Below are 72,089 nucleotides of genomic sequence, written 5' to 3'. Positions count from 1 at the left end.
TATCAATAGTGGATGAAGGAATTAAACAAACACTTCTCAAAAGAGGAATTGCTAATGGCTAACAAATATATGAAAAAATACTCAGTATCTCTAGCAATTAGAGGAATACAAATTAAAAGTACACTGAGATTTCATCTCATTCCGGTCAGAATGGCAATCATCAAGAATACAAGTAGGCTGGGGTTGTGGCTCAAGTGGTAGAGTGCTTGCCTAGCACATGTGAGACACTGGGTTTGATCCTCAGGACCACATAAAAATAAAATAAAGATATTTTGTACACCTAAAACTAAAAAAATATTTAAAAAATGCAAGTAACAAAACATGGCTGGTGGAACTGTAAATTGGTGTAAGCACTCTGGACAGCAGTATGGAGATTTCTTTAAAAACTAGGAATGGATCTATGATTTTCCCCAGATATCCCACTCCTCTCTATATATGTATAAAGGATTTTTAAGCAGCATACTACTGCAACGCAGCCAAATCAATGTTCGTAACAGTACTATTCACAATAGCTAAACTATGGAGCCAAACTATGGAGCCAAACTTGGTACGAATCAACAGATGAATGGATAAAGAAAATGTGGCAAAGGTACACAATGGATTATTAATCATTCATAAAGAATGAATTTATGGAATTTGCTAATGAATGGATGAAACTGGAGATAATCAAGCTAAGCAAAATAAACCAATCCCCCCTAAAAAAAAAAAAAAAAAAAAAAAAGTTTGAATATTTTCTCTGATATGTGGAAGCTAAACCTGAAACCCAAGTGGACAAAGGGGAATAAAAGGAAGAGAGGGGTGATGGGAAGAGAAAAGACAGAAAGACAGTGGATTTAATCAGACACAACTTTCATTGTATATATATGAATATACCATGGTGAATCTCACCATTGTGTACATGCACAAGAAGTTAATTTTAAAATATAACTAAGGGTAAATGGCAGAAAGATAAATATAGGAAAAGGATCAGGGTGTGGCAGAAGGAAAGTGGAAAGAAAGGTATTGGGGACTGAATTAGAACAAGATATATTCCATGCTTTTATAATAATGTCAAATTGGATTCCACTTTCATGTATAACAAAGGAAAGAGAGGGATCACACATAAAAGAAACAATATTACCTAGCAAACTTGTGCAGGCATTCTCCACTGAAAAAATATGAATATCGGTACATGAGCCACTTATTACAATCATATACTTTCAGCAAAGTAGAGACTAAGTCCCCATAAAAAAGTCTGTTTTAACACTAAGGAACGTATACTATGAGTATTCTTCAAGAAATCCCTCAAAGAACTTTCAGCAACTTGTTCAGGTAGTTGTAGAGTGAGGTGCGACATCTACCCAGACATTTTAAGACACTTAGATATTAGACTTGAGCCCTCAGTGGTGTCTGTAAACTTGAATGATTTTAGTTGTTCATTATATCTTATCAACATATCCTATATGCCCAATTTTTATTTTTCATACTTTTCATTGTCCAGTAAATTGCTACAACTATATCTACTTCACTTTTGTTCCCCACCTCCATGGTGAATTTTCCAATCCATCTCTTTTATTTATTTATTTTTCGAATTCATCTATCATGCTGTTTTTACTCGAAAAATTACCTGTTTAATTAATTGATCAATATTTATTTTCTAATTAGTTTTATCTTTTAAAAATATCAAATTTTTACCCAATTTTAAGTTATCTTTAATTTATATGTGTGTATATGATAAATTATATCCTATATCTGATAATTTAAATAAATGAACTAAGTGGGAAATGCATATAGTTATTATTACTAGTATTGCCTCAAAGATAGAATGACAGTTTATTTTCTGGTGTGTTGGAAATTTTTGTTTGCTGTCTCATATTTTCTTTACCATAGTTGTAGAAGTCCTAAAAGACTTGACGGGAAATGTTTTCCTCCAGAAAGAAATTTTTATTTTCCTGTGTGGGAATCATGAATAGCATCAATTTTGGATCAGGTTAGCCTTCATTGAAAATCATGGACATTAATTTGTTCACTTGGTATATGGGCCTAAGGTAGTGCTAATGTCTCCATTTTCCTTCAAGGAACCAGCCATGTATTTAGTAGTTCTACATATACCTAAATGCATATATAAAGGAGCAATTCTTATAATAGATTTCCCTTACTTCTTGGAATCCACAAATACACGGAGAGGAAAGGTTTATTGAGGGTTTAGTCTGTTTTATAGTGGGAAAGCAGTTCATAGGATTTCATAGTACATGATCCACTAATTGCTGGAAATAAACATTTTCTAAGACTTTATTTTTCCAAAGCAATTTTAGGTTCATAGCAAAATTGGAAGGAAAGTACAGAAATTTCCCAAGTACCACATTTCCCACACATGCATTATCTCTTTCATTATCAACATCTACCATTTGCAATAACTAATGAACCCATGTTGACACATTATAATCATCCAATGTCCATAGATTACTTTAGGGTTCTCTCTTGGCATTTTACATTCTATGAGTTTGGACAAATATATTATGAGATGAGTCTGCCACTGTATTGCCCTAAAAATAATCTATTTTCTCCCAATTCATCCCTCTCTATCTTCTAACTCCTGGAAACCAGTGATCTTTTTCTTTTTAATGCTAAATAATACCCCATGATCTGATGAAAACAACATATTTATCCATTCATGAACTGAAGCCCATCTTTACTATTTCCCAGTTTGGGCAATTATGAGTAAAGTTACTGTAAATATCCATGCACAGGTTTTTGTGTGGATATGTTTTCAACTTCCTTTAGAAAATACCAAGAAGTTCAATTTCTGACTCATGAGATAAAAATATGTCTGATTTTGTAGTAAATTGTCAGTTTATCTTCCAAAGAAGTTCGACCATTTGCTTTTCACCAACAGTGAATGAGGTTTCCCATTAAAACACACTGTTGCAGACATTTGGTCATTAGTGTTCTGGATTTTGTCTATTCTAATAGGTATGGAAAGCAAACATCTTTTATGTTTCTAAAAGTTTCATATTATTCTGTCACATGATTCTGCATTAATTTGCATATAAAAAGTTTATAATATACACTCTAGTCATTTTGGGGGTTTTCACTTTTATGATAATACTGTGATTAAACATTTTTGTGTCCAACAAAATATATATGATTGATTATTTGCTTAGATTAAAATATTAAATTGATTTACTAGATTGAAAAACACACAGTATTACTTATTCATTCATTCATTTTGAGGTATTTAAGGTTAAACCTAGGACCTTGCACATGCAATGCAAGTGATTCTACCACTGACTTACCTCCTCAGTTCTATCATTTTTTTATTTTGAGAAAGGATCTCCCTAAGATTCCCAGGATGGCCTTAAACTTGGGATTCTTGTACCTTAGCCTCCCAAGGATCTATGATTAAGACAAGTGCCACTATACCCAGCTAATATACACAAGGACATGAAAATATGTTCCCAGATTTTATTCTAGAGCATATATGTTAATTTATCCTCACCAGTAGTATTTGATAATTGTTATATTTAATTTTAGTTGTATCAATTAATTCAAATTATAGTCCTCTGAAATGTGAATTATGGCACATAGAACAAATGAATTACATTGAAGAATGTGGGCTAGAGAAGTCAGAAGGTGTTTCAGTGCTATGTAAGTAAGATTCTGCAAAGATCCCTTTGCTTGACAAGATAGAGAGGTCATGGAGCACCTGATAGATGGTATGTAAAGAAATATGAGAAATTATATGATGACATTAACTCCTAAGACGAATTGTACCTATTTTGTAGATTACCTGTGAGCTGATCCAATTTATAGGATTGGAAATCTTAGTAAATTACACATCGTATAGCTAAAAAACACTTTCTAAAAAAGTAATTTTCCCAAGAAAAATAATTGTTACAGGAAGTTTATTAACTAAGGTAAAAAAGAGAAAAATGGTTTTATGAAGAAAGCCACATTTATTTGCACTTCTGCTGACAAGGCCAAAACCAGCAAACACATTTGCTAGGTCTCAGCAGGCTCAATGATTAACTTGGCAAGAGTAGAAGTTGCTGACACACTAATAAGAAAAGATTTATTTGCGAAAGATCTGTTGCTGCCTCTGCAGAAGATCATATAACTGTGTATTTATATATAACATATTTTTTTTCTAAAAAAGATCTCTTAACTCTCCAGATTACTAGAAGCTTCTAAGAGCACTGAGAGTTACATAAGGAAAATAATTAAGGCTATGTTTTTATCTGTTTCTCTGTAAGATATTCACTATCCTGAAATAGTGCTCACTTCAGAATTATTGTAAGTGTAAAATATGGTGTACTTGGCATTTCAAATTGGTTTTGATCCATGCTGATGTGTAAAATGTGGCCTAAACTATAACATTCTGTATGATATTTCTGATTATTCTATCTTATTCATGTATGGAGAGTCCTCTTTGATTTTCATGCCTTTATAATCTGATCTTCAAGGTACTATAATTTTATAAAACAAGTTGTAAAATATTGGTAACTAGCCTGGAATTCGCCCTCCTTGTGAGAGACCAACAACCTTGCCCTGGACTGAGTCACACTCCCCGGCTAGGTGCTAAGGCGTCAGGCAGCATTCTGCTAGACTTTCCCCACCCTTCTTGGGTTGAGGGACAGTGTCTCATGCATGCTCATACCTTGCTACAACTCCATGGGTGGAGCTATGTTCACCTGTTCCTTTGTAATATTACCCCTTTCTCTGTTTAGGATAGAATCTTCCATGGAAGTGCCTTGTGTGTGTCCCCTTCTCTTACTGTGCCCTTTGGTGTGGCCTACCCAGATGTCAGTCAACCTGCTGACAGTGGACATCATGAAGATAGACTCAGCCCCTCGAAACCTGACCCCTTGTCTCATTTGAATAGCTTCTCCTCAATAAAAGGGGTCAGTGAATGCTCTCTCTCTCTCTTCTTGCAGACCCTTAAGGTCAGAGGAGCCATCACAGTGACCCCAAAGAAAAAGGTATTTGTGTCTATTGTGTGGTTATTTTGCCCAGCCCAGTCAGCCCAGTTTACCTGAAGTGACCCCTCAGTGTTTTAGTCTCGAACAGAAACCCAACACCTCCTCTTTCATAATTTCGTACATATATGGATATACTACAGTGCATCTCACTGTTATGTATACCCACAAGACACTCATTTTACAAAGATATAAATAGATAAATAAATCAGAGGATTAGAGGGAAGGAAACAGGGGAATGGAGGATGGGAAGGGTGAGTACTGGGGACTTAATCAAAGCAAAGGATATTTCATGCACTTATAATTATGTCAAAATAAATCCTAATGTTATGTATAACTATTATGAACCAACAAATATTTTTTTAAAGAAAAAGTTCATTCTTCTTTAACTGCCCCTACAAGCAGAATTCAGTAAATGCTTCTGAAGACATCATGGATTCCTGCTTCAAGGGACAATGTCATGCCCTTAAGACTTCAATCAGCCTAACTGCTGTCTCTCAGTGAAATAGTTCTTACTCAGTTTTTGTCATAACTCAGAGTCAAGACTCATTTTAACTTTATTTCCTGTGTACGTTTTATATGACACTTTAAAAAATACTCATTATTTTAAAATAAAGAAAAAAATTAAAAAAATAAAAATTAGCCAAAGAAGTTCTAACACACCATGAATTGTGTAAACTATATTTCACATTCTCTTAAAATATAAATCTTCCTTAATTTGGGCTATTAAAGAAGACCAAAAGCATTCTACATTAGAAAGGAAGAAGAAAAATGGTAATATATAGCTATAAATATATTCCATTGACAAAATAAAGCTCTTGTTCACAATATTCCATTTATTTTAATATATATTAGACATTGATTTTCTATAAACTATATTCTTTGTGATTAACTGAAGTTTTAAACTAAATCAGAGTGTGTGAAATGAGTTCTAGAATGAAGGCTACAGAACAGTCTTAATGTCAAGATGCTGACATAAATTCAAATACATAATGACTTGGAAAACTTTTTAAGTACTCTTTGAAATATTTTCCCCTGGATAAAAGAAAGAATCTTCAAAGATAAAACAATTTGGATAGTTTCAATAGTTAATTTAGAATGATCTGACAGTTCTTTCAATCAGATTTTTGAACACACACACACACACACACACACACACACATTTATCTCACACACACACACACATTTATCATGTCTGTTTGCCATAGACAAAAGAAGCCACTGTGTCTAATAGACCACCCAGAAGTAGCAGTGTGTCTTCATCATGTTACTTGGGTATGGTCCCAGCATCTCTTCAAATAAGGTCCTTAGCACTTCAGGGTTGAATATGTTGCTGTGTCTCTATTATAGGTTTTAATTAGGATCTACCACATTTTTGTTATTAATGAAGAATCATAAAGAATAATCTTCCATGAGATTCCATAGTTGACATCATGACCTAATTTGTAGACATTTTTTATTTGGATCATATTGCCCACCAACATTAAAACAAATGTTCGGATCATTTATCATACATACTTTCATACAGTACTCAATTAAAATAATAATAATGATGAACTAACTCTAATAGTGTTAAATAAATACCTTCAGAGCAATTGCACAAATATAGAGCCTATCAGGGATACAGGTGTAACATATTGAATTATTAGGCTACAGGAAAGACAGGAAACAATTTGTTTTTTTTTCTTTTTCATAATTATTATATTTCTCCATTCAGATCTATGAATTATCAGGAAGTATTTAATAATAAGTATAGCTATTGATATAGTAATATTAAAATAGATGAAAATAGTCTAGTATGTTCAGTTACTCTAGTGAGGGGAAGTTCATATTTCTATATGAAAAAGAAATTTATCTTTAATATTCTTCAGTATAAGCAATGTTGTATTATTAAAATTGTTCAGACTATCAGAAACACCAACTCTATCTGTGGGATCTGATTTTCTGAGCAAGTTCACACTATGTCTTTTAACTTTATAGATTCTAATCATATTCTTTGTCTTTACATTAGAAGATTATAATAGGTGCTGATGTTTTGTGGTATCTTCATAAAGTCTCCTTCTTAATTTAAAATTACTTTATTTTAGTTACTCTAATCCACTATTTCTCAAATTTATTTTTTATTATCTTCACTGGTTTATTTATTTTTTTAATTTATTTATTTTGGTACCATGGATTGAGCCCAGGGATGCTTAACCACCAAGCCATATCCCCAACTCTTTTCATTTTGAGACTCTCTTGCTAAATTGCTTAGGGCCTCACTAAATCGCTGAGTCTGGCTTTGAAATCACCATTCTCCTGCCTCAGCCTCCTGAGCTGCTGGGATTACAGGGGTGTGCCAACCACACCTAACAATTTCTCAAATTTCTAAAATGATCTTTTAAGTTTCACTGAATAGTCCAGTTAGGAATCACAAGGATTTTGTGCAGCTCATATGATGCTCACTTTATTCCTGCCTCCCACAATGCACTTTTCTTCTGATGATCCAAAATGTTTTTGCTACACCAAGCACAAAGCATTAACAGCCCTTGGGAGTGATGTACATTGTTTTTTAATTGTATAAATTCTAGCATCCTCTAGACTTGTATTGGATTACTTTCTCCCAAATATTGATACTTGCTCAAATATATTAAAGTCCTCCTGCTTTCTCAACTATGAATAAGACAATTCATTGTTTGTCTTGATGGTGGGATGGCAACACAAATATCTCTCTCTCTCTCTCTCTCATTACAATGCACTTGTCTCTCGAGGAGATTACTGTATGTCTTAGTAAGCTTTTTTGCTGCTGGGATGAAAATACTTGACCAGAACAATTGTAGAGGAGGAAAAGTTTATTTTGGAGCTCACAGTTTCAGAGGTCTCAGTTCATAGATGGCGGGCTCCATTCTTGGGGACTTCAAGGTGAGGCAGAACAGCATGGCGGAAGAATGTGGTAGAGGGAAGCAGCTCATGTGATGATCAGCAAGCAGAGAGAGAGAGAGAGAAAGAGAGAGAGAGAGAAAAAGAGAGAGAGAGAGAGAAAGAGAGAGAGACTCCACTCACCAGATAGAAAATATACACCCCAAAGGCTGCCCCCAATGACCAACCTCATCCAGTCACATCCTACTGGCCTTTACTTACCACTCAGTTAATCCTATCTGGGGTTTAATTTGCTGATTGGGTTAAAGTTCTCATAATACAATCATTTCTGAAGACTGCAAAATAACATCCCCCAAGGAAATGGAAATGACAGCCCCCAGGGAGAAAAGGAGAACAGTGCGATCTGGGAGGGGAGGAGGGGAAGATAAATAGTGTTCCCTTGGTTCTGGTCTTTTCATCCTTTCCCAGGAACACTGAATCCTGAAGGAGAAGGCAAACAAATGGGCTCTGGGCTCTGGATTTTTATCCCAGTAACAATGAGTTTCAAGCTTTTACAACTGTCTACCAGAATTAGATTTTTAACCTGCACAACTAGTTTCCTGACTACCCAGCCAGCACATCTCAAGTCTCTAATGATTAAGTCACACTAAACATTCTGCTCTGATTACCTCTCATTAAGACCTATAAAAACAGATCTCTCTTGTAACCAGTCACTGTTTTCTCTCCTGAAAATGTGCCATGTGCCATTCCACCTCAGCCTGATAAAAACAGCTTGCTGTTCCCAGGTATGCTACCGATTTCAGTTATTTTTGCTTACAATTTCTCCTCTAAAGCTTTTTTGCATTGTCTCACACGTGAGCTTTTGGGGGACACTTCACATTGAAACCATAAAACTGTGTTATGTAAGGAAGAAACATAAAGATGATTAAGGAAGTTTTCATTGACGTTCCAGTGCTACTTTAAGAGCAGTCTGCATATCATTTTATACAGCTTCATGTGGATCATTGACTTCAAAAGATGCCATTCCCCCATCACCCAAAGTCTGACCAGCTATATTAATTTACTAGTACTGCCATAATAAACTAATACAAATCAGTCTGCTTAAAATAACCAGTTTGCTTTAATTAAAAAACCAGAAATTAGGTTTCCCACAGATCTGGAAGTTGGAAATCCTATATCAAGGGTTGGTTTCTCCTAAGACCTCTCTCTTTGGTTCAAGGATGGCAACCTTCTTGCTTCATCCTTAGCGTGACCTTTTCTCTTGGTAGTTCCCTAGGGATTCCCTCTCTTCTTATGAGGATATAGTCCTTATGTTAGGGACCTACTTCCATATGCTCACTTAGCTTACTTAACTCTTTAAAGGTCCTATCTCCAAACATAACTGCATAGAAATTCAACAATACAGTCAGTAACACTAAGCTTTGTCTTCCATTTGGAAAAAAGAAAGAAAAAGTAACTTAAAAGTGAACAAGCATGTAAAACGACTAGCAACATGTTGAGTGAGACTGCTTCGTGGGGGATACATGTTCCCAAAGTATATAACTGTGTATCCAAAAGACCCTTCAGAGGTCATCCCCTCATTTTCAACATATCAGAGCTTCAAGTAGAAAAAAAGGAAATACTTGCTGCTATTTTTCTCATGAGGAATATTTTTCTTTCCAATCGAATACTTTATCAGAGAAAAATAGCATTAGCCTGGGGCTGGGATTGTGGCTCAGCGGTAGAGCCCTCGCCTAGGACAAGCGGGCAGGACCCAGGTTCGATCCTCAGCACCACATAAAAATAAAGGCATTGTGTCCATCTACACCTAAATGTAAATAAATAAATATTTTTTAAAAAATAGCATTAGCCCAATGTTTTTGTTACTTAACTCAAATGTGTCTTTCTTGTAAGGACTTAAGAATTAATTCTTATATAAGGAAGAGGCAAATCTTAGTTTTTAATTCAATTGATACTGGCTTTTCTAGGGGGAAAAAACACAGAAACTCAATCTAAATTACAATTAAAACCAGGTGGCCCGTCTCTATAATACCAGTGACGAGGGAAGCTGAGACAAGAGGATTGAAAATTTGAGGCCAGCCTTTGCAACTTAGGGAGACCCTGACTCAAAAAATAAAACGTGGGGTATAGCTCAGTGGTGGACTGTCCCTGAGTTTAGTTCCCAGGAAGGGGAAAAATACATTTTTAAAATGTTTATGTATGGTTTTGCTATAGTAATTTTTCTATTTCTTAATTGGTATATCTCATTTACATAGAATAGTGGGTTTCATTGGGGCATGTTTGCACATACCTAAAAACACAATTTGATCCATTTCCCTCCCACATATCCGCCATCTTCCTTTGCTCTCTCCTCCTGATTTCCTCCCTCTACCCTAATGGTTACCCTTCAACTTTCAGAGAACTCTTTCCCCCCTCATTTTTCCCCTTCTAGCTTCCACATAGGAGGGAAACTATATATGATACTTTTCTGACTTATTTATCTGCAAATTATGTTCTCAAGTTCCATCCATTTCCTGTGACACAATCTCATTCTTCTTTATGGTTGAACATAGATAGATAGATAGATAGATAGATAGATAGATATAGATATAGATATCATATTTTCTTTATCCATTCATCTGTTGATACACCTGAGCCAATCCCTTAACTTGGCTATTATGAATTGTACTTCACTAAATACAGACATGCACATATCTCTAAGGGATGCTGACTTTCTAATTCTTTTGGATAAATATTAAGATATGGCATATTTGGATCATGTGTCAATTCTATCTTTAGCTTTTTGAGGAACCTCCATAGTGACTGTACTAATTGACATTCCTGCCAAACATGTATGAATTCCTTTTCCCCAGGATACTCATCAGCATTTATTTACCATTTGTACTCTTCATGATTACCATCTAACTGGAATGGGAAATAAAATTTCAATGTCCTTTTTATTTTTATTTCTCTGATGGCTAAAGATGCTGAACATTTTTTCATATGGTTCTTGGCCATTTGTACTTGAGATTTTATGTCTTCTGGGATAGGACAAAGAAGACGAATCACAAAACGTAAGGTTTATAGGGCTTTACACAGGATCCCCTGCCTCCTATGGCAGTTTAGATTCCATGTACAATGTAACTTGGTCACCAAATAGAAATATAATTATATGTAGAAGAATTCTGTTACCTCAGATTATAGGATGCATTATCAGGGATAGGAGCATAGCATAACTTTTCTTTAGTGGTTGTACTGAATGGTTTCAAGTTGTGTTAATGAATATGTTATCTGGGGGAAAATAAATGAGTCTCCTTCTTTTGTATAAATTAATTCTGCCAATCATTCATTGTTTCAGATCAGCCAAAGATCTCTTCCAGATGCTCAATTGTTACCCCCCTTCCTTTCCTTCTTTGCTCTCTTCAATGATCTTGTTTTTTTATTAATTTTTTTCTAACATATATATGTATAGTTATATGTATATGTGTATATCTATCTATCTATCTATCTATCTATATATATATATATATATATATATGTGCTCCTGAATTAGTTTCTCTTATGAAAATCAGCTAAAAGTCCACATTGCTCATTTTCTTTTTCATTTTTAAGACAGATTTTCACCTTTTTCTGATTCCTCACATATCTCAGGTACATCTTGAATATTTGCTGACCCAAGAAACTTTTTTTTCATGGAGAAAATTCATTCATTCAGTTTTAACTCCAACTTAACCTTTTTGTTATATTATTATAATTGTTTGAATCTAGTGTGTCTCACATATAAATATCTGATAATATTTGTGTTTGTCAGCTTTTCTTCTCTGTGACCAAAATATCCTCTGTCTCTAGTCTTGCTCTTCATGTATTTTCTCCTGAGATTCTATTTTCAGTCTCCAAGGGTGATGGGCTAAAGTGACCCCCACTGCTGGGAGCCATTAGCCAAGTAGGTATGACAATTTCCTTGCCAGCGTACCCCATGTTGCTTAGTGGAAGGACTCGTGGAAATAGGAATTTTGCAGTAACATTGCATGTAAGGTGACCTTGCTCAAGGACCAGGGCGGATCCGGGGTTAGGGTGGTTCCAGGTTTAAGATTATTCCTGCTGGGAATAGGGCGTATCCTGCTGCCTGAGTTCCCCTTGAGTTCTCCCGGGATTCAGAGAGTTTTTGGGAGGCAGAGGAGGTGGATTTGGGCAGAGAACGTGGATTTCCCCAGAACGTGATTGTAGAGTGTCGGTGTGACATTGGGAATAAAGAATTGCTGTTTGAATCTACAAGGCTGTAAGTGGCTTGTGATTTTGTGCCCAGCCAGACTGCGGCACCCCACCACCAAATTCATCTGTTGAAGCCCTAACCCCCAGTACCTCTTAATAAAAGAATATTTAAAGATAGGACTTTCAAAGAGGTAATGGAGTTAAAATGTGATCATTAGGGTAGTTCATAATTTGCTTTGACTGAAGTCTTTATAAGAGAAGGAGGTTGGGACACAGACAGCAATGTGGGAACACAGGAGGGCACAGTGAGAGGGGAGTGACCTGTGAGTGAAGGAGAGAAATTCCAGAAAAAAAGTCATCCAGAATTGATTAGCCTCCAGAATTGATTAAAAAAAAAAAAAAAAATCTGCTTCTTAAACCTCAGAGTCTCTATTTAGTTATGAGATCTCTATTATTCAGTTTTCCACCCCTGTAAATAAATACCTGAGTCAATTCACTTATAAAGAGGAAAAAAATTATTTTGGCTCACAGTTTTAGTAGTTTCAGTTCATGATTGAGTGGCTCCTGGCTTTGGGCTTCTGGTAAGGCAGCAGCACCACATGGCAGGAGCTTGTGGAGTACCAAACCATTCATTTCATTTGCAAATGAGTGAAGGAGAAAGGGAGCAAAGAGAGGGAGAGAGAGAGCAAAGGGAGAAAGAGAGCAAGGAAAGCATACCCTTCAGTGAGCTAAGGACTCACAGAACGCCCTGCCTTCTAAAAGTTTAGTCACCTCTCAATAGCACCATCCTGGGAGAAAAGGCATCAACACACACACCTTTAGAGAACATCCAACCTCCAAGCTACACCAGGATATCTAGAAAACGAACACAACCAGTTTTAGTAAAAGTTTATATTTTTTTCCAAAAGAAAAACTATCATTTGTTGAAAATTTATTAAAACATTAATGGATGCAAAATATATATGTATATGTGTGTGTGTGTGTGTGTGTGTATATATATATATATATATATATATATTCAAATATATGTAAAAAACTAAAAATGGATTAGCATTATCCTCATTTTATAGATATTAGTTAGCATGGTGCCCCATATATTATGGTTTGTTAACACCAATATGATTTGAATTTTCAGCATATATTATAATATTCCACCATCCCATTATAGAATGCTTACACTCCTACCAACTTCAGCTCCTACCGATTTGTATTTTCTGCAGCTCTGGTTTTTGGCTCATTTCGGGGGTCTTACTATACCAATTTTTCTTTATCTGACATCTTCAATGTCAACATTACTGTAAACTTAATAAGTTCAGTGCAATGGAATAAGAACATATTCGGATATGAATCTTGACTCCACCAATCCATGATTGTGTGACAAATCCACCCTCTAGGCCCTGTACCTTCATCTAAGGAGTGGAATTTTACCTAAACTGAAAGCTCTTATGGTTTTTGCTATAAAATCTGGGCACAGGTCTGATCTGTCACAGGCTCTTAGCATATCTGCCAAGTAATAAATAGCCTTTAACATAAAATCTGTGTCTTTATCACAAGACTTTCCATTTTTGTGTGCTCCCATGTAAATGGAATTTTAAGGTTGATTTTTTAAATGCAATAATGATAGGTCTTGATAATTAAAAATTTATTACTTACACAGAAATATCTACTACAGCAAAGCCAATAATTCTTTGGGTCAGTAATCTCAGCTAAGGATTGTTTTCCCATTAGATTGTTGCTAAGCAGATAATCAATTATGAAATTGTTGAGAGCAAGAGTTGTTGTTAACTCGAGTTGACAGGCAACACGAGCCAAAGTAAAAAATTATTAAGCAAAAAATTCGACCCTTCATTATTACTTCATTTGTTGACTCATTCACTCAATAAGAAGCTAATGGATGACAAATGTGTGTCCAACGCTGAGATGAAGCAGAAGTTATAGAGATAAATCAAAGTCAGAGCTAAAAAAATCAATAAGATTAATATAGGATAAAAAACAAAATTTTTCATAGTGTAATTATACAGAAAATCCCCAGAGAGTCTCAAGATAGGACAGATTATTTTTAGCTAACTTGATTATGGTAGACATCATAGAAAGTACATAATTTAAGAAAATTAGTATGGGAAAAAATAATGTATGTTTTTAGTAGAAGTGAGGGACTGGTCACATATCCAAGAACTTAGCAGTGATTTTTAGTAATAATGTAGCTTTACTGATGGAAAACATTTGAAAATAAACTTAAAAATCATGAACATCTTTAATGACAAATTAAGGGGTTTTGCTTTATGCAGATAAAATAGATGATAATTGTGGATTTTTGAGCAAGGGATACTACTCAGGCAAAACTTTGTGGCATTTTTTTTCTAATAACCTTCATTCTCCAGAGTACATTAGCAAGGGGCAAGACTAGTTTAACATTTGAGTTACAAATCAGTATTTCTCTGACTCTTTATTCAATTTTTGTAAATGCAGATCCTTTAGAATTCCTCTAGACCAAAAGCTTCAATTGTTTAACCCAAGGATAGTCTAGGAATTCCATAAACTAGACATAACCCAGGAAAACACACCAAAGGCACACACAGACTCACACATACTTCTCTGAATTCTTTTCTGTCATGTTGAATTTTTTCTGCTTCTCTATGGAGAAATTTACAATAATTGGTGGTAAATTATTTTAAAATGTACACAAAATACAAAATTGTTACACTGGTGTTATTATGCTACATGAATGTCTCCATTGTAAGAGGCACAGTTCACTACTGTGCACTCAGCAACAAGTTAGTGTAATCATTGATATAAATTACTAAACACCTTCTCCTTGTACCATCTTGTGAATTGTGTATCAAGCAAGTTAGAAAATAGAAAAAAAGGCAGAGTGAAATTAAATTTATTTTTTAAAATAAATCAATAAGATTAATATAGGATAAAAAAAAAACTAGATTTTACATAGTGTAATTATACAGAAAATCCCCAGAGAGTCTCAAGATAGGACAGATTATTTTTAACTAACTTGATTATGGTAGACATCATAAAAAGTATATGATTTAAGAAAATTAATATGGGAAAAAATAATGTATGTTTTTAGTAGAAGTGAGGGACTGGTCCCTCAAACAAAGGAGCTTAGTGGAGCATTTTCCTAGTAAAATAAATTATTTGGCTAAATAGAAATAAGTAATTTAAAGTTAAATTTAATTTATTTTTATTTAATTTCATTATAAACCATGATTGGCTATAAAACCACAGTATTTATAGTAAGACAAACTTCTTGTCCTTTCCCCTCAAATGGTATTCTAAAGCTTATGAGGCCTAAAATGATCTTCAAATATGTCCAAAATGAGGATGTCACACAGCATGGTATTTCTCATGAAATACAGCTTGATTTATAGACACCAAAAATTTAAATTACCCTGAATAAAATCCATCCCTTATAGCATACTAGAATAATTACGTATTGCTTTTCCAATTATGAAGCAAAGCTGCTAACAATTGATGAGAACTTGATACAACCAAGTGTGCCAGAGATGGATAAGCTAGTTTGTAGCTTATTACTCAGAAAGAAAAGAAAGAAAACGGTACCTGTGACAAGCTGTACCTGTGACAAGTGACACTACCCACTCTAGAAACAAATATTTGTTTACTAATATGTTACAGGAAGTCAATGAAGAATGACCCAAGAATCAGCATGAAGCAACATGAAACTGATATATCTTTGTGCAGCCAACACCTAGATTGCAGCTCTTAGATGCACTCAGACCACATCAAAAAGAATTTCAATGTGCAGAGCTTCTTTTTTAGAATTCTCAAAATCTCCTCTGCCACTGAAATTTTTAACTGATAAGAAATTCTTTATCCTCTGTTCAGAAATGTAGCATCTGCAATGCCTGGTAATGCTGTTTTAGCTGTTTGAGAAAAAAAAAAAAATGTAAATGAGCTGTGATTCATAGAACAGTGGTCAAGCCTCAGCAAACTTCCTGGAGGAAGGCTTGGAATTTTGTTCTGAGATCTTAACTTCAGTGATTCCCATTCTTTGGATGGGTTGGGCAAGAATTGAAAGCAGAAGATTCAGTTGCTTCCTTGTGGCAGAGAATTTTTTCACCTCTTAATAAATAATGCCTGAAGTGTTTGAGTGAACTTCAGGCAGATGTTTAACTAGTTTTCAAACAAACAGGAAAGTCTACATCAAAATAATTTGGCAGAAAGCAATTCATTCAAGACTTCCTCTATTAGCTGAAAATATTTGGGCATAAAATGAAGTTTATTTTTGTCTACTTATATTTTCTGCCTCTGAGAGAGTATATTAAAATTTCCTATATAATGTTTGCTTAATCCATTTGGTTTATGGTTCTATCATAAGTCACTTAATATAAGTAAGCCAATTTATACATTTTATGATACATATAATTTCCTATCTATTATTCTCTTTATAAGTCATCATTTCTTTTTTTTAATCCTATTTTCTCCCATATGCCTTAAATTTTATTGTGATAATGATTCAAATTGTTACTTCCATCTTTATGATGGGTCTTATTTGTCTGGTTTTCTTTTCAACTCTTATTTTTAATACTAATTTTTGTTAGAATCTTAAAAAATTATCTATTTTTAAATTCAAACTAGTGTCTAATTAATAAATGAAGCCAAAGAACACTCAAAATTACGGTTACAAATTTATGCATGTAATTTATTTCATTTTTACATTGATTATACATTCTATTTTTTTTAATCTATAAATGTCTTGGATGATTTGAGTTGTCTTCAAATTATTCAAAAGTTATACATGGGTGACACATTTTTCAGAAACTGAATTCATTGTTCATTTTCTTTTTCTTTCTGTCTTTCATATTTAATAATCTCTAGGGATGTCCTCAGCTTTGCTGATTCTTTCTTTTGATAGTGCTAAAATCTACTGTTGAGTTCTTACAGTGATTTTTTTTCTCAGTTATTGTTCTTTACAATTTCAGAACTTTTAGTTTTAAGAACTTCTCCATAGGATCTTTGTTATTTGATTTCACACGGTCTTCATATAGTCCTTTAGTACTTGAACATGGTTTCCCAGGCTTGACCTAGCATTTGGGAGAAAATGCAGCCAATACTCTTGCCTAGAGTAGAACATCTGATTGGAAATTTTGTAGCATTGAGCTGGAGGAGGAGGAATCAAGTATTGATTCACAACTCTACTGCCACACAGTCACTAGTCTTACCAATATTTAGTATATTTTCTTGAAATAATATTTCTCCATTTTTGTTTATCCTATATCCTTTATTTTCATTTCTTCATAGATTCCTGCCCTTAGGACAATTTGCAGAGACTTTAAATTATTTATTTTTATTTAGACAAATAATTTATTTTACTAGGAAAATGCTCTGCCAAGCTCCTTACAATGGCTGTTTTGAAGGCTTGTTGTAGCATCCGCCTTTAAAGCAATGTTTGAATTTGCAATGTGCGCTCACAAAATGACTATGCTAAGCATTTTGCTGTGGCTTGTATGTAGGAGACACTGAAGTAGGTACTAGGAGATCATACTGAAAGATACAGTTCTATTACATGGTAGAACACCTGAAAGAGTATTATGAACTTGGAGTTAATACCATGAATAAAAGAAACCATCCAAAAGTTTAAACAAATTAATGATTTAATCAGATATGTGTTATGTTGGGGAAAACAACTAAAAATAAAATCTCTTCCTAACATGGGAAACCTCTCCAAAAAAACTAGAATAGAAAGAAAACTCTTGTTATTGTATAAGTCTTAAAATGTTGTCCATCAAAATAACAATATCATTCTTCGCAGAGTTAGAAGAAAAAAATCTTGAAACTCATATGGAAATACAGAGAACCCCAAGTAGTCAAAGTAATGCTGAGCAAAAAGAACAAAGCTGAAGGCATCATGTGACCTGGCTTCAGAGGATGCTGAGAACTACAAAAATCAAAACAGCATGTTCAGGGCTGGGGCTGTGACTCAGTGGTAGAGCACTTGCCTAGCATGTGTGAGGTCCTGGGTTCAATTCTTCACATTGCATATAAATAAATAAAATAAAGGTCCATTGACAACTAAAAAAGTGTTCAAAAACAAAACAAAACAAAACTGCTTGTATAGGCATAAATACAAACACAGACCAACAGAGTCCAGAAAGAGCCCTGCACATTTAACAGCCAATTGATTTTTGACACATGCATCAAGAGTATCCACTGGAGAAAGGACAATGTTTTCAATAAACAGTAGTGAGAAAGCTGGATATCCAGGTAGAGAAGAAGGAAAATGAACCCCTATCGCTCACCAGTTACAACTTGTAGCTCAAAATGGAATAAGGGCTTAAATGTAAGATCAGAAGACATAAAAATAGTAGAAATTATAGGGGAATTCTTCAGGACATTGGTCTGAGCAAAGGCTTTCCATATGATCTTATGAGCAGTCAACAAAAATGAAAATTGAAAAATGAGACCTTAACAAGCTGAAACATTTCTGTACAGTGAGGAAACAACCAACAGAGTGAAGAGACAATATAGAGAGAGGGAGAAAAATTTGCAGACTACACATCTGATAAATGGCTAATATACAGAATATATTGTAAGTTCAGGCAACAGCAGAAACCAAAAGGAGGCAGATTTTAAAAGGCCTCTGAATGAGGCTTTATTGAGATTCCACTCCCAGGAGGAACTCTATCAGACCAACAGAGGGTCTGATAGAAAGAGGGTCTGAGGAGAAACCACAAGGGGGCTCCACTGGACTGGAATTGTATGGGCAGGAAGGCGGGCTTGAGATAGGAAAAGGGGTTTTTAGGGTCCCTTTTCCCACTGGAGTTGGTGGGGGAACTGGCTGAGATCCAGGATTGGCCAGGAGACCCCGATGATTGACGGGCGGTTCCCTGTTGGTGCCTGATTGATGTTTCTCTCCCCAACACGTGCTGCTTGGTGCTTTGTTCCTAAGTCCCCACCAACGACCTGACATATATAAAGAATGCAAAAAACTCAAAAGCAAAACTCAAATAACCCAATTAAAGATGGGATAAAATATGAATAGATGTTTATTAAAAGAAGACATAAAAATGGCCAGCAGATAAGTGAAAAAGAGCTCAATTTCAATAACTGCTAGGGAAATGCAAATCAAAACCACAATGTCAGGGAGGATGCTATTATCTAAAAGAAGAAGAAAAAAAAACTGATGAATAGGAGATTAAAAAGAATTATTGTACACTGTTATAGGTAATGTAAACTAGAACAATTATTATGAAGAAGAGTATGCAGATCGCTCAAAAAAAGAAGAAACTAAAAATAGAGCTATCCTACAATCTAGCAATTCCACTACTGGGTATATACCTGAATGATAAAATTTTGTGGAAAAGACATCTGAAGTCCACATTTATTAAAGCACTCTTCACAGTAGTCACAATATGGACCCCACCTAAATATCCATTAATGGATGAATGGATAAAGAAAATGTGGTACATACACACAGTGGAATACTATTTTCCCATAAAAAGCATACAGTCCTACCATTTGGGACAGCCATTGAAGAGAATGGAAGATATTATGTTAAGTGAAAAAAGTCAGGCACAGAAAGACAAATACCACATTATGCCACTCATAAGTGAAACCTATAACGTTGCTTTCACAGGTGTTAAGAGCTATCAGAGACTGAGAAGAATAAGGGGAAGAGAAAAGAGGGTAAGGTTGGTCAATGAGTATGATGTCATCAGTTGACAGGAATAAATTCTGGTCTTCTTGGCACAGCAGGGTGAATATAAGTGACAATGATGCATTATATAGGTCAAATATTTGGAAGAGAGGCACTTGAATGCATTCACCATAAAGAAAATGGTAGAAGTTTAGGGTGATGGACATGCTATTTACCCTGAGCTGATCACTGCTCAATGCGTATATGAATCAAAACATCACATCATACCTTGTAACAAGGTACAGTTAGGTGTTAGTCAAAAATCATTTTAAAATCAGAATAGGATGCATATCACAGACAATATCACAAAGAAATTATAAAGTCAGACATATCACCCCTTTTTATAGCAGAGCAGATACAACCTACTAAATACTTGTTCTCAAGATAAGCATAACTCATCATCATAAGAGGATCTGACAGTGATACCTTCAGTTATCAGTGACAAGTTCTGCTTCCTCACATGTTGAAGTTTGAACATTGGAGAAGCACACCGAGGCAAGCATACAAAGCAGGGTTTATTTTAAAAAGGGGTAACATAGACCTCTCCTGGGAGGGAGAAGGGGGCCATAGCTGGTATTCTGGTATCCCCAGAAGCGAGGTGTTCTGCCCTTTTTATATGTCTTAAGCTCCCTTTGTTCTCCTTCCCTCTTTCCCTTGTCTTTCAACTTTCTGCATATATGACTAGGCATTTGACTAGGCCTAGGAAATGCTTGATGGGATGGACAAAAGGTGGGAAACAGGTGGGCTAGAGGGGGAAGGGCAGGATGGAGCAGCCCAGGACACCTTAATTAACAACTTTATAGCTTCCTGTAGGAAGTGGCAATTCCTGGGACAGGTTACCTTAGCAACAGGTTGAAGCAGGGGCAGGTTCTCCATAAGGGTAAAAGAAGGGCTCTGAAGGAATTTACATTTCAATCCCTCAGGGGACAGTCTCCAACTTCCAGCTACTCACTCAAAATTGGCTTTCTTGATCCAACCTGACTGGATTTACCTATCTAAACTGACTGCCTGTCTAATTCTGGCTTCAATGACATCATTTGTCATATATAGTTCCTCTTAACTTACCTGGTAATTGAATTGACCATCTATGTTGGCCAATCAGATTTATAAAATATATATATATATATATATATATATATATATATATATATATATATATATGTGATAGGAAGTAAATTTGCAACTTTTAACCCGGCATTAACAGAAGTTAGATTCCTACCTTTTCATAGTAACTTGGAAATAGGAGCATTACCTTTTTTAATGATTGTATTTCAAAGAAATAGCTTTGGATCCTTGAGAAAGACATTTTTGGTTTGCAAATTCAGCAAAAAACAAAAAGGTACAATTAACTTTTCAAAAGATTTTCAACCATCTTACAGTGATAGAGAAAGAAAGAATCTATAATTTACGTTTCCTAAAAGAACTACTCTAAGAAAAGAGAGAGGGAAAAATCTTCTCTTTCCCTTTTTATACCAAGAAAAATTCATTTTCCCCTTTTCTTACATGAGTATTGATGCTAACATTGAAACATCATTTGGCCAAATGTGAGGGTACGTGACATTTGCTTATTATTCATTGATCAGGAAAAATGGTTACACAGGTCTTTCCTCACAAGGAGTAACTGAGACAAAATGATAATGTACTTGTGTAACAGCTTCTTTTATTTACCCTATTGCTGATTTACTCTTAACAAAGATCAGACACAGCATGCCAGGAGAATTGAAAATGAGAGGTAGATCCACTGTCTTCCACATTTCATAGAAGCAACAGTCACCACTTCCCATGAAACAATGCCATTTATTCATATTTTAACTAAAAATAAATACTTCTCATGGTAGGTTTTCTTTCATGAATTATGTTTAATATTCTATATTAAAATGGATTGTAATACTAGATCCTTATAAAAACCTGTAGCTATAAGCTTTACAACTTGTGAAATAATGCATTTCAAATGCATTCTCCTACATAGAATGTGAAGTATTAACTTGGTGGTGATACAATTATTACAGTTTATACAATGCTTACATAGACACCTCCTTTCAAAAACAATACTGTGAGCCAGTAGGATAGATAGAATTACAGGACTTCTGCAAATGAGGGATTTGCATCTCAAAAATATTGGGGAATTATCCAACCTGAAGGATCAGAGCTGAGATTCAGACCCAGCACTGGAAAACCAGCTCTTAGGATTTACCCCTATATCAGAGGAACAAGGCTCTTTAAAGTAAAATTCCAAAGTAGCTTAAAGTGTCTGATTATTAAATTCATACTAAAACATTCGTCTAGAAAAATTAATTGTCCAAACACACATCTTTTACAATCCAGTTATATATCTGCAAACGAGGACACAAAGATTCCCTATAAACTGACCAACTATCAGCTCATTGTCATATATTGGGTGCCTCAAATAAAATATCTAGATTCAGATTCAAGGAACATCAAAGTAAACAGAATGACTTAGGAACTGTCATTTCATTTTTTAATATGCTTTTGATTTCCTAAATTGATACATAGTTTTGCATATTTATGGGATAGAGTATGATGAACCAATGCATGTACACAATGTGTAATGATATCGAGGTAATTACTATTTCTGTCTTCTGAAACATTTCTTTCTTTCCGTCTTGAATCTTTGAATGCTTCATTTGTCTTTGTTTGGAAATATGTAATAAATTGTTATAATGTAATATAGTTGCCCTACAGTGCTGTAGAAGACTAGAACTTATTCCTCCCACCTAATTGTGTTTTGGTATATACTGTGAAATTTCTTTCATCCTCTCCCTTAACATCCCTGGTCTCTAGTGACCATTATTCTACACACTGCTTCTCTATGATCAGTTTTTACAAACTACAAATATATGCAAAACATGCAGTATGTGTCTTTCATTGCCTGACTTACTTAACATAATATCTTCCAGCTACATCCACGTTGCCATAAATAAGAGGACTTAATTCTTTTTAAGGGTTGAATAATATTCCATTTTGTATATTTTTTTAGCATGTGGGTTCTGTATGCATTTTAATTATACATGATAGTGAAATTCATTGCTACAAATTTGCATGTGTACAAAACATAACAGTATAATTTAGTCAGTTTTTCCCCATATTTTCTTTATTCATTTATCCATCAATAGACACTTCAGCTAATTCCATGTCTTGGCTATGTTAATAATGCTACAGTATACATATTGCAAATGTCTCTTCAATATACCAATATGCTTCCACATGTACCTTTAGATATGTGCCCAGTACTGGGAAACTGGATCCTGTGGTACTTCTCTTTTTAGTTTTTGAGGAACTTCCTTGTTGTTTCCATAATGGCTGTATTTACATACCCACTCACAGTACATAACAGTTCCCTTTCCCCACATCCTCCTCATCAGCTTTTGTCTATTTGATTATAGTTATTCTAAATGAAGGGAGAGGACGTCCCACTGTAGTTTAGATTTGCATTTACCTGGTGGTTCGTATACATTTTTCTTATTTTGTTGGCCATTTCTATATCATTTTTGGTAAACGTCTATGAAACCATTTGCCTTGTATTAAATCATATTATTTGTTTTATGTTGTTGACTTGTTTGCCTTTCTCATATATTCTGGGTATTAATACTTTGCCAGAAAAATAATTTGGAAATGTTTTCTCCCATTTTTTAGGCTGTCTCTTCACTCCATTGATGTTTTCATTGCTATGTAGAAGCTTCTTAGCCTGATATAATCCCCTCTGTCTATTTTATCATCTGTTATCTGTGCTTTTGAGTCTTACCTAAAAAAAAAAAAAAAAAATTGCCCCTAAGAATGTCTTGAAGGGCTTCCCCTATCTTTTCTTTTAGTATTTACACAGTTTTAGGCTTATGTTTTGGTCTTTAATCTATTTTGAGTCTATTTTTATAAAAGAGAGGAGCTTATTTTCATTTTTCTGCACCTGAATATCCATTTTCCCTGAACAATTGGGAAGACTGTCCTTTGTCCAATACGTGTTCTTGTCAAGTCAGTTGGATGTAATTATGTGTATTACTCTTGGGTGCTCTGTTATGTTCTGTTAGTCTGTGTGTCGGTTTTTGCTCCAATATCATGCTGCTTGGGTTATTATAGCTTTGTAGCATATTTTGATGTCACATATTGTGATGCCTCCAGCTTCATTCTTTTGGTTTATGATTGCTCTGGGTAGTCAAGGTATTTTATGAGACCATATGAATTTAAGGATTTTTTCCTATTTCTGTGAAGAATACCAATGTAATTTTAACAGAGATTATATTAAATCTATACATTCCAGGGCTGGGGTTGTGGCTCAGTGGCAGAGAGCTTGCCTAGCATGTATAAGGCACTGGGTTCAATCCTTAGCATCACATAAAAATAAATAAAATTAAGATACATGTCCATCTACTACTTAAAAAATATATTTTTAAAAAAATCTATACTTTCCTTTGGGTAGTATGGACATTTCAACATTAATTCTTCCAATCCACAAATAGGGAACATCTTTCTATTTTGTGTGTTCACTCTCTTTAATTTTATTCATCAGTGTTTTATAATCTTCATTGTAACGATATCCTTAACTTCCTTGGTTAAATTTTTTTTTTTTTTTAAAGAGAGAGTGAGAGAGAGGGAGAGAGAGAGAGAATTTTAAAAAAAAAATATTTATTTTTTAGTATTTGGCGGACACAACATCTTTGTTGGTATGTGGTGCTGAGGATTGAACCCAGGCCGCAGGCATGCCAGGCGAGCTCGCTACCGCTAGAGCCACATCCCCAGCCCAGTTAAATATTTTTTATAGTTTTTTTTTTTTTTTTGTAGCTAATGTGAATTGGATTTAATAGGTTAGATGTATTACTTTTTATTGTTGATTTTGTATATTGCAACATTACTGAATTTTTAAATAATTTCAAAGTTATTTTGGGGGGGGATTTTAGGTGTTTCTATATGTAAGATCACCTCATCTACAAACAGGGATAATTTGACTTCCTGTTTTCCGACTCAAATGTCTTTTATTTCTTATCTAATTTCTTTGGCTTGGACTTCCAGTATTATGAGAAATAAAAGGGGTGAAAGTGAAGATTCTTCTTACATTCCAGATCTTACAGGAAGAACTTTCATTCTGTTCCATTAGAAAATTAAAATGGAGAGGAAAATCTCACTATCAGAAAACTCATTTTAGTGAGCATGTATCCTTTTCCAAACAAGATGCTTCTGAAATTTAGGGAATCAAGAATTCTGATGAGTTGATGATAGAAAAATGATGTAGAATATCAACAAGATGATAATATGATAGAATCCTAATTGGCACACCCTGGTGAAAACAAAAATATGCTAATTAAACAAAAATTTCGATTAGCAAAGGCCCTTAGGAATACCTTGTACCACACAGCATGCACTTTTAATTAAAGTATTGTTTGCAAAAATAGCTAGAGATATGATAATTTTAAAATATGAAAAATCAGATTTTGCAAGCACAAAGGTATCTTATTAGATAGACTGTCCAATAAGAAATTGCCTAATAGCAACTAAGGTAGGTTATGTTTAAGAGTAGGCTTCAATAATTTTCCTGCAAAGAACATCTTTATAAAACAAAATCTGTGAGTACAAGCATGTACTGCAATTTAATGTTGATGGGTTTGTGGTGCTCATACAAGCAAAAGCACTGAAAAGCAAATTCATGGTGAGTTCACATCTAGATAACATATTAGACACAAGTGGGTCCTGATAACCTTAAGTTTGACCTGAGTCAGACACCAGATTGCCACCCTACTGTAACAGATTGATTGCCTGCGAACATGTGACCTTCTAATAGACTTTTACTCCTTCATGTGTCCTATTTCTGCTGCTGAGGCAACTGAATTTAGTGTCCAACTTCCTCCACCCTCTGGGTAATAAGGACCTCACAGATGCCGATTCATATGATTGAAGACAGCTCTAGTAGACCACTCTTGCAGCAGCTGATGATTTTTAAAATGTAATGTTCATTCTTCTGTATATATACTTTATAAGATTGCCTGAAATTTGGCAGATGGGTCTGGATGAAGAACAGATATGAACTTATTTCGTGGCTTAAATAATGACAGCTCAAGGGAGAAAAATGTGTAGTGAAAATAGTACAAAATTCTATGAATGACAATAATTGGGTTTAAAAGCCAATGAATGAGTACAAGAACAGATGAGGTATACCAGTAGACTGAGGAATCTAATGACATCCAGACGTGTGATCCTGTATAAGTTATTAGCCACTTTAAATTTTAATGTTCTTACCTCTAAAGTAAAAATAACAATATTACCAATCTCAGATTTACAATGAGATGATCTATGGAAGGTTCTTGTCAGTTGAAGTATTCAATACATAGTAGCCACTATTTGCTATTCATTTCAATGTAGTCTTTTAATAATGTGTAAAGTCAGTTACTGGGAGAAGTGTGAGGGAGCTATTTCCTCCTTCATCTCCTTTTAGGAATCAGGTTTGCTTTCCCTCTTGTTGCCTCATTTAGTAACTGGATCCGTAGTTTCTTTTACTCTGACAACTCAGTTAAGAATTAATGAATACTGGAACAGGGCAGTATCTTAATTGCTTAACCAAAAGTCTTGGCTTCGTTTTAATGTGTGCTCTACACTAAAAAAGAAATAGATAAAATGAAATAAAATATTCCTGATTTGTTGAGCAATTTCATTTTGTTTCTACCTAGGACACATAAAAATAATATGTGTAATGAACTAGTAAATGTCTTACTTCCTTTCACATTCTCACTGTTAAAATCCCCATATATTTTTAAAAGTCTTTTGAGAAAGAAAGGCAATGTAAATCACCATGTTTTAAAAGTTGATTTCTTAATTTGGATATGAAATTGAAATGGTGGAAATTATTATGTATTGCCACCTCAATGCCTAATCCCTTCATATGTGCTTTCTTTTTTTTCAACCCTGGGACTGTGCTTACCCAACCCTGAGATGACTGCCCTCCAGATAGGAGAGAGTTACTGTGCTGTTTATCTACTATTGTGTAGCTGAGCACCCATATTTGGCAATTTAAGACAACAAACATTTATTATTTCACAGAGTTGCTGAGAGTCAGGAATCTTACACTGGCTGAGACTTAGAATCTCTCCAGAGGTTGGCCAGGATGAATCCCTGTGTTGGTTTCACTAGGGATGGGAAACCTGCTTCCAAATTCACACATGTGGTAGCTGGTGTGCTTTGGTTTCTCTCTGGTTGCTAGCAGAAGACTTCTGTTCTTCACCATAGGATTTTTTCCATGGGGCTTCTGATAATGAGTATCTTCCTTCCTCTAAAGTGAGAGGTACCAAAGGAAGAGAGGGGTGGACACCTGAGGTCAGATAGAGGATTTTCAGGCTGATCAATGGGAGGGGGATACCAAGGGATTAAAACAAAACAATGACACTATTTCACAACAGGCATTATTGGGTGGCACTGAGACAGGGTTACATGAGAGGAAGTCCCTCAGAGCATCAACAGCCACATATGGCCACCACCGCAGAAGGGAAGAGAGCAGGGAGCTCCTGACAAATAGGGGGAATCACAGAGGAGGCTTAAGTCTCTAGGTGATGTCAGTCAGCAGCAGTGATCCATAGTGAGAGCCTCTGATCAGTGAACTCCCAGGGGCAGCTGAAGTTCGAGGTCTTTCACAGCTACAGGGTTTGTCTTATTTTTTGATGTTTTGCTCTCTAGTCTCTTACTTTAGATTTTAATTTTTGTATTAGCTGACTTGCTAGATTCAGTCCTTTGCTTCTTTAAACTAAATTACTTCCTGGCCCTTGGTTTTTTAAGTTGATCTTCTGGACTTCAACTGTACAGTCCTGATTTATTGCACCTACCCATCAATTTATTCTCCCAATTCGCACAGCGATCACAGATGGATCATCACAGAACGACAGTGTGCATCTCAAACTTTGAAGATAAGGCTACCATAAAAACCTCCTGCAATTCATATTGACAATTCATTAGCACTGTATACAATAAGAACCAAAGCAATAACATTTTCTCAGGGATCACTCTTCAGTGGCTTCTCCTTTACCCTCAAAAATTTCTGAGCAGATGTCCAATAAAACATCACTAATCCCTACTCTAAGGAAATCAGTCTTGATGGAAACAAGACATATCTGTTACTCCCTCACTCATGTGGATCTGCTGACCTTGACTTTATTCATAATAGAAACTGACATTCAAATGATTCTTTGGCAAGGAAGGGAAACAGTATGACATGAACTCTCAGTATCTAAATTGTTTTAGAAAAGTAGGATGTGGATGACCTTGAGCATTAGAAAATCTGAAATGACAATTCTACTGAAGACAAGTTTTAAAAATAAGTTTTGAAATTTCGGTTTCACCATTAAACAGGGATGAGAGGTGGGAGGGAAAGGGAGAGAGAAGGGAAATTGCATGAAAATGGAAGGAGACCCTCAGGGGTATACAAAATTACATACAAGAGGAAGTGAGGGGAAAGGGGGAAAATATAAGGGGGAGAAATGAATTACAGTAGAGGGGGTAGAGAGAGAAGAGGGGAGGGGAGGGGGGAGGGGAACAGTAGAGGATAGGAAAGGCAGCAGAATACAACAGACACTAGTATGGCAATATGTAAATCAATGGAAGTGTAACTGATGTGATTCTGCATTCTGTATACGGGGTAAAAATGGGAGTTCATATCCCACTTGAATCAAAGTGTGAAATATGATATATCAAGAACTATGTAATGTTTTGATCAACCAACAATAAAAATTAATTTAAAAAAAAAAAAAAATAAAGAATAAAAAGGAACTGGGGATGCGGAAAAAAAAGAAAAGAAATTTCGGTTTCACTCAGTTGTAAAGCATCTCTTCCACTTTCCTCTTCATTTTTGTGACCCCTCATTTTCTTTTCTTTTTTCTTTTTTTTTAATAATGATGAGGGCTGGGGATGTGGCTCAAGTGGTAGCGCGCTCGACTGGCATGCGAGTGGCCTGGGTTTGATCCTCAGCACCACATACAAACAAAGATGTGTGTCTGCCGAAAACTAAAAAATTAATATTAACAAATTCTCTCTCTCTCTCTCTCTCTCTCTCTCTCTCTCTCTCTCTCTCTCAAAAAAAAAAAAAAAAATGATGAAAATCAAACTCAGGGTCTTGTATAGGTGAGGCAAAAGCTCTACTACTGAGCCATATCCCCAGCCCTCTCTATTTTATTTTGAGACAGGATCTCCCTAAGTTACTAAGGCTATCCTCAAACTTGTAATCCTTCTGCCTCAGCCTCCCCAGTAGCCACTATGCCTCTCTGTCTCAATTTTTTTTTAAAAAAAGGTTCTTTGTTATGCCTAGCAAATGAATCCATTAGTTGTAAAGATAAATTTATTTGGGAATATATGTGTCACAGTACTAGATTTTATAAAAGAAATAAATTTGGAAATTAAGTATTAGTGTTTTGAATCAAATAAAAATACTGGAACCAAAATTTATGAAAAAAAATTGACTCCTTTTGTCTTTTTTCTGTATATGCTACACATATGCTGTATCTTCTTATCTGTATCTGACATAGGGAATTTGTTTTCTTTAGAACTTTCTTCACATTGAGGTATGTTAATTGTAAACAAACTAAAATGCATATAGTGAATAAGTTGTAAGAGTAAGTATGTCCATGAGAACATGTTCTTATCCCTGAGATAATTGAAGCAAATAAATACTTCCAGTGATGAAAGGTGTATGCATGTGTTTGTGTGTGTGTGTGTGTGTGTGTGTGTGTGTGTGTGAGACCGTGTCTGTCTTTCTGTGTCTGTGTGTGACTATGTCAAATAACTGAGGTAGTATTTCTATCAGTTGGCATGTTATCAATTTCCTTATTCAATGATATCACAACCTTAGCAAAAGCAAATGTCATGAGATAGCCCCGGGGACTATAATGTCAAGTGCTTTCACCCACATCACCTCTGCCAGTAGCTGCATCCCTCCTTAAGGAGATCACTGAGCCTGAGAACTGGGAAACGGTCCCTCCCTGGGACAACAGGAGAGTGATTTGATAAGTGGGTGATTTTCTCTTCTTTCTTCACAGCATATTTTAAACATAGGATATTTTTAAAATCTCCATTTTTGTCAGCCTACGTTGTTCAGTTAGGGAAGATTGAGTAACCCATTCTTACCTATCCTTGATCCTCTTATTCTGTGAGCAGACAAGCAGAACAATCCCTGTCTAGACAGAGCTGATGCCTTCTACTATCATTCAAGAGCAATCTTTGAGTAATAACTTCTAGAAGATGAAGGAGATAAACCAGTGCTTTCATCAAGATTAAAGATACCCCTTTATAGGCTACCTGAGTGTCACACTTAGTAGGGTTATTTATGATTTAAGTCTGTCTGTGTCTAGGAAATATATTTACAATTATGTACTGCTTATTTTTATGTATCAGACCCATAAAATAGATAATAAAAGAAAATATATATGGCCCATCTATGAGGTAGTTTAGAGTCCAGTTAAAGAAAAATCTTCAACCAAATAAATATATATTAGCACACCCGAAAACTGTGGTAAACCCAGAGGACTGTGTAAGCACATTGCAGATTCTGATCTCATCTGGAGGTCAGAGAGTTTTCCTTGGGAACCAAGTTTAGAGCTAATATTTAAAGGATGAAAAGGCTTAACTAAAAAGAGAGAGAAGGAATGCTGAGGAAGGACAGGAGAAAGAGGTCTAGAAATAGAGGGATCATGTCACAGCCAAGGACATGAAAGGAAAATAGAAGAAAGTAGGATAAGGCACCCAGAAAGGGAAAGAGGGTGCTAGAAGATGAGACTGGAGCTGTGGGTATGAACTAGGGAAAGAGGGTGCTAGAAGATGAGACTGGAGCTGTGGGTATGAACTAGAGAACATGGGTCAGGTGAATACTGTGACCATAGCTTATCATCCAAGCTATTATACTTCTGAGAGTGAAAGGTGAAGGCATTACTTTCTCTATGACACCAGGCATAAATCAAGACTTTCCAAGGCAAATCATAATTTTTGATATTTCTACATAGAGGCCATGTTAAGATTTTTGTTCTTCATTGTCAGAGCAATGGGAACTCATTGAAAAGCAATAACCCAAAGTGATACATGGTTATACTGGTTCTTTAAAAATTCTCTGATTCAAATTAAAAAGGAAGATGAGAAATTGATTGAATGCCTATAGAATTTGCCCAAGTATGCTATGATAAAAAAGTTGGTGAAGATTGCTAGAGTAGAAATGATATTCAGTCATCGATTAGATATGGGAAATAAAGCAATTAAAGGGATTAAAGATGACTCAGATTTTTAATCTTCTCAAACTACATAAGAAGAGATAAATCAGATGTGAAGTAGATGATTCTGAGGATGTGTTTAGAAATCATCAACTCCTTTAAACCTCACCTGTAGGTGAATAAATTTGGGTTTATTGACTCATTTCTGTGGGAAAGAACATACTTTTGAGAGCTGTGGACCATCTTAGTAAGAGCACAGGAGAAAGGATTTATAAGATTTTACTGGTGGTAGGTGATTTGAGGAAAGTGGAAAAAAAAAAGATTGGTTCTAACTTGGATGCTGTTTGTCAGAGGTGGTGATTCTAAGACTGGGTATCTTAATCATTCGTATTTAGAGGACAGGAAAAGTGGAGTAAGTTAAGTTGGCAAAGAAATAGCAATGATTCATATTGAAGAGGAAGTTTGGTCATTTTGTGATCTGTACAATTGTTTTGTTTGGGTCCCGATGTGATTACAAAATGGTCTTGCTTTGCATTGATCCATCAAAATCAGAGTGGCCTTATCTGATGTTGGTGCCCTTTGAAATTGCTTAGGTCTAACATGAGAAAGCCCAGAGTCCAGCTCTGAATGCTGGGCTAGCTGGCACTAGTACAAAGTCCCAGCAGATCATCATAGAAGTCAGCCCCTGCATGTTGGAAGTTTCTTTGGTCTTTGTCACACAGAGAGCAAGGGGTGCCTTTGAGACATCCAGGTGGAGATATTGAGGATCTATTTTAATATATAAATCTAGACCTTTATAAAGAGATTTTCATAGAGGAAAACAGTGAAGTCTATGTTTTAGCACTCAGTAGGTAGCTATAATGTGATAACAGTATGCCTTCAAAGTAATTTATGTGCATTAATTTATCCTCACAACAACTTTAAGAGATGGTGGTTATCCCAGTGTAAAAGATAAGAAAATAGAGACACAAAGTATCTAAGATATTTTCCCAAGATCACACAGCTGGTAACTGACAAAACTCAAGTTTTAACCAAAGCAGCCTGATTCCATAGTTTATGCTCTCAACCACGACTCAACAGTATGACATATGTATGGCATTAATTATAAAAAAGATTAATTAATTTTCAGACAAAAGATCTTTGAAGCTTGTCTTTTACACTTAGCAATTTCATAAACTGGAAGTAAAATCACTTAATCTCTGTGAATCTCACTCATCTTCTCAGTACTCTGCAGACACGTAACTTAAAAGACTTTAGATATTTAAATCCCAACTGCCAATGAAAGTACCTAGCATTGTGTCTAATACTTAACATGAACACCATAAGCAATAATTGCATTTAGGTAAAATGTGTGCAGCATAGTTTGGTACAGGATTTATCCTAAAGCTAAATTACAACAAATGAAACTGAAAGACCTACGTCTGAAGGGAAATATATATCTGGAAAGAGTTCCACATTCAATGCCTAGTAAAGCTGTTAGAGGTGAAAAGGTCAAGGGTCTGAGAACAATGAGGATAGAGAAATATTGGGCCATGGTTTAAAATTAATCATAGCTATGAAAAATAAGTGGAACCAAGGTTTCTTTTTTTTTTTTTTTTGAATTTTTTAACATTTATTTTTTTTTAGTTCTTGGCGGACACAACATCTTTGTTTGTATGTGGTGTTGAGGATCGAAGGTTTCATCCATCTCCTAAAATAGTCCTGAGAAAAGATAAATGGAATTCAAATATGACCTCACATTCTTCAATTCTACTGTTTGATAGATAAACTTATCTTTTCAAAATAATATCTGCCCAAACATAAAACTCACATGATTGTTGTCATGATATTCTTTCTTTTGCCTTTTATAGCATACACGCACTTTAAAAAATGATTATGTTCACACATTTCTGCAGAATTCATGGTAGTTTGTGGCTTGGCACTTTTGTAATAAATATCTCTTCAGGCACTTAATAAAATAACATGTTGGGGGAGAAATTTGTGGAAAGAATAAAATATTTTTAAGATATGATTTTCAACTTGAAGACTGCCACAGGTTATGGTAGTGGCCTTCAGTGATGTCCTCAGCTAGCTGACATGGAAATAGGCATCTTTCAAGAGCTGAGAAAAGTGTCTTTCACGAACTGTCATGTCTATTCACACCAGTGCCATCAGACAGAGTGCTGGAAAGGATAGTCCAGAACCTATCATGCTTATGTTGCATCAAAACCACTCAACATTCAGAAAATATTATACCTTGAAGCTACTAAAATATTTAAATCATTGAATTGTCAAGATATAATTGAAAAGGGTAAGGCTACTTTTGAAAGACTGCATCTTCAATTATTTAATCCAGGCCATTTTTTTTTTTTTATTTAAACCCCACTTGATCCATGATGAAGTGTGCATCAATTCTTTGAAAGCAAGTCATTTTTTATGTCACTTTTTCATTAACAAGGAGAAAGCCAAGCACATCTCCACTCATCACAAGTAACCATAATGTTGCCAGCCATTGTTCTGTCTTATGGGGAAAAAAAAAAGATATCTAGAAGTAATGTTGATAGTTATCAAGTTGACACAGTTGTTTATATACAAAACACTTATTTATTTTTAGCATTCTAGAAATTTAAATTGCATATAGAGATTATGGGAAATAGCTATTTAAGATTTCCTGTGGAGTTTGAAGTAAATAAGTTCAGACTGATATTTTAAATCCCATATGTATTTATTTTGCAGGTTTGCTTTAAATATCTACTAGAGGTGATCACAAAAGGATATCCACTTTTACAATTAGTTTCATAAATGTCAGTTATTTTTTACCGGATGCTGAGTTGGATATAATATCTTCCCCAAATTCCCAAATGATGGAAGAAGATTTCGCAGGCAGAAGCAAACTCCAGCTTCCCTTATTTCTAATGATTTCTTTGATCTCTTGTTTGAATTCCATAACTCAAAAGAATATCGTCCTCTTATAATTAAGCATTTTAAAGGGGCACTCATTTTTTCTTTCTTTTTTACATTTTGAAATAAACAAAAGATTTTTCTAATACCAAAGCACAGGGATTGAGTCCTCACTGCTGATAGTAGATGAAAATCATTCCCAAGCACAGTTAGGTCTCCTCACTCATCCCAAAGACCTGATGTGTTCATTATATTGTTTAAAAAAAAAGGGATGAGTCTAGTTATGTTTTATTATTAACTTGTGTTGATGAACCAAGTTCAAGGCATGCAGAGATGTTCCTGACGGCTGAGTAAATGAGGCATCAACTGCATGAAATACATAGTTGAAGAAAGTCTCACTGCTAGTGACTATTTCAGCTGCCAGGGCTGTATCTTTCCTGATGTAGTGAAACTTCAAAGATGAGCTGATTCACTCCTCACTGTCATACTAAGTGAAGAGAGCTCTTTTTTAAGCCAACAGAATGAATATATCATGAAATTATCAAAGCTAAAGACTTTAGTCCTTTATTTTGCATAAATCTGTACTAAGACCATGGGAGAGCTCCTAGACGTGGACTCACATGGGTTTGAACTTTACCAATATGAAGCACATTTTGTCAACAGAAGTTCAGGCAGCTATCCTTTTTTCCTCTGATGTCCCCTTGCCCTTATTCCCCCTCAGGCTAAGCAGTGTTGGAATGGAATCCAGTTAGGGATTCTGGTGTGGAGAAGTTGAATTGGAAATACCATTGTTTGGATCATGTGGGATTCAGTGACTGGTTTGGCATCAGTTTTTTGCGTAGTTAGTTTGGTGTTAGCCAATCCAAGGTAGGGGTGGCTTCCAGTGGTACTAGTCACATGGTAACTTGAAATGAAAGTGCAGGCCAAAGATCGTTCAAAATAAGAACATTTATTATAGTGTGGAGCATGGAAGGAGATGGAAAGAAAAAAAGAAACACATTCCAGACAGAGAAGCATGTTAAAATCAATTAGTTTTGACCTAAAATTATCTTCATATATATTTTAAGTTTGGCCCAAGGGTTTCACTGTATAGAGTGAACTGTAACCTAACTTGATATTTAAACAAGACTATTACCTACACTTGTAATAAAAAAATTGAAACTCAACCGGCCACAAGTGACCAATTCTTTCAGTCAGGTTCAAACAAATCAGACATGAGTGATAACCAATCAAGATCCTTTTTGTAATGTCTCTGCCTTTTCTCTGACTATAAATATAACCAGCACATATGATGGAGCAGTGTGTCTTTGAACCTTTTCTTGTTCTGAGAACTCCCCAATTCTTGAATTGTTCCTTACTGAATTAAACTCTGTTGGATTTCATGTCTAATATCGTTTAATAGGCTGATTTTCAGACAATCTGTTCAATCATCTTTTGTGTGAAATTTTAAGAAGATTTGGTTCTTATCTGTGCCTAGTCAAAATGGAAATTCTTTTCAATCAGGAATATGTTTGATAATGCAGCATATATAATTATAAATGTGCCATACCTCTTTTCCCTTTTTAGATAAGAATCATGCTGAATAGAATTTATAGGAGATGAATTTGGAGCAAGGCTACACATACTAATCATGACTATGTAAGTCACATGTTTTATTCATTCTGTCATATAGGGTCATACCTGGCACATCTAATGCATGATGTCCTGATGAAATGTGTTTAATAGAGATGGATCTGCTAACAGGTCATAAAATGCAGTGATTTATAAAGGGGAAGAGATGACTTCAGAGGAAGGTTCTGGTTTCAGGGGAAAAGAACTGAAGCCTTGCAGGTACACATTACATCTCAGAAACCTGGCCACTCCTGAGCCACCCTCATGCAAAGCTGAGCCTACAAGAAGTCAATTGCCTTTGGGGACCAGATGCTCACAAGGTGACATCATGGAGTCCAAGCTGCCTTTAAAGGCAAAGTTGCTGTCTGCACTTTCTCCAATGGCCACAACACCCTTCTTGTACTGCATTTATATAGAAGGAGCAATAATAGCCTGGGTTCTGTTCTGGAGAAAGTGTCCTTGCAAGCCAGAAACCCACCTTGACAACTCTTGGTTTTTAAACCAGCATTTTTCCGAGCTGGGCCCTTAGAGGAAAACTAGGTGTGAACCAGCAGTTTGTGGGCCCCACCCCCTCCCTACTTCCTCCTGCTTCTTAACATGGTGTCATATCTGTAATGACCTTATTTCCTTCTACACCAATGTGAAATCATTCAAGGATCCTCAAAGACCTCAGCCCTGCAGAGCGCTCTGCGGTCATGTCAACCTGCCGCACACATGCAGACTTCACTCTTGCTTTCTCTCTGCCTGAGATTCATTTCACCTAATCAAACGCTACCTTGTGTTGAAAAGAGCAACCTCTGTCACTATTTATGAATTTAATCTACCTCACTTTTCATGACATTCATATAACCTGATATTTTTTCACATACATAGATGATTTTCTTTTTTATTACTGGTATATTACATAAGATTGGAGACTTTGTTGCAATCCCTGATGTACTTCCAGTACTTAAAATAGTGTTTGGTACATGAAAGGGCTCCAAAATAATTTAGGAAATGAATGATTGAGTGATTTATACATTTTTCCTCTGGTCAGGGAGCTTGCTTCTAACACATTCTAATAATTTGAGATTCCCTCCCAGAAATTGCTCCAAGGTGATCTTGAGTCGTTTGAAAAGCATTTGACAGCTTCTTTCACTGGAGAAGATAGAAATAACAATTGACTTTGGCAGGCTACTCAACCAAATTTGATCTTGGATAGAGTCATTCTTTTTATGAAATTTCCTAAAGAAAACAGAATACTAAAAGATGCATATTTATATCTAGATCATCTTTCAGTAACATGGAAATAATGAACATAATATTTTCATGGCAACCTTAAGGTGCTTGTTAAAACAAAACCAGAAATTACCATCTCTTTTGCCTGAAGTTGGAATGATAATAACAAAGTAAGGAAAAAAATAAGGATTTTGTTTTGTTTGCTTGCTTGGTTGTTTTTGCTTTATTGTGTAGTCTCATGATTAAATTCCCAACCAATAATGTATTTATAGAAATAAACAAGAAAAGTACAAAGTTTTGATGGATATGGAAATTTTATGAATACTACAAAAGCAATGCAGCCCGTAATTTATTTCCCCGTGATTTATCAGGAGCCTCCAATCTTTTGGCAACTAAAATTGGATAGTGGAATAGAAGCGATCATGAGAGATGGAATTATTTGTCATTCTGGCTGTTTCTATGCAGGTACAAAAAGCTGTTATTTTTTAAAATTCAGCTGAACAACACCTTCTTTTAGCAGAGGTGAGATGGTCAATATAGTACCAGCTTTTCCTCATAAATTGTAGTAACACTTAACTAGCCCTCATCTAAAACGCTGTGTGACATCAGGAGACAACAAAGACATTCACATTCCAGGAAGACATAGTAGTTACCATTCAAATGAATGAGAAGCTCAACATACATTCTAAATTTGAAGATCAATAATCCAGACCTAAGAGATCTGGGCTGAAGCATACTATTTGCACTTTTAATAACCTCCCAGGTGATATTGATACACTCTCTTTTGAGAAGCACTCAGATGTACATTAACCACAAAACTAATCAATCAACAAGCACACTTAGGTACCTATTATATAAAAAATAGAGTGCTAGGCATAATGGAAGAAACAGAGAAGTCTGAGAATGAGTTTCTACATCTTAATCCACATGAATCTTGAGAACTGATTTGGAAGGTACAGAAAATAAATAGATAGATAGACAGACAGACACCATAGTTCGGAAGAGTAAAGATACCCATTCTAAAAAATGCCCTAGTTCACATTTATGTTAGTGGCAAATTGAAAGATTTATTGTATATCAAAGTATGTAAAATACTTTGTTTATAATGAAACATTGTTACTTAAAACAGTCTATTTTAAATAAAATTTTATCAAATAATGGAAATCATACAAGACACAAGGAAACCTTTGTTGTGTGAGGCTACCCCACACCTTAAAACCTTGCAAGCCTGGTTTCAGCACTCAAATGTTATGCTACTAATATTCCCTCAATTACTGTGAAAAACCAAAGTTGGCCCACAAAATTCCAAAACTCCCTTAGGATTATTACCCCACTGAGAAACACTGATATAGACAGTAAAAAAATGTATAAATGTTTAGAAAAGGAAAGAAGATACTATACCTAATGGCATCAAGTTAAGGATACATATGTCTGGTGGTTATAAAATTATTGAAGTAGTCCCATTCGAATGTAATATAGACATAAAGAGAAAAATGACAGAATATAAAAGTGCAAGAAAACATAAAGGAAGAATCAAGAGAATTTGGTGATTGGACGTAAGGAATTACAGAAGGAAAAACTAATATTTTAATTTTTGTGTTTTGTTTCCCTTTTCTTCATACCTATTTTTTGAAGTTATAAACAATTTCATAGTAACAACTACAATTTCAGACAATTATAAAATATTTCCTTAGATTTCTCACCTCCAACCATTATAAATTCTAATTAAAGTAATGGATTGAATATAGATGGAGTAGTAGATTAGGTAATGTTGTGTCCAATGAAATGTAATGAAAGTGAATGGATACTGACTCCCCACAATCTAACCACTCTTAATAGGGATGCCATCCTTTCTCAGTTGTGGACAGCCATTCCACACCATCTGCTACACAGAAGATACATCAGCATGGTGCAAACAGAAGATACATCAGCATGGCTTCCTCAAGGCAGCCCTGCAGACTAAAGTAATCTTCTATTTAAACATAACCATGATCAACTTCTTCTCCACATCAGACTTTGGGTTAATATTCAGTTTGCATTGGGGAATCGTACCAAAGAGAGAAAAGGCAATGGATACATAATCAGAGCATATGAAGAATGCCATGTAACTTTTGGAAAATAGTGTGATTATTGATTGAAACATAAAATATATAATAGTAGGTGACTGTTATTAGTAGTTTAAAGGCAAGTTTGGTCTAAACATTAATTGTAAGTTGATGAATTATTTTAAAATATATGATAGATAAACAAAATCTTTTGAAACTTGTGTCTCTGAGAACTGAGAAAAGTTTGTGTGCAAAGAAGAAATGTTTTTCTTATTCTTTCTTGTTTGGTTTTGTTTGCCATGTTTCATGGAAGTTTTTTGCTATATTTAGTAAATATATTAGTTCATAATGTTTATACAGAAATCTATGTTAAACTCTGTGGGAGAGTCACATATACATATAGTAAAATGCACAATACTTTTGCCTTTTACTATATGTATATGTTTCTTAATTGGGGTAGAAACTATAGGCATCATTTATTCTCTTTGCTTACATTTGGTTCTTGCCTATTCTGAACACATATTAGGACTAAAAACCACATCAGACTGGCTTTAGTGAATGACCTTCAAACAGCAGTTGCAGAGATCTTTTTTAGCCTTTATTTGGCAACCTAAAATATTCTAAAACTGGTATTTTCCTCATATTGCAATCCAGAAATGTTTGCAATGAAGTCTGCTTATTCAGCCCCAAATTTTCAACATCAATGACAAGAGGGACCCCTCACCAAGGTACTACAGGCAAATTGAGTGTGCAAAAATAAGGCTTTGTTGCTTTAGGTCAACAGGATTGGGGTTTGCTTATTACTGCAGTAAAATTGGCCCTATCTTGGCTCATACAGAGTCCATGATTGCACATTCAGTAATTTCTTGGAATTATATGTAAAAATTGTCCATGAAATTATATGTCCATCATTTTCAAAATCTTTGGACATAGACAATCTGTATCTTGATTCAAACCTTAAAGATGTATCCCCTCAGACAATGTATGTATGCTTGCTTTGCCTTCAGTTTTTTATCTGTGTAATATGACAAAACACAGAACCTCTATGTTGTGTCACTTAGGATATTCACAAATATTCCAACTCTTACTTTTTCATGGAATGCTGTAGAATCACACTTCACCTTTCACCCTAAATTAGGACAGTGTGTGTAAGGTGTTATGGCTGAAGAAATGTGAGCAGAATTAAAATATATCACTTTTAGGCAGAGGTTTTAGGGACCAGTACATTCTTCATCACTTTTTTCCTCTCTGCTCTTATGATGAGCAATTTGAAATAAATGAAAGCTCCTTTAGTCCAGAGCTTGAATTGAAAATGAAGCAGTAAGAAACCCCACTGTTAAAAGTAAAGTTAGCTTTTACATCAATGTGAACAAAATACCCTATCAAAACAACTTAAAATTAGAAATGTTTATTTGGGGCCCAGAGTTTCAGAAGTCTCAGTCCATACACGACTGATTTCATTGCCCTGAAGCAGAACACTGTTATGATTTAGATATGAGGTATCCCCCAAAAGCTCATGGGTGAGACAATGCAAGAATTTTCAAAGGTAAAATGATTAGGTTATGAAAGGTATGATCTAATTGGTAGATTGATCCATTGATCTGCACTAACTGGGTGGTAACTGTAGACATCTAGGATATGGCTAGAGGAGGTAGGTCACTGGAGGCATGCCTTTGGGGTTTATAACTTGTCCCTGGTGAGTGTATCTCTCTCTGCTTTCAGGTACTGAGCTGCTTTCCCCCACCATGCTCATTCACAATTAGGTTCTATCCCATCTTAAGCCCAGAGCCATGGAATTGGCCATTTACGGACTAAGACCTCTGAAACTGTAAGCCAAAAGAAACTTTTCCTCCTCTAATTATTCTTGTCAAGTCTTTTGGTTAGGGCAACAAAAACAACTGACTAAAATACACATCATGGGGGCAGAATGCTGCAGAGGGAAGCCACTCTTCTCATGGCAGCAAGAAACCAGAGAGAGAGAAAAAGACTCACGGGGAAGATGCAACCTGCCAAGGCACACCCCCAGTGACCCACCTCCTTCAACCATGCCCAATCTGCCTACAGTTATCATCCAATCTGTTCAAATTAAGATGGGCTGATTCGGTTATCCAATCACTTTACCTCTGAACATTCCAAAGGACCTTTGGGAGCACCACATATCCAAGCCATAACACCCATTTGAATTTCAATAGATAATGTAGCAAGATTCCATTCCTGGGATTGCTCATTGCTATGTCATAACCCAGGTATCAGGGTGGGTTTCTAGCAGGGTCTCTGAGGGCAAAGCTGTTCAGTGCCTCTCTCTGACCTCCTAGTGATTGCCGGGCAGTCCTCAGCATTCCTTGGTCTGTGGCTGCATCACTCCACTCTCTGTTTCCATCCTCAAAAATGCTTCTTCCCTGTGTGTGTTTCTCATATTTTCTTATAATAGCATGAATCAATGGTATTCCAATCTAACCTAATTCTTTCTCATCTCATTTTTATTGTATTACATCAGCAAAGATGTTATTTCCAAATAGGGTCACATTCACTGGCAGCAGGGGTTAGAACTTAAACATGTCTTTCTGGGAAACAATTCAATCCACTATACCTCTTACAATTCTAGTACTATGAACAGGACTCAAATGAAAGCAGAAAACAGTGAATGCCCCACATTCTCAATCACCTGACAAGATTTGGTAAATTTTTTTTTTCTACTTAAGGTTAAGAAAAAACAGGCTGCTGCATTTAGAGCGTAACTGACTATCAAAACAGCTAAGTTCTGTTCCACTGATTACTTATTATGTGAGTTTAAGCAAGAAACTAAGTTATCGTAGAAATAAAAAATATAAAGACTACATGCCTCAGATAATAGGCAATAAAGCAAGTAAAAAAAAAAAGTGAATTTTCAGTAGTCCTTAAATGCAAAGAAACATATTCTGGATTGTGAATGGAACAAAATTGAGCTTGACTATACAAATCCCAACATATCATCCATTAGCACCACATACATAAATTGTGAGAAATAGAATAAATAAAACAAACAGAAGCCAAAGTTATTTTTTAACCTCTGTTAACTTCAAAATTAGTTATTAATTTATCATGTTAAGCATCATTTCTGCCTTCAAAGTTAATATTTAAAATTATGTTGAAATAACCAACATTTTATAAGTGTTATTTAATTTTTCAGTGTAAATCAAATCACCTGATTTGCCATAAATCTACCTTGATCTCAATCCTTTTTTGTTTAACCAAACCATGGTATGTTACTATTTTCTTATAAAAATCTTCTCAGTTAATAGGTCCTGTATCTGCACACCTTCCACAGGAGAATCGGTTAGTTTGTAGTCTCCAGAGCTCTTTGCTTAGGTACTTGTTGCTAGTCTACACAAGAATGAATTAGTTAAGCAAGGCTACAGTTAGGCCTAATTCCCCTAACATGAACTCTGCCAGATTAATCACTAAGGTCAAGATGAACAAAGGCAAATTTCTTTCTGATCGGTTGTCTTTCATTTTTCTTCTTTCCTTTTTTAGTTTCAACGTATAGTCTTCTGTAGTTCAGAGCAGAATGCTCCAAAATCTATAGGGAAAATAATACCAATAAAAGAAATCATCTCATCAAATGCATCAATAATCATGTAAATCATTTTGCAGCCTGATGGGGACAAATGTGAAAGTTTACCTGAGAAGAGATTGTACCCAGTTTAAGGTGTCGAGGTGAATAGCTTTATAAACTCACCGTGTGACGAATGCAGAAAGAATTGTACCTATCACTGCGAATAAAACACTTTAGTTACCCAATAAATATTTTGTCAGGTGAATTTTAATTAATTGGACACTTTTATATAATAGAAATACTGTGGTACTATCTTCATGTGGAAAGGAAATAAAGCAGTATCTTTGTGCTTGTCTCTATTCCATCATTCTATCCTTTGATGCCAGAAGTAAATGCTCCATTCTGATTAGGACTTTGTAAAGACTGCCTCTCTCTCTCTCTCTCTCTCTCTCTCTATATATATATATATATATATATATATATATATATATATACACACACATATATATATACATATTCATATTCTCAATTTCAGCTGTCCCCATTTCCCATATGCCCTTCTTCCAATATACACTTTTATTAAATTAAACTCACATAAACACACAAGTCCTTTTTTAGACATTCTCATGATAGTATGATGGGGGGGCTTACAAAACAGGTTTGCACCATACATTGGAAACTCCTAATATTAAAAACACCACATATTCATAACAGGCAACAGAGCTAACAAAGCCAGCAGAACCTGCTTGTGTCATTGTGGAATGTTCCCTATTATGGTAACTGATTTCCAACCTTGTCTTGTATCAACCCCTTGGCCAGCACCTGAGAGTTGTAGCTCAGGGCAAATTCCTTTAGCACCTCTGCCTTTATCTGTGTCATTCTCCTGCCTCAACCACCATTTTTTCCTCTTGGGGAATGTTTGTTTGTTTTTCTTGTTGTTGTTGTTTTGTCTTTTAATAATAATCTCTGACATAGAAGCTTTTTCTTACTTGCAAAGAATGGAACAAGTGTCCCTCCTCTATATCTCCACAACACCTAACACCCTTGGTCACTATCTCACCTTTAATGTCACCCTTTTAGAAAGATCTCCCTGAAGTCCTCCTATTCACTCAATCATGTTATTATCTGTTTCAGCCCTGCATCTGTGGCCTAAGGAACACTTTTCACAATTATTTATGTGTTTGTTTGTGTGCTGTTATCTCTCTCCCTAGATAAGATTAAAGCTCCAAGAGGAAGACACGGTTTCTGTCTTGCTCACTTTTATGTCACAGAACTTGGAAAAATGTCTGGTATAGAGTTGACTCAATAGCAGTGAATGTGTGAATGAATTTATGAAGGATAAATTGATTTGAATACATCTGTTTATTTTCTAAAAGTAACAGCAGATATGTAGGAGACTTCTACACTTTTGAAATATCACTATCCTGCATAGGGCTTGGCACATGATAAGGATGCAAAAGATGCTACCATAAAGTTTAATTTAAATGACACGCAATAAGTCAAAGAGTATCTTTCTTACAATACAGATTGTAGTTCTGACTTAATTTTAACCCAGTTCAACACATTTATTTTCATAATTATAAGTCTTCAAATATATTTGACATTCTATTTTCTTATATATGTTCAATAATCATAATTTTTTATAAAACAAAAATCTGAAGCTGATGTATAATAAGGAGATTGTTACTACTGAAAGAAACTACAAATGTTCAGCCTTAATTATACATTAGATTTATGAAAATGTGAATACAGTGTTGATTAACAAATGGGAATTTTCTTCCATGGTATGTCAACACATATCTATGTGACACCCAAAATTCTCAGGGAAAATATAAGGGTGTTCAAAATTCAATGTGGTCCAAGTAACTGATTTATATTTTAATCAATAAAGTATAGGAATAAATGTTTGATTTCCAAATTTGTGTTATTTTCTGAAGAATCCCCCAAACTACTCAAAACTCAACATCTTGTACTCTCTCCTAGCTAGTTTCTTTAATTTAAGAAATCCCCTAAACTTAACTGTAAATAATACAGTCAGTAATAAGTACACATAAATTTTGCTGATCCATCATAAAGCATTTTATCAACCTCTGTGGGGAAAGTGAAACCATTCAGTTCTTGCTTGGAGAACATGTGGTCACTACTTCTAGGTATGTTCTGAACTAACATATAATGAATCTAAAAATTGGACACTGTGGAGTTGTTTTTTAAAAAATTTATTTATATATGACAGTGGAATGCATTACAATTTTTATTATACATATGGAGCACAATTTTTCATATCTCTGGTTGTATACAAAGTATATTCACACCAATTTGTGTCTTCATACATGTACTTTGGATAATGATGTCAATTACATTCCACCATCATTTATACCCCCTCTCTTCTCCTCCCAGCCCTCTGCCCTATCTAGAGTTCATCTATTCCTCCCACCCTCCCCCCCTACCCCACTATAAATCAGTCTTCTTATATCAAAGAAAACATTTGGCCCAGCTATCCCTCTCCTTGGTCTAAACTCAAAGGACTTAAAAACAGCATACTACAGGGACACTATGAAGTTTTTAACAGATCAAAATGTATCTAAAATCTCTCTTCATTTACTTTTTTTGTCCCATCTTATCATTTTTCCATCTCTATATTTCTTGTCTCCCTTTCTCACTGTCAGAAACAATTGGTTTTTCCGTAGCCATTTTTTCTTTTGACAAAAATTTCTTGACCTCATTCACACTAAGGTCATATTGATTGGAGACTGCTTACTATGTGCAGCTAGCAACATTTGCCTTTCCTAGAAAAAAAAAAAAACATATTTTAAAGGAAGCTTTGCACACAGCTTCAAGAGCCCTCTAACTTATAATCAAGTGCTCTTTGTTATACTATAGGTACAAATGCCCCTTTACATGGAAATTCTATGTTACATAAATTAATTCCATAATTTTTTCCTCTGATTATTTTGAATCTATGAAAACATGAGGAGAACAAAGAGATGATGTAGGAAGAAAAAAAATACAAAATATTCTTTCTCATTTACACATGTGCACACATGCACACAGATACACCTCATAGACATGCTCATAAAGACAAGTTATACATAACATCTTTTTTTCTGGTAATTAAACATACAATAATTTGGCATTTGATATTCAGGGCTTAGGAGCTCATAAATGGAGGGGATGTCTTTCCCAGGTCTATAAGTCATGCGATAAGAAGTTGCTCAGCATTATGTTAAAGGGACCAAAAAATCATCAGTGAAACTATCTACAAGGAGAAAATGAGCAAATTCTGGAGGTAATGTTGGAAAATTCCAAGATTTAAAGTGAAACAAATCATTGCATATTATATTGCACAAGCCAATATTATCTTGAAAATATACTTACAATATAGTTTGTCAAAAGCTTTGCAATTTGATTCAGTGCAAAAATAATACACTCCATTAATAAAATGTGTAAAAGTCATGACCTAAATCTAAATGAACACTCTCCCATTATCAAATTCTTGGAAAGAAACAAAAATGCTAAAGTTGAGCTGCTGTTAAGGTTAAATTCTAAAGATGTGAAAATCCAAATTCCATCCTTCCTGATGCCTCACTTAGGCAGTCTCAAGCAGTTGGGCTCCAGGACCTCAGACTCACAGATTTGGTCTTCAATCCATAGTCTTCCACAAATAATATACTATATCTCTCTTCACTTTGATTTTAACTTCACCTAATATTTTTAAAGACATAAGATAGTGTATTGTATTATTTTTCATTGCAAACATTCATCTTACAAACTAGTATATTTTTGTATGATTTCAAAAAGTAGACAAATAATTGATAGCTGCCTCCAAAACCCTGCCAAAGTTTTTCTCACAGTCTGTCTCCACTTCCTATCAAACAGTGTCTGAATGCCAGACATGTCATCTGATTTCTAAGCTAGGCTTTGGCTAATAATACATTACACTATAGCTTCTGGGTAACATCAAAATCTTCATGACACAGATACATATCTCTCTAAATGCAGAATAACTGAAATTATGACTTGCAGTGAATAAACTTTTCTAGATGTATAAACATTATTTGATATCCATAAATCATTCTGTCTACTCCTTTGTATGAGTTTTCTTGTGAATCCCAGTCATTCCGAAATTTAATGTTCATGATTTCAACAATTTGTGAGCGACCCAGAAAGTCACTGCATGCCAACTCTCGCTTTCCTGAAGCATAAGTAAAAAGTCACAAGAGCAACAGCCCTGATGGTGTAGATATGGAAGAAGAAGAAGAAAATGATGATTCAGATTTTAAAATAAATTATTTTACCACAAAGGCCCAGATTTTAAATGACACAGGTTTGGGAGATGACATTATATGTCAGTTGTCAAAATCTGAAGAAAGAGAACTGAGAAATTCAGAAAATGGACTACAGCTACTTTTTTGCCCTTGGAGATAGGGGTGGGGTTGGTCTTTCACTTTGTATTTTTTATTGTGTGTTGATGTTCTATAAGCATATTTTTAACACTTCTGTTCTTAAAATATTCTTTTTACAAAATAGAGCAATAGGGCTTATGAGAAGAAAAGTGACAGTTAATATATTTGTCAGACAAACCAGAGGGAACAAGATGGTCCTTAACACAGTCAAAGCCAGGGAATCTGCTTGAGATGAAGACTATGATGGAAGAAGTCTTGATGGGTCACATAATTGGTTTTGAGAACTTGATGTGGGTCTTGATGGCTACCAAAATTATCACTCACTGTTGTGATGGGAGTAGGTAGTACCTGAGCACTAAGTCTTTCACTTGGGGAAAGGGAAGTCTAATGATTTACTTTCATTTTATGGTTTATCCCTTTTGGAGCACATAAATAAAAGAGTGAGTAAATAGATAGATAGATAAATAATCCAGCAGGCAGAAGTTAAGGATAAGGCTTGATCTCCATGAATACAAGAATCGCAATAACCAGGAGACTATCAACTTATCATAGCTTCAGTTTAGGTGCAGTAAGATAACCTGGATTCTAATCAAAAATTAAGAATGAAACACAAATAAAAAGAAATCATACAGCGGTGCAAGTAAGTCATAGCTCATGGGTAGGGGAAGGTCTATGTTCATCCCTGGATAACAGGGTTTAGAGTAACATATTTATTTCAAACTTAATGCCAGGAAAAGGTAGGACCTGCACTCGTAACTGATTCCTAGGCTTGGTGGGATGGACTGGCAGGTCAGAATTATCAGTGGCCTCTGCTGAGTACTGCTGAAGAGGAACCAGCATACCTCAGGATGACTTGCAGCTATTGTAAACTGATGTAGGGGCTGGGGTTGTGGCTGGGTTGTGGCTCGCCTATATATATATATATATATATATATATATATATATATATATATATATATATATATAGAGAGAGAGAGAGAGAGAGAGAGAGAGAGAGAGAGAGAGAGGTATTGTGTCCAACTACAACTAAAAAATTAAAAAAAGAAAACTGATGTATTGCCACCATCACAATGAAAATCTCCACAAGCATAAAATATAAGACTTGGTTAGGTCTAAAGATGATTCTATTTGTTAACATACATGAATATAATAAAAAGAAAGATAAATAATGTCACCCAGGACTACTTCTAATTACATATCACTTATTACTTGGCTTATTTATTTAGGAACCTTTACTATTTACTATATTAATATCTTCCCATATCTTTATAGAATTTCCTTTCCTTTCTTGAGATTTATTTGTCCATGTGAATTTTAGAGTCCATTTACTTCCTTCTCTTTGGGATATGCTAAATGTACAGATTAAGGATAAATGACATGTTTATAATATTAGATCTTCCTAGGCAGGCAAATTTATTCAAAACTATTTTTCAGTCTCTTTAGTATTTTCAAGTTTGTTCAGAGAGATTTTACACATTTCTTGCTAAGCTTATTCCTTGGGTCTTTATCAGTTTGTTGCTTCTGTTAAAGTATTTTTCCATTACATTTTTAACTAGATTATTCTTGACTATAAGAAAGTTTTTTGTATTCATTCATGTACTTAGAGACTAAAATAATTTCCTATCATTTGTGAACAGCAAAGAATGAGAAGTGAGTTTGGAAAGGTAAGCAAAAGAAAATTATATCTATTTGTTAGCATGAATTTTATACTGTAGGCAACAGGATGTCTTAAAATTGTTTTTATTAGAAGACTCACATGCTTATGCTAATATTTTAGAAAACTGTATATTATTGTCAGTGTTAAGAATGGTTTCTTGGGATAATGAGAAGACTTGAGAGATGCGTGCTACACATTAGAAATAAAGAGGGACTAGACTAAGACAGTGAGATTCGTAACTGAGAAAGAGGCACAATTGTTTTCATATAGGGAATAAAATTAACAAGGCTTCATCACTAGATGTGCAATGGTGAAGAAAGAGAGTAAAATCTGTCAATGAAGGAGGAAATTGGCTGAAACTAAATGAGTCTCTGTAAATTACAGGAAAGAAGATACCCTAAAATGACCTAAAATACAACAAAATGTAAAAAATAAGATTTGGAATGCTGTGAACTATCAATAAAGCATTAAGGTACTCTCTAATTCTAGACCTTTAGTCATGCACAGTAAAGCAACCCACTTACAGCAAGCCAAGGAGCAGATGGATGGTAGGAAAGGAAACGATAATGTAGAGTCATAGTTACATGAAGTTAATCATAGCAGAAAATAAAGGACAGAATCGCACTTTGGTTTTCAAAACCCAGGAGAAAAGAAGCTTTTGATTCTACTTTGTTTTATAAAACACGAGACTCAGAAATATGTACTTGTATTTGAACATGGAGTAAAATGAGGACATAGAGACGATTTTGAAGTTTCTGGACACAAAAATATCAAGCAAATCTTGGTGAGTTACAAAGGATGTGTTACAATCAGGTAAAAGTAGAAAATATTCCTTCTATAATTTATTATGGTTTCCAGAAAAAAATCCAATACAAATAATATCTTGTGTAAAATGAAGTTAATTTACTATGGTTTGCAAAGCATTAAATATTTTTGCCTGTCAACTAAAATCATAGCTCCCTTTAAAGAAATTAGTCTTAAATTTATGATTCCTCTATAGAAGATTATTATGTATTATTTATTTCCCTTTCTTTCCTATTTCCTAGTAGAACAATTATGAAGTGCATGCTCAGAAATTCAAAAGCAAAATTATTATCAGTAACTATTTTGAAATAAGCTCTTAAAATTTAAGATAGTTTCATTTATATTCTTCAAGATATATGATTATAGATATAAAACATTTTGCCATTCTAAAATAACAATTAGTAGAGCAAAGCTAATTGAAACACCCAAATATTTCAAAAAAAAACAACCTCCTTCCATTCTTAATTCACCCCTAAATTTATTTGTTCAAAGAAAAAGTAATGGTAGTTAAGTTTTATATAAGTTCAATTCTACTTAAATGCTGCTTACTAAATATCTATGATAAATAATATATTCTCAAATCTATGATTATTCTTTAATTCAGTGCAGTATACACTATGTAGAAACTTAAGGTCATCTGTCTTTCATATATGTTTTTGAGCTTTTCATTGTCCAAGAAATACTTAAGTTCTTACTTCTTAACATATACTCCATGGACTTGAAGCATCAGTATAACCTGCAAACTTGTGAGAAATGCAGAACTTCAGACTCTTCCCTGGACCTACTAAATTAGAATCTGAATTTTAAAAAGATATGAGGGTGGTTTATATACTACATGGCGCTTAAAGCTGAGAAGCGTTGATACAAGGAAAACACTCATTGTTTAGGTCAATGATGCAGTGATAATTCTACAAAGATAGAAGGAAAGCCAACACAGTCTTCTATAAACCTCTTCAAAGAGTTTTAGTAGCACTTATGGCATCTGAAATTGTAATCCTAATGTGAGATTGTTAATAATAACATAATAGATCAGTTATGATTTCATTGCCTTGTTTTAACATCACGCTGAGTAAAAATTGCTAAAGACCACAGTGGTCCCTGGCCCATTTTTAATTTTTTCATTTAAAGATTTTCTACTAGCATTTCAACACCTGCAGTGTTTTTCCTTAATTATATTTGTTATCATTTTGAGAATTAACCAGCCTGAACAAGAGGTGTAAAATGAGAAAATTATAACCTCTTTACACCTTCTATGGTATCTGTAGGCTTAAACAAACTCATTTGAGTAAAGAACTCATTATAATGTGATGTTCATAAGGGATACTCAAGAATATCAATCTCTTCTTTTTTTTCAGAGTATATGTTTTGTTCTTATTTAACACTATTTTTCATGGAATGGTAAGGTATTGCATGGAATGCTATTACTTTGGCCTATCTTTTGCATGGCCTTTCAATTTTTAAATTGGAAGAGACCAGTCTTATCTAAATATATCTTTTTACAGACTAATTCATTTGTAATGCTTACTTCTATGACAGTTTGACCCAGCTGAAGGATGCCTTGAGAGCAGGTAAAATATTGTTTCTGGGTATGCATGTGAGAGTGTTTCTGTATTCAAACCTACAATGTACTAAGTAAGGAAATTCCACTATTATCAATGTGGGCAGGCACCAACCAACCCACTGAGGGCCTGGGCATAACAAAAAAGTGAAGGGAGGGCAAATTCTCTCTGAGATGGACACTCATCTTCTTCTGCCATTAGAAATCAGAGCTCTTGGTTCTTGAGCCTTTGGATTCCAGCAATTGTGCCAGCGGCTCCCCGGTACCCTATTCTTTAAGGCTGATTTTTTTTTTTTTAATGGCAGCAATAAAAGGAATTAGAGTCTTCTAAGTCAATAAATGGAAATTGCTCTCCTGAGGTGAGCTTGCTCAAAGCAGATCACGGTATTTTTCAGCCTCTTGAGGGAGTATTATTCAACATCATTCAGAATTTGTGTTTGGATTAGGACTAGATGTTAGGCATTCTCACTATCAGTTCTGTGTATCCTATCATTCTCTATTAGAGGTAGATGTTATCATTTGAATCATAAATGTCCCTCAACATCCTATATGCTAAAGTCTTCACTGTTCAGCCAGTGGTGCTATTGGGAGGTGGTGGAGCCTTTAAGAGATGGGGCCAAGAGAAGGAAGTTAGGTCATCAAGAGCCCCTGGTCCCTTCCTCTCTCTTTACATTTTTGTCACCATGAGGTGAACAGTCTTCCTCTACCATGGTGGATTATGCTGACAGTAATGAGGCCAAGCAAGAAGGGGCCGAACCTTCCTCAACTGTGAGCCAAAATGTGTATTTCCTCCTCTTAAGTTGATTTCTTTGATATTTTGTCATAGTGACAGAAATCCGACTGAAACGATGTATGCGTGTTGCCATCATCCTTCACCAAGCTCAGACCCAGGGAAGTTCCTCAGTGATATTCTTGATTTGCTAACATTTTCATTTTCTTTTCCATCAGATTCATATCCAATAAAAATGTACCCATCTATGTGCCACTTCTTGGGTCCATTCTTTATGGGCTCTAATCTAGGTTTCTTAGAGGGAATAGAGTGAATCAAAACATTTTCTTACTGAAGGATGGAGGTCTAATGGTTATCTCTTATCATCTGACAACTAAGGTGATAGAAGAGATTATGCATAAAATATTTGTTAACTCCTTCATCAATGTGATGATTCAGTAGAGGCCACAACAGGAGTAGGCTTAGGGTTGTGCACTGTTTAGCTTCTACTATTTTGTTTGATCCTGGAGTAAAACTGTAAATTTTTGAAATGGCAGCAATAAAAGGAAGTAGAGTCTTCTAAGTCAATAAATGGAAATAAGTAAATCTTTGTACTACCTCGTACATCTGTCTGGCATATATTTTACAAGCCATTTCTCTTAAGTATCAGTTCAATGTGAGCATTCATGTACCCCTAAAGATTTATGATCATAAAATATTAATCGATAATTCAATATTATTAAATTAAAGGTCGTTTCTGATTCTCTTGATGTTCATTTAATTCCCTTTTAGATAATACAAACTGCTAGACACTTCTTTCTAAGAATAGTCATTAGATATTTGCTCAGAGATGGAATTTTGCATAAATGGCAGTGACTTAATCCAAAGAAATCTTGGGGTAAAATTTATTTACTCTTATATTGATACTGGAGAATGGAAGTAGATATTTTCAGTGCTTAAAATTTAAAATCTTTAGAAGATTGCCTTCAATTATTTGCAGCAACCAGTGCAGAAATTTTGCCTTTATGTAAAATTTACATAATCACAATCTTTTGTATAGCATCAGTTCCAACAACTTTCAATTTTTTGTATGGCAGAAACATTCAAATAGATCTCTTAACAGAAGGCCTGAGCTGAAAATATAATCTAAGAGGAACTTAATGCCTCATCATCTTCCTGTTTTGACAATGATTATAGCCAAGCAGTTCATACAGAAAAGTTAAGAAGTCTGAACTTTGTACATAGTTTTTAACTTAATCAACAATTTTATAGGTCAAGAAGCAGCTTGACTTCCACCTTCTCTGTATATGTTGCAACAATGTTGAATGAAGTTCAGAATCAAATCAGCTATTTCTTTCTATATTTTTCTCTATAGAAATGGAACACTTACCAGCGATTTCTTAGTTTTAATTTTAACTTCCTGCCTAAGTTGGTCTCTTACACTCACTACTACTTTAGACTCTGTACACTGTGGGCAACATCAGGTACAATTGGTAGAACTCGTAGGGAGGTGACCATACTTACAACTTGTCATGTATCACTAACATCAAAGAGGGAGCATGAAAAGAAACAGTGGTAAACAGAACAGGAAACTTGAATGTAGTGTGCATTGTTTGTATGTGGTGTGTGTGTGTGTGTGTGTGTGTGTGTGTGTGTGTGTGTGTGTGAGACCGACTAGAAAGTTTTATTTTAACTTTCAAAAGGAGAATAAAAGACTAAAAAGAAATATCATTTGCATTTTTTCTATTTGTGATTTTCTGGGAGGGTTAGGAGGAAGAAAATTCTTTCTTGTGAGAGGGAGAAGACTAGAAATGAGAAGGAAGACTGGACCTGGCATACTTGCCAGTCTCTGACTAGGGCCTTAAGAATAAAGCTAAAATTCTGAAATAAAATTTAAGATATGCTTCACTTTGGTTCTAACCAGTTATAACCCTATGAACCATGCCTTCTATGGTCTCCCTCTTTGAATACTAGAATATTTACAAATCAACAGATAAACCAAATGTTGGGTCTGATGGCCTCTTGTGTCTGTTTTGTGGGATGAATCCTCTGATACCATGCATGCTGATTTGGTTCTGCCCCTGATAAATTTTAAATCTCAAGACTGACTCTTTCTTTCTCACAAAATATAAAATCACCTCAGTCTTGTATCGTTAGCTATGTATGCACCCTTGCACATACTCACAGATCCCATTCCCGCATGGCCGGCTACCATTTTTCAAACTTCAACTCATGTGACTTCCAGTCTGCTGTCTCTGTGCATCCTCTTCAGCCATGTTCCAGCCACAAAATTGCCTCCTGACTCCATGGAAAGTCACCTTGTCTTCCTAGTCGGTCTTCCTCAGCTATCCTGGAATTTTATGAATAACATTTTAAATCATATTACAACATATAAGAATCTGCTTCCATCATATTATATATTCATTTCCCATCATATTAAATTTCCTTCAGGTAGGATCTTCTCTCCAGGACTTCAGCCTCACAGGTGTGTCTAAAGAACCTCAAGAAAGCCCTGCTCTTTGGCATTCCTTTTTTTTAATGTAAACTTTTTTTATTTATATGACAGCAGAATGCATTACAATTCTTATTACATATATAGAGCACATTTTTTCATATCTCTGGTTGAATACATAGCATATTCACACCAATTCGTGTCTTCATACATGTATTTGGAGAGTAATGATCATCACATTCCACCACCATTAATTACCTCATGCCCCCTCCCTTCCCCTCCAACCCCTCTGCCCTATCTAGAGTTCGTCTATTCCTCCCATGCGCCCGCTCCCTATCCCACTATGAATCAGCCTCCTTATATCAAAGAAAACATTCGGCATTTGGTTTTTTGGGATTGGCTAACTTCACTTAGCATTATCTTCTCTAACTTTATCCATTTATCTGCAAATGCCATGATTTTGTTCTCTTTTATTGCTGAGTAATATTCCATTGTTATATATGCCACACTTTTTTTATCCATTCATCTATTGAAGGGCATCTAGGTTGATTCCACAGTTTAGCTATTGTGAATTGTACTGCTATAAATATTGATGTGGCTGTGTCCCTATAATATGCTGTTTTTAAGTACTTTGGGTATAGACCTAGGAGAGGGACAGCTGGGTCAAATGGTGGTTCCATTCCCAGTTTTCCAAGAAATCTCCATACTGCTTTCCATATTGGCTGCACCAATTTTCAGTTCCACCATCAGTGTATGAGTGTATCTTCTCCACATCCTCTCCAACACTTACTGCTATTTGTATACATAACAGCTGCCATTCTGACTGGAGTGAGATGAAATCTTAGAGTGGTTTTGATTTGCATTTCTCTCATTGCTAGTGATGATGAACATTTTTTTCATGTATTTGTTGACTGATTATACATCGTCCTCTGAGAAGTGTCTTTACCTTATTTAATCTGTTCTTCTGAAGAAAGGAAGAAATCTGTGATTCTCTTCCCTCAAACACACAGTGTCCAGATACACACACACACACACACACACACACACACACAGCTCTCCATCAAATCCTATTCCAACTACAAATCGTGGTACTGAATTTTCCCTCTATTTGAATCACTCACCAGGGTGCTATTCCTAATGCCAACATAATTACTCTCTCCTTTGCCTATGTTTGTCTTGTATTTTTGTCTCAGTGATTCATATAATATTTATTAAACACTTATTCCTCTCTGTATTTATAGATACTTTGTTATAAAGAATTGGATAACTATTGTTGAAATGATTGATTTGCCTTTTTTTAAAATTAAACCTGCTTATACATGTAAGAAGTTTCTACATTTTAATATAGTGCTTTAAAACAAATGTCTAAATTAATAAATCTTAAGTTGTGATTTGATATTCTTATCAGTATTGGCTCTTATACTTCTCAGTCTTTTCCTTCTTTAGAACTTCAAAGAGCCATGTGTTTGTACCTTTCTTTCACTTACTACTTTTCTAATGGTTTTGAGATCCTAGAATCTATTTCTCCAGAATAATAGATGCTCATAAAAATAAAATCACTTTGGGCAGGCATTGTGGCTCAGTGGTAGAGCACTTGCCTAGCATGTGTGAGGCCTTAGATTCGATCCTTAGCAGCACATAAAAAAATAAAATAAAATATTGTGTTCAAATCCAACTAAAAAATAAATATTTAAAAATAAAATAAAATAAAATCACTTTATGTTCTTAGCCTTAAATCATCATAAGTACTCTTTAATTCATCCTCTTTTGGCTTTCAAAGAAAATCAGGGGAGAATAAAGAAAGAGAGATGAGTAATCTTTTCTTTTTCTTTATTCATTCTCAGGTTATTAACAAATTCCAAATTTCCCTGTAACACTTTTTTTGTTTGTTTATTTTATTTTCAATCAATGTAGCATGAGGGAGGAATTCCATTCCTAAATGAATTTTGTTCTCAATTTTTGACACCTAAAAATTTAAAAACTTATATTTCATTCTTAATTCTTTATATTCTTGGACTCCAAATTCATTGTGCATTCTTCAATGTTGAGATTCATTTTGATTTTTGAAAAAAATATATTTTTGAATTTATTTAATTTTTTACTTATAGACAGAGAGGCATTTCTATTCTTTGTTTGACATTAACTCACCTCTACTCTTCTACCATAGTTCAGTATTTATACATGGCCTAAGTCTGCTTAAAAATGTTCTTCTCTACAATCTATTCTGCATGAACAAGAGAAAAATTATTCAAAACAATTAATGCTAACTCAAGAGAACTTTTGATCAACTCTCTCCATTTGATTATTGCCCTTAATTGAAAGAGGGTATGTTATGGTTTAGATATTAGGTACCCGCACAAGCTCATGTGTGAGAAAATGAAGGAATATTAACAGGTGGAATGATTGGGTTTTGAGAGCCTTAATCTAATCAGTAAATTAATCCCCAGATAACTAAAGGCTGGTTGGGTGTAGCTGGAGAAGTTGGGTCATTGGGATTGTGCCTTTGGGTACATATTACATAACTGGCAAGTTTAATCTCTCTTTCTGCTTCCTGATCATCATGCAAGGTAATTCCCTCTACCACACTCTTCCTCCATGATGTTCAGCCTCACCTCAAGCCCCAAGGAATGGAGTAGGACTGCTATAGACTGAGACCTCTGAAACTTTAAGCCCCCCAGTAAACTTTTCTTCCTATAAAATTTTTCTTGTCAAGTCTTTTATTACAACAGTGAAAAAGATGACAAAAACGGCATAATTTTCCAACTTACTTTAATTTTTATCTCTTCTAGAAATTCCATCTCCTTTTTAACCCGACACTGTTTAACTCAAACTATAACTTTATAAACCTCCAACCTAGAACAAATCAACTTTGCTTTTGTATAGAGTAATTATTTTATCTAAATTTTGTGATGAACAAGAAATGACAACGCCTTCACAGAAAACAGTATTTGGGACAAAATTCATAGCAAAATCTACCTTTTTTATCCAGCAATGACAGAAAAAAAATCTCAGGAATCTATGACACCAAACTCTAATTTTACATGAAAATAGCAAAACATTCTAAATACCTTTCAGTTGATTTAGGAAGTTATTAAGAAGGGCAATTTAAAAATTAACGTGCAAATGGCACCTAAGGAATCCTCTTCTAACAGGAAAGATGACATTAAGCTGCATCATTCCCTGAAGCGCTGTTCTGATGTCAATTACAGCGCAGTGGACCAGGTGTTTGTTGAGGGTTTTGTTGCCATCCAGAGAAGTATTGCTCCTATGCCACACTATGCAGAGTTTCCTGTGGTGCTTTGTCTGATCGAAAATGTCTCTCTCTTTTCCTGTGTGAATTGCTGCTTTGACACTCAACTGAAGCACAATGCAATTTTACTGCAGTGCTGTTCGTGTTCTGAACTTGACAAGTGATTTCTTCCTCTTAGACACATGGCAGTTATGACATTGAAATGCAGCCTGAATGTACTGGACTAGTTTTCTTGAAGTCTCAGAAATGACATTAAACAACAGGAACAACGGGTGGCGAACTCTCCTTGTAGGTCCCTTTCTGACATTGGTCTAGGCTTTTCCTCTGCCTCATTTACCAGACACACATCTTTCTGAGCCTCCAGGATTGTTGTTATTAGGGCACCTTGCCATTTATAGGACATTTGGCTTCTGTGTTTTAATACCTGAGCAAATGTTCAATGTGAACCAACACTTTCACTTCCCTCAGGGAACTTCTAGCCTTTAAAGTGCTACCAGTTTTCGTTTGAGAATATCAAAAACAATGTTCATTATGTAATTCTTGAAAATGAACAAGATAACATATGGTAAGATTTAGACCTAGATTTACCTTTTAAGTTGTAAATTCTATTTTATGGAAGTACTGAGTTACATTTCTACTGCATGGCAAAGAAGAAAAGAATTTCTCCTTCACCAGAATAGGGGAAAACTAGATACTTATTTCCTGCTGTATCAGTATAATGTGATATTTTTAGAAATATGCCTTTTACTTGTGGATTAAATATTCTAGTTCAATTCTGGGAAAAGTATTCTGAGGCCAAGTTTTTAATTTATATCAAACCTGATAAAATATGAAAATTATTCAAGTAAGCATCATATTTTATAATTTTGCTTATCTAGTCAATGTCAAGCACTAGTTCCAAAAGTGTTACAATATAATTTTGGAAGCAAGTAAATGATATGGTTGGTATTTACTCAAATGTAAATTAAATCAAACTGTTAAAATAAGTGTGTGGAGTTCTTCATTTTATTATTTAGATTGAAGACAGATTCTAATAATGAATAATTCTTTTTTTATAATCAGTCTGATTAGCCAACTTCTTTTTTTTACAGCAAAATATAACCTTGCTTTAAAAAAGTTTATTAAATATGTTTGCTTTTAATTAAACTACTTACTCACCTTGTTGTAATAGTAGTATCATAAACACTATTTAATTTTACTTAATAATAGGACTTAAAGATAAGTTTCCTCTATTAGGACTACCTCAATGACCTATGCTATTACAATATTCTAGCTGATCTCATTCACAGTAGATACAGAAATGTTGTATGAGTTCTTGTAAAGCTTAAGTGTCTGACAAAACGGGTAAACCTTTTCAACACTGTAATTCAAAGACACAGATCATGAGAGAACATGTTCTAGTCCTGATTCTCTTGAGCTTAAATCCCAGCTCCACAGCTGGTTGCTGTGCAATCAGAGCAAAATTGCTTTGCCATTCTATGTCACTGCTTCAATCTCTGTAAATAGGAATGGTACCAAAGCTACCTAGCACATAGTAAGCACTCAGCTATATTGCTGTTATCTTTACTGTCATAAAGTGTTGTAATTCAGGCATTTTCCTCAGATTCAATGTAGAAGAAATATTTTTCCATGAAAAGTATAAGACAAAGGAAATGATATAAATGTAATCTGGAAATATTTATTCACAATAAAGAGAAGAGAAAATATGTTATTGTAATAACTATGCTTGTAACTTAGAAAAGGTCCTTGGGTTATCTCTATAGAAAAACTAATTCAGAAAGTAAACACAGGTAAAAATTAGACTGCATGGAATTGTAATGTATTTCATTGAATCTGGACTAATAAAATTGCCCCCCCCCATGTGCACCTTTTCATAAGATAGACAGTTTGAACATTTTAATTTTGTGGGGAATATTCTCCAGTCTCTTTATATGCTTAGTACATAAAATATAAGACAAATCAGTTTTCAACAGAAGAGACGGCATAGGCAAGGTGTCTGTGACTTATGCCAACATGTTTGTACTACAATGCATTACTTTTTAAACAATCTTTGGAGCAAAATATTTTTCTTTTGGTACAAATTTACATTGTGATTATCAATAATATGATTCAACATTAGATTGAAAATGCTAAGATAGGTGCATTTGGAAAAGTAACTTATAAATGTTATCTGAATTAAAGCACAGGCTTGTGAATTTTAATTTCAAACTTACTTACAGAGAAGCCAACACATTTGTTGAAGTTCATTCAGTGTTCTGCAATGGAATTATTTTTCTTAACACTAATACAGTCCTACAAGGTTTTAGTGAAGTCTCTGAAAAGGCCAAATAACTTGCAATTTGCTTCTTACATTTTGAATATGTTGAGAAATAAAAATAAGAAAAGAAAAGAGGAAACATAAAATATCACCTTCTAAAAGGTTTTCAATCAGACTTCAATCTGAAAAGCAAGTGCCTCATTGGCAATGAACCCTAGAGTCTTCTGGAAATACTTTCATGGGTCCCAGACTGAGTATCCTCCCATGAGGGCTACCTGTTTCCAAGGGAGAGAGAGGAGAGTGGCATCCACCATGACATTTTAGAGGAGTGTTGTTCATTCCGATATTCTGTGTTCTCCAACTCATATCAATTTAATACTTCATTCTTAGTCACACTGGGTAGAGTGAAAAAAGGAAAGAGAACACATGGGTTTTTCTAAAAACAGTTTGGCTACAGAAAGGTAAGAATCAAGCATTTTCTAGAAGAGTAGACAAGAGATACACATTTTGAAGATGAGGAAATTATATCTTAAAGATATTTAATATTTTCTTTGGGTTACATAATAAATAGAGTATTAAAATTAAAATCAAAATTTTCTTTCTAATTTTAATAAGACACTGCTATACTATATTAATCACTAACTCTTATAAACACAATTTTAAAGGATATCTACATATTAGTAGAAATTTCTAGATACTGTGAGTGCCATAAAATTGTAGCAAATACTCCTTCTTTCCTCCAAAAACTTGCAGTCACATGAGGCCTAAAGACCTGGAAATGAAACATTGGGGTTTTTCAGGTATGAATTTGTTAAGAGTCAAGGATAACTAGAATTTACTGTGCTCCAAAACTCCAGTAGAATTATACCCCTCAGTCTTATAACCAGGAATTAGAAAACAGTGTTCATTCATTCCAAGAGAAGAAAAGTTCAGAAAGTAGATGTTTGTTTTGCTTTGTTACAGAAACATTTTACATGGCCATTTAGGTATAATCAGAGTAGCAAAATGTGGTTTATTACTGAATAAGAACAACATATATAACCTTTATACCCCCAACCACACACACACACACCCAAAAAAAATGAAAGAAAGAAGAGAAATCCACCCTGTTTCCTGAATCTGTGCTGAGTTGGTATTGTCAATTTGGCATTGTCATCATCTGTCTCTTCTACTATTAGGAAATTTGTCCCCCAGAATTGCCTTCCTTGTACATTTTTGAGTTAGACTTTGTCACCATGAAGGACGTTCATGAGATTAGAAGCTCAGCAAAGCAAAAGCCACTATTGGCAGAGATCAAGGTAGTCAAATGCAGCAAACTTCCAGACACTTTGTAGTCATGGTGGTTCACAGAGTTCTGCAATATCATTATGGTGCAATCATTCTTGCAGTCTTCAGCTTTCTTTTTCTGCTTCAGTTCTAACAGCTGGTGGCAGGGTGACTCTCCTGTTCCTAAGCCATAGATTTTCAGATGTTTATTCCAACAGCTTTGTCCTTCAGTAAGCAGAAATTTCTATAATAGACACCATATTCACATAATTCTTGAAGTCTTATTCTCCAGATCAGAGACTGAAACACAATCTGACTTAATTAACTCAGAAATGAACAAAATAAATCTCAGTATACAAAGAAAGAAAGAGCCACCAAGATTGTAGCATGGTTAGTCAACCAATATACCAATATACAACATACATTCTAATTATGTGTGTCACAAATAAGACCATGTTGCTTAATTTGTGCATGTAAATTAACATGTGTTTCATATCTCATCCTCAATAGTAAACTGTATTCACAATTTTCAACATGCAAAATGATACCATAAGTCATAATAACTTAGGTTGTTAACATATAGCTTTACATTTAAAGATAATTCCTTCTATTTGAGTTAGTGGACAACTTTAATGTAGATACACTATTAACCTCCATTAACATTATAGATGTCCTCCAAAGGAAAACATTTATATCAAGCCAATATTAGTATGATATTTAAAAAGAAACATTTCAATAAATTACTCCTTTTCTCAAAGTTCATCATGATTTTATAGTATAATGTTTAATTCTAAGATATCATTCTTTGCTTGTTGATATGCTGAGTATGCTTAATAACTATATTTCCATGAAGAAAGATTGTTATACTTCTATTCACAAGTTTATAAAATTACTTCTTTTTTCCTAGGTATAAACTTTCAAACATTAAAAATATATCCTTTGGAATATTCCAAAGCCCATCTTAGAAACTTATTTGACCAATAAACTTCATTTGGTGCATTTTAATATCTAGCTTCAGTTCTTATTTAAATCATAAAGCTTAGGAGTTATTATTAGCAATTGCATCTATATAGTATTTGTTTGGAGGACAAAAGATAATTATCTATCTTTAAATACTACTTTTTTGTTATTATTAAGCTTTTGAATTTTTAGGAACACAAATATTGACAGGTAGATAACCTGCTTACTTTATCCTAAAGTTCTAAATTGTTAACATGTCTATTTGCTTGTTGACTCATCATTTAAAAACAAATAAATTATAACAACTGGTGTTCTTTATGCTCTAGTGGTTCTTTTAGAAGTGATAATTTGAACAACCAGACTAGCACCCAGTATGCAGATATGCACATAAATTAATAAATTAATGGGTGTAGGCAGGGCAACTGAGGCCTGCTCATGCTTTGGACCTCACCCTAGATACTCCATGTCATTAATTTTGATGTTATTTTCACTGCCAAAAACTCATTGATATTTTGATAAATATGCTTCATGCAAAAATGTGTGTTCGGTGAATCCATGAAAACCAAGCCAAAGTACTAGCCAGCAGGCAAGAACTTCAGCCCACTTCGTGTCATTCCAGACAAACCTCACCTCTTAAAATCTACCTTTTTAAACAACATTAAGCTAGGTTGATTGTGCTTTCTGTTACTTCCAATAAATTTCAGTCATTTGTTTTTTCAACAAGATTGTTTATACTGTGAAATGACGAAGGGATTGATTTTGCACCAAAATCAATCAGATCAGAAAATATAATCAGCAGTCTTAGTTTGTTTAGGACTGTCAGCCAGATTTTGTGTAGAAAAGACAAAAAGAAATTTATAAATACTACCATCTATTGGATTTTAGGTTTTATTTGAAGGTCTCATTAAAATATTATGTTTCTTACTTTTCTTTTCAATAAAAGCATCAATAAAAAGCAGTCCATTATAATACCAGCAGATACACCGTGTTTTCATCTTCAAGTCAATTGAATGGCATAATCCTGATCTTGGATGTGAACACGATCATATTTTAATGTTGTGATTAAAAGATGAGATCGATCTGTTAGGTTATCTATTAAATAGAAAAGAGGTAATACACATCTTCTATGTAGTAGGGAAAGATTTTGAAATCAGAATTTAGACAAATTTATAATGTAGTAAGGCTTATTGCTACATTTCAAAGAAGACCTTTCATTATACATGCTTAAAATCATGTGCACTTTGCAGCATTTTTACAATTTCCTAATTAATGTATTTGTCTTATCCTCACAAAAAAAAGTTCTATGAGAAAAGCAGTAAAATATTGTTTAGCTACATTCTAAGGAGAAGGAAAGGTCAATGAAATTAGTCAAATCAACTCATAATCACCTCACCATGTAAGGACCTGGATTCCTTATTATGGTCAATCTCTCTCTAACACCAGAGACCCTGCCATGCACCTTGTGGTGTAAGTGGAAGAAGTAACCATCAAAGAAAAAATAATGAAGTCTTTTGAATTGCTTCTAAGGAAATCATGGCAGGAGTTTTTAAAAAATGTGGATGAGTGCTTTATTATTAAATAAGAATTTGCATGTGCTTCTTGCTCTTGCACTTATAATTATCAGTGGATGACAAATATGACTTATAATATTACCTGATTTTCTCATTTTGGCCTTTACTGCCATGAAACTCTTCTTAAAGTGAAGCCTCCTTGGTTTTGAAGCAAGATCTGAGTTTCTGAGTTTAAAGAAACTACAGTGAACTTCAAAGACAGATGAAGCTCTGGTTCTCCAGGTTTTAAAGTACAATTTGGAGTTGATTTAATTGGATTTTCGGGACAAGTCATGATCGATCTCCTTTTACTTCAAGGAGTTGACAACGGAGATCTATATATGGTTAACTTTTTCCTGCAAACGGGGTCAGTGAATGTGTTGGATATATGTGTATATGAAGTTATTTTTCCCCAAAATAAGGCAATTTTTCCAAAAAGTTTATAAACTCTTTATGTATTCTACACTATGATCACCACACAATTTATGACCAGCCAATATGTGCTTTCATCAACAGAAAAGAAACACACACACACACACACACACACACACACACACACACACACAAAATGCCTCTCCATGTCCTTGGCCCTGAACAGAAATAAATGTCAGAATGAGATTCTAAGTCTGTCAGCATTGACTAATTCAATATAGATACACAAATACCAAGTCTAACTAAGTCTAATAAGATCTTCAGGAAAAATCTAAGTAGTTATATTTTATAAACCCAAAGGACAGCAGCACTGAGTGAAGAGGGTCATTTCATCTATGTCTACGTAGAATTGCCAAATTAAAACTAATAGCCCTAAGTGGTCCTGGAAGTCTACCAAAGCTGATCACTTCCATCCTGTTATTTGTTGCTTGATACCCTTCTTGTGAAACCAAGAAATACATATTCACGTAGGCGTGTGTATGCACTCACGCACATATGCATACACACATGCACAAACACCAAAAATACTTTTACATATCCTGACATCTCATTATCCCCCAAAGAACTAAGTTACTTTACTTTTCCTCTGCAGGCCTCTCTAACAAGGCATAGCTACCCTTCCTCTTCGACCTGCTTGGCTGGCTTACATTTTGCTCAGCAGTTCTCAAAAACTACACAATCTGACAATGATTTACTGTTAACATGACAACAAAAGATACTGAACCTTCTTCGGGAATATCCTTCAAGAAATACCTTGTCGAGAACAGCTGTATCCAAACAAATGTCTTCAATGTTTAAAATTATTAAATAACACAGCATCATGTCAATCTAATACGTGAATTATTTAGGAAAAGTTATATGGTATCATTCATACGTCTACAGAGCTTGGAGGGCCTCAATAATTTTATCTTTCCTATGTTAAAGATAAAGAACTAAAATTTAATGAGACAATGTAATTTTTTTTTCTTTAAAGACATGGTTAACCTGTCTACAGGTATTATGTAACATAGAAAAAGACCCACTCTAGACCGTCGCCTATTGGTTACCTATCAGTTGGTGTAGCTCATACATGTTCCCTGCCTATAGGATTGATTCAAGTCCCCTCACGTGATATAAAAGTGCTTCACAGATTATTCCTAAATCTCTCATTCCTGAATGCTACCCAAGCATGTTCTCTCATCACTGGGTACCCTGCAAACATCTGAGCAGAACACCACATACTCTAAACACAGAAAACTCTTCTCTCATTTATATTTTTAAAGAATCAGTTTAAAATGTTAAATCTGGGTGTTTCTACATTCCATCTCTTCTGTAAAATTTTTTGCAACTTTGAACGCAGATGTACTTGCTTGTCATCTTGCTTCCATAAAAGCTGGAAGAAATCGCTATTCCAGCCTGAATCACAATTGATATGGAATAATCTGCATGTTTGTACCTTTCTTTTACTAAAGGATTTTCAAAGTAAGAACCATTTATGCTTAACACATAGTAGGACTTCATTAAAGACTTGTAGAACCAATAAATGTGTAAAATAAGAAGCAGGATCCGTGTGTTTATATGATCTAAATCTGGAGAGCTTCCTTCACTCCATTGTACTGACTTGGTTAATCCCCAAATCCTGTTTCTTGGTTGCTCAATGCCTTCCCTATGCCAACCACTTCTGTAGGAGGCCAAATCCATCTCAATTTGAACTTCCACTTAATTCAAATGGCATGAGTCCAAACCTTCATTCACTTCAATTGGAAAGTTTGGTTTGAATTAAAATGGCTTCATTCATTCATTTATTCATTTATTCAACACACACTTCAGTGCCTACTAAGCTCATTTGAGGCAGGAGCAGCTGTCTCAGTGGCAGTTTCTGTTCCAGTTTCATTTCCCTGCTCCACATACACACGTAAGCTTTAGAGAATTAATGAATGGATATTAGAGAGAAGTCAGTTTGGTTCTTCACGTTGTTTTCTTCATATTTTTACTGTAGTGTTGTGTGTGTGTGTGTGTGTGTGTGTGTGTGTGTGTGTGTGTGCATGCACACATGTGTGAATATTAGTAGCCTACCACACTAACTAAATACAAATTGCAGTTTCTTCCTGTGGACTACATTAACAACTATCTCTATTGCTCATAGATAGATGTATTTCCAATAACTTCAGAAGAACCAATTACCAAGTTATATAGTGTTAACTAAGAACACCATAGTTTACAATGTTACCATGAATGATAATAAATATTTGCTATTTCCAGTTTTAAAGTGAAATCATTTAATGTAGTACCCTTTATGATTTGATAGAGTTGTAGAATTTTTTATTCCAGGTAACATCCTCTACTATGCATTTTTAAGATAAAGACATAATGTTTTTACTTATAGGTATGTCATTAGAACCTATTTGAGAGAAAATTCAGATCATAGACCCTTCATTCTAGGGGAACTGAAACAAAAATAAACAAAATAGTTTAACAAGCCAGACAGAATTCACAAGAAGAAGAAATTAGTAGCCAGTGCCAATTTCTAGCAGAAACAAGAATTAAAAAAAAAAATCAGTGGACATATGGCTTGGAGACATATGGCACATCATTTTGACTAGACAGGCTAGAAAAGGAGAATAATTAGTTCAACTCTCAGCTCTCTGGACATTGTTTCTTCAATTTCAATGAAATATACATGTTTGAGAATAAAATATTTAAATTATTTATCTTAAATACTTACAGCAAAAGTATTTTTGTATGACAGATTTTGGTCAATTTACTTTGCACTCTATTAATTTCAAACTTGTGTAGTATTTTACGCTGAACCCAGCAAATAAAGGAGCAATTTGGATTTTTTCCTTGGGTAACAGGCTGTAAGCCAGCTGGTTCTCTGAAGCCCTATTCTAATAAGCAGAGGAGATCCATCTTCACAGGTTACCAATAGTTCTGGCTTCCCATCTGGAATTATGCACAAATAATATATTTTATCAGGTGTGAAGTTACATTTTTTCCTTTTGATAAAACACCTCAGGATAGAGCTGTGAATGTAGCTCAGAAGTAGATTGTTTGTCATACAGGCAGAAAGCTCTGGCATTGATCCCCAGCACCACACGCACATAAAAAAATAAATAAACTCAGAATATAGCTATTTAAACTTGAGACTAACCTGGGTATAAATTAAGTTGTATTCTTAATGTATAACAAACTGTCTCCCAAAGACCTAAATGTGATGAAGAAAGTAAATCAATCACCTACTCCATGGTAATGATAGTGGTATTGGTACATCTTAATAAACCACAACAGCTTTGAGCCTGTGATCAGACTCTCCCACATATTGGACTGCTTATTGTAGCCAGCCAACTTGAGAGAACTACAGAGAAGGAGCTCTTAATGAGCTCACAGAGAGCAGGAACTTTATCCAGTTCTAGGTGTTGTATTGGGATTCTCTCTTATTGTCTGCCCCACCCCAAATACATCGGGTGCATTTAACTTTTCTGCCTTTCCTCCTCCAGAATGCCTTCTTTCCCTCATATTTGCTTGGCTAGGGTCCACCTGGTCATGAGAGCTCAAGTGGAGCTTCACACATGCAGTTTGTCTAACTGAAACTTTGTACCTTTGGACTAACATCCCCTACTTCCATCCACCCCCAGCTTTGGGGGACCACCATTCTACCCTAAACATCTATAAGTTTGACCTCTTTAGAGTGTACATATAAGTGAATTATGCACTGTTTATTCTCTCTCTGCGTGGCTTATTTCACACAGTTTAATATCCTCCAAGTTCATCCATATTGTCACAAATGCTGGGATTTCTTTCCTTTGAAAGGTTGAATGGCACATATATGCGAGTTTCTTTATCCACTCATCACTGATAAACATTTCAATGTACTCCATACCTTGGCTTTTGTGACTAATGCTATAATGAACTGGAGAGTGCAGTTGCTTATGCTCTTTTGTTTCACTAGCAAAATGTCACATATTGTTTTACTTTTCTTTATATTCACGTAGTTTAACCAGAGTCGAATGCATGGTAGATAGTTACAAACAATATTTTTTTCAATAATTTCCCATTGGGGCAATATTGCATGATGGTTAACAGTACAAAATTCTGCTTTTCTGGAATCCCGTTGCTTGATTTTTAAATCTGTCTTACACCATTTACTTACTGTGTGACCCTGGACAAGACACCAAATTGTCATAAAAGTAAATTTTCTCATCCTCATGTTAATGGGATTCAACAATTCTTTCCAACACATGCATGCAGTATTCTGTGCTCTGGTCAAAACAGCGTAATTATGATTTCCCTCTCCTTGTCATTTCTCAGTATTTGGAGCCTCCAAGCACCTCTCTTCTAGAGCTTCATAAAATATAGATCTTCTTACATATACCATTTCAAGTGATTTGCATAGTAATCTTTGCATAGGCTGGAATATTATTATCCTTGTTTTGTAGGTGAGGAAACAGATTATATTCTCCAAGTTCAGAATTTAAATAATATATTTCAAAGACAAGATTGTGAGCCATGCATTTCAATACCCAATCCAACAGTCTTTCCACTGTATCACATTAGATCTGATAAGACCTCTATCTTTTTGTATGGTATCTGTGAATGTGAATGCTGCCCTCCTATTGATTTAGCAGCATTTCCTTTAAGATTATGTGCATTCAGATATGAATGTTGCAATGTTCCCAAACACAATTTATTTTCTTCTCTTAGGTCCAAGGGAACCAAAGTATTAGATAAGTGTTGTGTTTGGCATATTCTAGAATTCCTTATGTGACTAGCCCTGACTCATCCTTTGCCTTCTTAAAACCTATCATTTATGAATCACAAAAAATCTAAAACTATTATGAAGGAATGATCATTTTTTTTTTTTTTACCTACATGCATTGTTGGTTTTGTAGCCTGGCTACCTGCTAGAGTCAGTATTTAATTATCAACTGTAGCAAGCATGCCTCTGTCCTATTGGTAGACTTATAAAAACCACAAATGCATACAATGAAATAACCAAAGATATTTTAAAAATCTATAAATTATAAATAATAATTACATGAAGACATTCATGTTGATTTATTCCAAAATTTTTATAAGTGGAAAAGAATATATGTTTCATATTTGTGGCTGAAATCTATTTTAAGAAATAATCATGTTTTTCAGTAATAAAATTGGAGAAATAGGATTATATTATATTCATACATTTTTCTTCTAATGAAATGATTCAGTGAAAATACTATTTAACTGATTTAAAATTTCTTGCTTGTTGTATCTTGACTACAAATAATTTCCAATGTACATAGATTTGTTCATATTTCTGTTTATTTGAAAGCTAATCCATCCCAAAGACAGTTTTAATCACCTATTAATGGTTAATATTTCATACCATCTCTATATGTATGTTATAAAAATTTTTGCTCAGAAAATGCAAAGAATGACTATAATTTTCTTTTATTACTATGATAATATTTGTATACGGTGACTTAAGAAAAACACAAAATGGGAATTGTCATGAATGTTGATTAAAGTGTTGATGATTGAATTTCGTTCACTTCAAATAGCTATTATCTTTTAACTCTCTTCAGGAATAATAGGTGGCCATTCTATTAGCATTTGCTGCATACAGTTCTTTAACTTTTGTGCAATACCTGTATATGGCTTTTCAATTCATTTTCCTTTTTATATTTACCAAAGCTAATTCAAATAGGTCACCAGACACAATAATAACCCCTTACCTTTATGTGCAGCCATGTTTCTCTTCCAGAAATCCCCGTAGTGTGCTGAAAGAAAGGAAAGAGAGGGGCATGGGCATAAGAAAGATAGTGGAATGAATTGGACATAACTTTTGTATGTTCATATATGAATACAGAACCAGTTAAACTCCACATCATGTACAACTACAAGAATGACATCCTAAGTTTACTCCATGTATGTATAATACACCAAAACACACTCTACTGTCATGTATATATAAACAGAACAAGTTTAAAAAAGCAAAGAAATAAATCCTTTGGGTACCACAGGAAGAGTGTGTTCAGAGATCTTGATAACTCTAAGGACTCTAGCTCCAAACCCATCTTTCTTCACTCAATTAACCTTCTTATCTCTTATGAAAGTACAGATACTCTTAAGTTTTATAATAAATAGAAATAGCCAGGAAAAATTGGCTTCCTCCAGAAGCAGGCCTCAAGAAAAGATGAAATTAAAAGTGAATGATTGAGAAGGTGATCCTGGGAAGCACCAGTCATATGGTGAGAAAATGAAAGAAGAGAAAAAGAGAATAAAGAGCACTTTATCAGATAGAATACCCCACTGGGTGCTAGAGCTTAGTCCTAGTTGGAGGCTTTTGGAGGCTGTGTAGCTTTGTAGCTAGGGTTGAATACCATTAGCTGTGGTAAGTCCCTGGGTGAGGGCTGTTGCTGTGGAATAGTAAGCTCCTGACATTTCAGTCCTGCCATGAATATCAATAGAATAAACTCCAGTAGTTAGAGAAAACTCTCAGATCGAGATTTTCTGTTGCTTTGAGAAGAAAGTCATTGGCTTAACAGGAAGTTATTGAGTGCAGAGAGGATACGATGGGGCACTGACAGAGTCAAACTGTACTTCAGTATTATTGTTTTCCTTTTATATAGTTGTCCTGCAATTTACTTGCTTGTAATGGGAACTTAGTGTTACCTCTTGGGCAATTAAAATCTCAACCTGGTCTGTAGCAATCTGTTGTACTGTTATAATTTTAAAGACATGTTTATTAAGGTTTGTTTTACAGACATGTGCAATTTTATAATTTTTGGCAACCCCATATAATCTTGTAACCATGAAAAATTAAGATATCATAGTTTTCAACACCCCAAAGAGCGTGCTTCCTTGTAGTCATTCAATCTCCTTCTCCCATACCTTGACCCTAGAAACCATTATTCTGGTTTCTGTTCCTGTAGTCTTGTCTTTTCCAAAATGCCTTACAATGGGATTATATCACATATATACTATCGTGACTGTTTTTCTTTTGGTTAGCATAATTTTATGCTTTCAAGATTGATCCATGTGATTTCAAATACCTGTAATCTATTCTTTCTTTTATTGATAAAACATTTTTTATCTTATGGATATACTACCATTTGTTTAGTTATTCAACAGTTGATGGATATTTAGATTAATCCAAATTTGGAGGAAAGTGTGATGGCTTCTAATTAACAGTGAGTGTATGGAAAGAAAAAAATATAGAGATGTCACTTCAAAGATGTGATAAAAGGTATTAGCATTAGTAATGTCATGGTGACATCATGCACCCCTCAGTATGAAGTGGTAGGAAGGGTACTTCCCCTCCATGGTCTTCTTCACAACAATTCATATTCCTACTATAAACATAAGAAAATGTCAATGGAAAGTTTAAGGACAATTTATACCATATATGAAAGTTCGAAACTCTCAATGGCATTAAAAACATGGAAAGATTCAAAAGTGTCAAACCAAAGGAGATTAAGAAGACATAATGAGTAAAGACAATGTGTTATCCTCATTTAGATCCCGGAAACAAAAAGAACAATTGGAAAAACTAGTAAAATCAAAATAAAGGCTATGTTTAGTCAAGAGCATTACACTAATGTACATTTCGATGCCGCAGTCTCTCGGCTGGGCACAAATCACGAGTCTCCACACAGCTTGTAGATTCAAACAGCAATTCTTTATTCCCGAACTCACACCGGCCGTCTACAAACACGTTCTGGGGGAATCCACGTTCTCTTCCCAAATCCACACTCTGCCCTAATCCACTCTCTCCCAAATCCACTCCGCATGGGCTTCTGTCTCCCAAAATATACTGTCTGACCCTAAGCACTCAAGAGGAACTCAGCAGCAGGATACGCCCTATTCCAAAAGAGGAACACCCTAATCTCCTATTATACTAAACCGCCCTATTCTAAAGGGGAAACACCCTACTCTCCTATTATGCTAAACTGCCCTATTCTAAAGGGGGAACACCCTAAACACGGATCCTGCCCTGTTGGCCCCCAAATTTGGCCTTGGTGCCAGTGGGGGAGTGAGGTTAATGTGGCTTAAGGACCGCGCCTGGTAGGTTGTCCAATTCAACATATGGTTCTTACCCGTCATCGGAAAACTGACCTTTAGGTAACTGACCTTTAGGCGTCAGCCTCCTGTCTTAGGTTGATACCATTGCAATTGGATCATACCCGTCACTGACTGCCAGTCCAGCATATAGCCATTGGCCCCCAAATTTAGACCATCACTAGCAGAAGGGAGGAGGATACAGAAATGCCACGACACCAAGCCAATTGACAGTTCCTTTGGAAAAATTGCATCATTGGTGACACCATCAGCAAAGATCACTGGTGACACCATCAGCAAAGATATGCCAGCATTACCACAATTTGCTGCACTAAACGTAGTTACATAGTCCAGGCAAGTTCTGTAAGCAGTTCAAAGGGGAGGAATCTATCAATCTGTCCGTCTCCTCCCAAAGTCCGTTTCCTCCCAAAGTAAGTTGACTCCTTGATTGAGCATACTTGTTGAGTTATATTCATTGGGATGAAGATAGGAATTCTGGCAATGATGCTAAAAAGACATTAACCTGAAAAGAATTATTAAATATAATGAAAAGGAAAGGTGAAAGTAAACAAACAGATCTGTTAACCTACTTAAAAAACAATCCTTAACAGCTGTTTACCTGATTTAAA

Source organism: Callospermophilus lateralis, chromosome 8, assembly GCF_048772815.1.
Source record: "Callospermophilus lateralis isolate mCalLat2 chromosome 8, mCalLat2.hap1, whole genome shotgun sequence".
NCBI classification, from domain to species: Eukaryota; Metazoa; Chordata; class Mammalia; order Rodentia; family Sciuridae; genus Callospermophilus; species Callospermophilus lateralis.
Note: the sequence above shows the minus strand (reverse complement) of the source record.